At 42.8% G+C, this 72,089-nt stretch overlaps 1 protein-coding gene and 3 long non-coding RNA genes across 4 annotated transcripts; 2 read left to right on the top strand and 2 right to left on the bottom strand.

Annotated features, from left to right (window-relative positions):
* The first annotated feature begins 11,694 nt into the window (after window positions 1-11,694).
* Window positions 11,695-13,228, top strand: LOC117184668 (uncharacterized). Its single transcript, XR_004470082.1, has 3 exons — window positions 11,695-12,179; window positions 12,234-12,577; window positions 12,642-13,228. It is a non-coding gene; the product is annotated as an uncharacterized lncRNA (long non-coding RNA).
* Window positions 13,229-16,299: 3,071 nt separating this feature from the next.
* LOC4815626 (uncharacterized) lies at window positions 16,300-17,170 on the top strand. The gene is made up of 2 exons (XM_001355272.4): window positions 16,300-16,653; window positions 16,717-17,170. The coding sequence occupies exons 1-2, from the start codon at window positions 16,460-16,462 to the stop codon at window positions 17,042-17,044; spliced, it is 522 nt and encodes a 173-aa protein (XP_001355308.2). The 5' UTR covers window positions 16,300-16,459; the 3' UTR covers window positions 17,045-17,170.
* Window positions 17,171-24,883: 7,713 nt separating this feature from the next.
* Window positions 24,884-25,618, bottom strand: LOC117184649 (uncharacterized). Its single transcript, XR_004470059.1, has 2 exons — window positions 25,321-25,618; window positions 24,884-25,240 (listed from the first exon to the last, which is right to left on the bottom strand). It is a non-coding gene; the product is annotated as an uncharacterized lncRNA (long non-coding RNA).
* Window positions 25,619-40,991: 15,373 nt separating this feature from the next.
* Window positions 40,992-41,832, bottom strand: LOC117184845 (uncharacterized). Its single transcript, XR_004470311.1, has 2 exons — window positions 41,669-41,832; window positions 40,992-41,598 (listed from the first exon to the last, which is right to left on the bottom strand). It is a non-coding gene; the product is annotated as an uncharacterized lncRNA (long non-coding RNA).
* Between the last annotated feature and the right edge of the window lie 30,257 nt (window positions 41,833-72,089).

The following is a 72,089-nucleotide window of genomic DNA, read 5'->3' as shown; positions in this document are numbered from 1 at the left end:
CTGCCCTCATCAGTCTTATTCCCCAGTCTTCTCAACTCGTTCTAACTACTCTGACCATGAATCTTTTCGTAGCATCGGGAAACATGTCGCTACAAGGATACGCGAACAACTCAATTAGCAGGGACATGATCTGTTTATCTGACGACATGATCCTCCAAGTTTTCCTCGACGTCAAAACAACGTTATTTATGGCACCTGACCTCGCATGTATGTATATATTTATATACTGTTTTCACATATTAATATTGATTAATATTTAAAATTATTAATTATTTTATTTAAGTTATAATTTTAATTAACAGTTCAATTTATAAACACACAAAATAAACAATTCAAGCTAGTTGGTAATCGAATATTTTAGGGAAATGTGGATACACACATTTACATACTCTAAAGAGGATCGTTCTTAACCCATAGTTTTTAGATAATATTCGTGGGGCTTTTATTTATTATAAGGTTTAATTGATCATTTTTAGTTGTCGTTAATAATGTTAAGTAAATGTTGATATATGTACAGCGATTATCGTTGTATCGCCCTTTTTTCTGCCGATCGTCGTTGTTGAATAATTATTTCTCGTCGTTGTTTAAAGGAACGGATCATCGTTGCTCGTCATCAAATTTAATAATTTTGATGAATACTCTTCTAGTCTAGTCTCGTGACAGTATTGCCCAACCATCCATATTGATACTGATGATGAAATTGGTATCGCATCGAAACCAATCCAATGGCAAAAGGGCGTTGCCAGGAGCGATAAGGGAGCCCTCAAAGACGGATAGGTTGCGAGATGTCTTCGTGCACCTCGATTCAGCTGTTGGTCCCCCGACCTCTCCCTGCCGGAGTCATTCCAGCTGGCTTCCACAAAAGGCATGCGGCATTGTCATCCTTTATATGCCGTCAAAGTGAAAATCCATGCGAGAAATTATGTGTCAAAGTTTCACTTTTGATATGCCAAAGCATTTTGCGTGAGTCAGGGAAGGATAGGGCTGCGGTGAGTGGGTAGTGTGGGGTGTTGTGGGGTGATGTGGTGGATGTGGGGCCTAGAGTTGGGAGTTTCCCGAGCTCGAGCTCATGATGCTGGCATTGCAACGTGACACGCTCCACTGACGCACTGACAAAGACACATTTGCGGACCCCGCCCCGACCTCCTCAACACAATCAAGATGAGAAATGGCACTGGGTGGATGGATCCCGTCTGCGGACGTTGGGGCAAAGGGAGGTGACTGACTAAGTGGATGTAGTGGGGGTATTGGGGGTGGTGGGCGTGCTACCAATTACTCGAGTTACTGGCCCAGTGCATGTCCGGGGTCCGTAGTCTATAGGATGTCATTGGAACGTATCCTGCCTTTTAGCCTTTCTCCTTTGCTAGCTTTTTTATCTCTCACCCCCACACACTACACACACACACACACACCTCTCTCTTGTTCGCTCTCTCTGTATTTCTTTTCTTCCTACTCTCTCAATTAGTTGTGCGTTGTCTTTGCAAAAGACGATGTCTCTCTGGTGCTTCCTCTTCCTATTCGACTGTTTCCTTTTCTGCTGCTACTCGTATATCCTTGGACCGGCGCCAGGTCGCGGTCCCTGCCCACGACCTCATTTTTCCTGGGGTATATCGAATCTGATAATACGAGAAGTTCTGTAGTTAAATTATAATTAAAATCAAAACAAAATCCGACGTAAATAAACTTTAAATTTTATTTATTTGATGTCAGGAACCGCTTGCAAAGCCGAGTCCGACATGAGTTCTTAGTAGTCCTAGCTGCCATGCCAGGGCCATAGGCTATACAATTATTTAAATGTATGCCATCTACAGTATCTACAGATAAACTTGTGTAAACTCGATGGAGCAGCAGAGTTTTCTTTAAATTAAGTTTTTAGATGTCGTGGTATGTGTAAACCATATGTTTGTTCCTTTTTGATATTCTGTCATCAGTTGTATGCCTTCTGTGGAGAGATTGCTTAGGTATTGGGTGACATTTGGGTTTTTGAAGGTTTTTTTGTTTTCCTTCTTTATAGTTGAGTGGCCCAATCGGAGCCTGGTGAATTTTATTTGGTCGAGTCGCTTTGTTTGGTGTTGTCCGAAAGTTGAGTAATGGGATGTGTGTGTTATTGGCTTTTACATTTTCTCCTGACAAGTATTGCATTAAGTGAGCAAGCGGTTTGTGGACTGGATTGATGTATGTTGTAAAAATCTGTTAATGTCGTTTGTGTTTCTGTTTTCGGTGTAAGAAATAACGATTTCCCTTACACTTTTAAAATGTATTTTACTTATTACTTTTTACTTTATTTCAGGAAAATACTATAAAAAGTACATTGGACCTTGCACTCACCCGAACCCCGTGTCTTCAATCTGACCCCGTCTTGAATCGAGCCAACCATCCAACTGACTTGTCGAGCCCTCGCAATCGTTCTTATATACGCATCTTACGCTCTTTCGGCCCCTACAATATACCACAATAAACAATATGTACGCTACTCGTACTAAAAAGCTTAGTAGCACAAGACACAATGCCTCTAAGGGGCATTGGACATGTCGAAACTCACTCGCTCTATCTTGGCCCTACACTGTCAGGCACTGGCATTCTTGCTCGTTCGCTAGTGGCATCATCATGCAAAGCACTGTAATCTACCCTACTTTACAGTTGACAACCCAAAGAACGTGCCCTGCCCTACCCTACCCTACCCTGCCCTGGCACTGGCACTGTCACTGGCCGCCATCTGTCGGTTGCGGTTGCGGCCCCAGCCTCAGCTCTGGCTGCGGACCTGGTACTATTCCTCGCTCTTCTGCGAGGTGCACTCGAGGCAGGACTCGACTGCAGTTTCGGTCGAGGCGAACGGATCCCATCCATCTGCCTGCTTGCCAGAGTGCCTTATCACTGTTTGTGCACTTTCCTTAATTTGATTCCGCATTTGGCGCCCGGGCTCTGATTGTGTGTCTTTGCCCTAGATTTTGGAGCCTCTGGCCTGGTTAAGACTGCAATGTGCTGGTCACCTTAGATGGACGCGTTATCGTTGGTCAAAATACACCAATTGAGACCCAACTTCGAATTGCCTTCCGAAGTCTTTCCATCGGAAGTTTTGATTAATCGCTGATGAATTTCCGTAAATAAATTTATGTATAATGGATTGATTGATAAGGGACTTAATTGATTGAATGTTTCAATTAAATGAAATAGAGACTGAACTTACGATAGGCACGATGGTGAGCATTCGAAGTAATTAAAGGTACATTTTTGTTGACTTCCGTTGCATATTTTATTGCTTAATTGGTCGCACATCAACACTTCACAGACCGATAGAGTTTTACTTTCTAGTCTATGATTGGATTCAGGATGTCTGTAGGTACATATGTATGTAAATCGATATTATTCATTGCGCCTTGCTCGATGGTGATTCTCTGATGTCCGATCTTTTTATCGTGTCTCAGTTTTCGCAATCAATCGATCTTTGTCCTCTCTGAATTATGTCAATCGTTCCTATGTCCATGCCTCCAATTTATGTAATCCGCTGCCGCCTCAGACGTATGCCTGCCTCCCATTGACAGGCTGCAGAATTTATGGGTGCCATTAAACGCAGCATTTTCTCTTCGATTCCCAGCACCTAATTGGTAAGGGAACCCAAGCGACTGACATGCAATTTATAGCCCGTTCTGGTAATTGACAGACGCTCCTGCTCCTGCTCCTGCTCCTGCCCCTTCTTCTGCTTCCGGTCCGTCCTGCTGCCGCCTCCCAGCTTGGCTGGATGCTGCTTCTGTTTATTAATAAATTGTCACTTGCATCGCTGTTTCAGACTTGGCCCGGCTGTTGGGGCATTATGGCTGATTGCCACTTGGTTGGGTGAGAAACGGGAACAAGATGGGCAGATGAGGAGGATTCTCGCTGCCAATTAGCTGCCATCATGGTTCGCACTCTCGTTTCGGCATCCAGCTGTAGCTCCATCGTTCGATTCGTTGACTAATCCTTGTTAAGCTTCATCGAAATTGTATCATTATCATATCGAGAGCTGCCATTTTTGGCTTTGGCTTACACAATGGCTATGCTCATCATCTGATGCTGCTGTGGCTCTGGGTCTGGGTCTTGGTCTGGGTCTGGTTCCTGTTCCGTAGCTGCGGCTGCCTTGGGTACCTGAGGGAAATCTCCATCTCTGTCATTCGCCTAACGTCTCAATTCAATCTGTATAATGCTGTTGCTCCAACTCTAGCTACAGCTCCAGCTTCAGCTCCAGCTCCTCCCGCTTCGATTTTGGCGTTAACAAGTTTTCTTCTTATACTTCTTTATACGCTCCGTGCGCTGGGTAGGATGTCGGATGTCGGTTTTCCGCTGCTGTCCGACTCCGGACAGTCCGGACAGTACGGACAGACTACTGGCTACGGTCTTCAGACTTCTTCAGCAACTTAAGCTGCTTATTATCCCAGGGGGTTTGCTCGTTGGCATCGTGCAGAGGGGGCAGAGAATACATATACACATTCACAGCCTTGTTGAAGAACTAATTGGATTTCTTTGAACAATGGCCAACCATTGTACATTTTATCTGGTGTTGCCGAGCGACTGTGGCCCGGAAATTCAATTGTCAGTTTGATTAATCCACGGATAAGTTTCAGACAAATAAAACAGGTTTTAATAATAAGGTAATTAGTGTATGGCAATGTCCTTTAAGCAATAATTTAAATCACAGCACTCGACCAATGCAACTAAACTGACGATATCATGAAACAACTTTTGTCAAATATTTTTGAGAGCTTACAAATCGTGAAAAATGTCTGAATTTATTTAATCTCCGAGTACAAGCCGCACAGCGAAACCATAATTCAAGAGATCGAAAAGTTTCGTGAATAAGTCTATCCAATGGTTTCCCATTTTTTAAACTTTTTTTCAAGACTGGCAGCTCCAGCTCCCGAACAATGCAAATGAACACTGAAAGCGTGCTATTGTCTTCCTTTGCGCGGGGCTGCAGTTAATCTATCGAATAGTGTAATGAAATCTCCATAATAACTGCTGGCCGGAAGGAAGGAAGGCAGGGAAGCAGGGTGGCAGGAAGGCAGGGTCATCGATAGCCAGACTCCCTTGAACTGTTTTGCTTAAGCTCGAGTGTAATGGGCTGAAGTGGGCCGGTACCACTTGAACAATGCCGGAGAGCAATAATAGAACCGAATCGCTTGTCGTTGCCAGGGGATGCACTTACAAGCGAAAGAAGCGGGCAGAGTGCGGGCGGAGTGCTTGGACTCCGCCTCATCACTTACGGTTAATTGTGATGGGAACGGGCGTAAAATGCGCACATAATTCATGCCACCCGGACTCCGACTCGGACCCGGACAGCAGCAACAGCAGAAGCAGAAGCAACAGAAACCACTGCCAACGAGCACATTTATAATATCTTAGCGCAGACTTTCAAGTGGCGCCCACAGAAAATTGGAATCTTGTGCTGTGGCGTCCCACCCAAGGGTATATTGCGTCCACTACATACATATGTATATACATACATACAAGTGTACATACATAAGTACACATGTTCTTTTTTGTTGTTGAGCATAGGAGAGAGGGGTGAGGAGAGCTACTGAACTGCTTGATTGGCCCCAATAAAATATCCTTTTTCCGTCGGCTGTGGTGCCGTTATTCCTGCCCATAAGAGATATTTTCCAAAATAAGAAAAATATGTACATAGTTTAAATTAATTTAGTTTAATTTTGCAAATATAAATCTCCAGATTGGGAGATTTGCACACAATTGTATTGCCATCCGACGCATACACACACCTTTGATTAGAGTCATCACGTGACCGTAAGGCGTGTCATTGCCAAAGTCATCGACTACATTAAACTGTCATCACAATGTCCTCGATGACGCGTACTCCAAGGTAGGTACATGTGTGTTGCAAGTACTCAAAACAATAACAATCATGGCCGATTTACCGATTAGGCCACAATTAGAAGATTAAGTTTTCATGCTCAATGGTCCATCGTGATGACGAATTTCGGATTTTCCGCGACTGCTTTAGTACATTTTCTTTGGGGTACATACACAGAAGTCGAAATGTGGCCAAAGTTGGAGCTGGAGCTTTGAATCTGGCGGGGGCATCGCGAGTCGGACGTGGTCGAGCACAAAATGCAGTTAATTAATCATTCGGGCCGAAAGTAGTTTGGCGCTTGATTTATTTTCGGCCATAAGCAGCTACCGCCAACAAAAGTTAAAGTTTTTTATCTTCCGCCAGGCAGAGATGGCTGGCTGGCTGGATGGCTGGTTGGCTGGCTGGCTGAAAAGTCCCTTGGGGTGGGGGGGCAAGGCACTTGGCCAAGTTATTAAAAAGCCTTCACATTGAGAAATACAAAGGAATCGGTGAGCGGGGCAAGGGAGAGGTGGGGTAAAACCGCAGCGACAGGAAGTCACTCCAATCGGTTGGGGGGAACGGGAGGCAGGGGCATACGGCTAGTGAGTCGATTAATTAAACCGCAAGCGTTTAAGCGGCAAACCGCTTGCGGGGTGCAAGCGGGGAGCGGGGTGGCAGACTGGAAGGCAGCGTCAGTCAGTCAGGTTTACTTTAATTTGACTTTCCACCTTCCACCGTCCCTCCCACGTCTCTCCTTCACTCTCTTTCACGCCCACGTCCACATCTACACACGAGCACCACACCCGCATCCGACGCCTGTCGCCGCTGCCGCCGCTTCTGCTGCTGCTGCTGCTGCTTCTTCCTGTCCCATCGCGGCAGAGGCAATCAAATTTCGTATTAATTATGTGCTTAACCAAACACCTCACACACACTGGGGCACGTACGCTTATGCAAAGAGAACAACATCATCAACAGCACCGAATGGAACAGCAAGAAGCAGCGCAGTGGGAGAGAGTGAGTGTGTGTGTGTGTGTGTGTGTGTGTATGGATGTGTGTGTGTGTGCTGCAAATTGTAAACTGCCAGCCCATGATGTGGATACACCGACGCACAGTAGAGACTTCGGCCATTTCTGGACGAATAAAGTTATTTTATTTCATGAAAGGGAACTGTGCCGAAAGGGAAATCTTTCATAATTTGTTTTGTATGAGTAAAATATACTGTTCTACGGTGTCTAGAAGCTTTAAAACGAATAAAATCCCTTCTCTTATCACAAGTTCTACGGGTATTCAGACATTCTTGAGAGCAATCAATTATTCCTTGTGCTATTGGCGGCTCTGGAGTAAGCCGATGAACCAATATTGGATGAATCCGGACATTCGGAAAAAATTGGAATCAAGTAATTTTGTCCTCAGGATTCACCAGGATGCCTTTAAGCTTTCGAATTTCCCTAGCATTGCTGTCATTTCCAGCGCCGAATGACGAAGTTCAGGTAAAGAAATATTAACGAATACTTAAAATTAAAATTATTGGAAGCTTTCGGGGGAGTTTCTGCAACTCAAATCAATTTCGAAAAATACCCAAAGAGAGACAGTTTGAAAAACTTCTTCGTTCATTTTTGTTGATAAGCAGTTAACAATGAGTGCACCCGAAAAAAGCAGACCAACAGATAATCATACGATAAAAAGCTAATTTTATTCGACCTGAATGTTGCAGTGTTTGCATAAAAATTCAGTAAATTGCTGCGCACTGAAAAAATGTTGAACTTCGAAGGCAAGATATAAACTAAGAATCTGATTTCTCAAAGTTTCCATTTTGTACAGCCCCGGAAAGTTCTCAAATCATTTACTCAAAAAATGACTTTGGACACCGCTTTTCGGCTGAGGATCCACTGTGCGACGTCGACGCCTCCGTTGACACTAGGGAATGGAAAAAAGCTTATGAGAGGACGCACTGCTCTCCGAGCCCACCCCTTCCAACACAGACTCCTCATGGTTTGGTCCGAGGCATATAATAATAGGGTAAGGCGAGCCGGCTCCCCGGCTACCATTATTTGTTAGCCAGAAGCTATCTTTCCCTCTTTCAGGGCTTGGTGGCCCTCGAATGCGCCACTGAATACGCTTTGCTAGAGAGACCGCTAAGTAGAAGGACCTTACCTTATCATTGTTATGTCTTGACAGGGACCGGCCATGCGGGTCAGGGACAGGCGACAGGGCACTAATTCTTTGGTTTTCACATTTTGCTGGGTCTCGTTGTCGAAAATCTTCTTGCGGCTTATACTACACTCACACGCAGGCATCCGCTCGGGGCAGATGGAAAGAAGGCGGGGCCCGCTGGGGACATGCGACACATGTTACGGGTCAGTAGCTGCGTGTGCCTGTGGCACCGATGCACAGTGGGCTTTTCGCAATCTAGCGGAATTCCGAAATAATAAAGATATACTTTTGAAATTTTGTTTGTGTAATGATTTTGTTTTTTGAGTATAAAAAGAGCGGGAATATTTGACGATGAACCCACGAAAACATATGTTACCTTTAAACGCCTTTTACCCACTGCCGTGCACTGTGCGATGGGCTTAGATTTTATTGATTTGCATATGTGTATAGCATGCTTATGATGAGATTTATTTTTTCGATTCTGCTTCTGTTCTCCCATTTTTTTTTTTTGGCGTTTTTTCACCGGTGTCGGTGGCCAGAAGCGTTATAGGTATGTACTAGATATGTATGTATATAATCTTGGGTGGAAACTGCAGCCAAAAAAATTCCACTCGAAACTGATCCCATTTTCCGTAATAATTGATCCTTATATGCATACATACAAGCCTGCGAGTTTGCCATCGATGGAATAGGCGCTTACATTGACAAAAGCTAGGCATTGCATTCTGCGAGAAGGCTGGAAAATGGGCGCAGGAAACTTTATGCTTTGATTAATTTAGAGTCATTATTATATTATCATATTATCATTGAATCATTATTATAGAAAATGTAGCGTAGCCACGCGCTTATTCATTCTCGCTTTCTCTCCTACGCACACACTCTTCCTCGTTCAGTGTGCGTAATCGAAAAATGGAAACAGATAAACTCTAATATACTCAAATTACCCACACAAAAAATTAGTTCGTCCGACAACGTATAAAATATATTCAATAAATTACATAATGCAGAGGCTTACATACTGACTGGGTATCGGGTATAAAGTAGGGCCGCGGCCTTTGCCGATCGATCGATTTTTGTCATACCAATTCGCCCGTCTACAAAATGGCTTTCTATATATGTACCTATTCCCTTATGCCTAATTTTAGCATACCAATATTCTATTTTTGCACTGATACGCAGAAAAGTAAACAAATGTAATCTGCACACTGAGAACATCCCGGGGGAACGGTGGAATTTTATGACAGATGTGAAGCCCCGATTCACACTGGCACCATCCACCATCCATCAAAAACAGCTGATGACAAAGAAAATATCATGGTATTTGTGCGGACGACTTGTGTTTTTGTTGTGAAAATCGATGAAAATGTATTAATTTTTTCGGCTGCGGTTAACAGCAAAATATTGTCTTGCATCACCTTATAATGTTGTTAATAATGGATATAACTTTGGCGAGGATGGGCTGCTTGACTGGGTTTCTATCATTTGTGAGTAATTCTACTAAATCCAACCAAAGTTTTAAGTTCAAAGATATATTTTATGCTTTTTAGAAGCGGTTCGGGACATTTTTGGAGACAGATGGCCTGAAAACAAGGAGGCGTTCCGCGTTTGCTTTTTTGGTGAGTCGCCATTGCCCTGTACACTGTCGGGTCGTACTCTGAGTACCAAACAGTCGGTAGGGTTTTCGGCGTGGCACCAAACAGTGTGTGCAATATCCTGCAGGTGTTTTGAGACCACCCATCCACGAATTTTCTTAGGAATACATGTCGCCCAATTAACTCACTTCCGACGAAGTTTATGAGTGTGTTCAGGGATTCCAGGAAATGGGGTTTGGTTTCCAAGGTGCAATTGGTAAGAAATCAATTAATAACATTCGTAATATATTTATATATAAATGGGTTTTAGCACGTCCTCTTTATTCTAGATGGATGCCACATCGGAATAAATTCAGCAGAATCTGAGCAGTCGACAACCACAACTACTACTACTTCGAACATACATATGCTAGAGCCCTTTGCTATGACTCGCATTTTATGGTAAAATTTCCTCAATACTCACACCAAAAGCCGCAGCCAGCGCGTACTTCCTACTCCTTTTGAGTTTCCATCTGCTCCTGAAACCTCTACGTTGCATCGCGTTGTATGCTACAGTTCATATTAAACAACCGGAGACCAAAATTAAAGAGTTTTTCTTTTTCATTTTTATCTCATTAATTTATTGAAATTTTATACGCCTAGAATTTAACTATTAGGCAATTAATTAGCTAATCATCTAAGATAAGCTAATTTATGCTAGACGACCTGATTTAAGCGAACATTTGTACAATACTAATTCATATTTATTTATTTCACATATATAACGCTTCAACAGTATTTGACGTTATCTTAATGCAATAATTTTCTTAGTCTAACATTTTTAGTATGACTATTATTTTTATTATGACTAATATAATAGTAGACATCAATTATTAAAACTAATACTAATTTATTTTTTTCTTATTGTGTGTATTTATCTTTTTTTTTATTATTATACCCGATACTCAAAAGAGGTATTTTCGATTTGTGGTGAAAATGGATGTGTGTAAGGTCCAGAAGGAAGCGTTTCCGATCCCATAAAGTATATATATTCTTGATGAGCATTAATAGCCGAGTCGATTGAGCCATGTCTCTCTGTCCGTCCCTATGAGCATGGAGCTCTAGCTATAAGAGCTAGAGCAGCCTTATTTTGTATTATTATATCACACTATTGCAAGACTATTTTAAAATTTTGCCCAACCCCCTTCCGCCCCTAAAAATGACAAAAATCTGTGGCATACGCAATTTTGAAGATACGAGAAAACCGAAACTGACCTTATCTACCAGATTGCCGAATCGGGTTGTTGTGGGATCATTATTATAGTGCAGTGGCAACTCTACCACAGCCACGCGCTCACTCATTTACTCTGCCGTGCTCTCTCTCTCTCACACAATCTTGCTCGTGCAGTGTGCGTCCTCTGGCGGAGAGGAGCAAGATACAACGGCTGGTGTTGTTCTGGAAATGGAGAAAAAGAGACAGATGAGTATCGGGTACGAAAGTAGAGCCACAACGCTCCCGCTCTATATATATTAGAAGAAGATATCCAGCTAATGGTGTCTCACCCGACCGGAATGCTGCGCCACGCAACTCCACCTCGCAGCCAGCCCAAGCAGCACACGCGCGATTATCAACAATCTGTACAGCAATTAAACTTGAGTGCAATAAAAGTTGTTAGTGCAGCAACAGCGGGTAAACAGCGATGACAAACGCTTCTAAATAAGGAAGCCAAAAGTTATGCACTTTTTTAAGTGAATATGATTGCATTCTAATGTCAGGCCATAAATTAGCAAGGCGGACGAAGGCGTCCGAGCGGCCCCGCCGCCGTGGCATGTGGCCCAGCTCAGCACGCGACCGTAGACCCCACGCCGCAGCGCCAGCTACATCTACTGGACCCCTCTGCGTGTTACGTGACAGGAGTATGTGAAACTTTTCAACTTGAACGAAAATTTATATGCTGAAAAATACAGCGAGCGAAGCCACTGCCGACCACCAGCAGCACTACCACTGCCGCCAACAGCGGCAGCAGCAACAGCAACGGAAGAGGGTAAAAATGCGACAGGAGACTATTACGACACTAGGATACCCTCAGGTGGAAAAGGCTCATGTGGAAAAATAATTTAGGCTAGCTATGAAATTAGTTTCCATTGCTGGAAAAAACCAAGCTTGGTTCCTGGAGCTATCTCAGTAGACGATGTCCATGGGACCGAGCGGATGGCCGGTCCTTTTAAAAATTTGTGTGTTTCCATGCAAATTGAAGAAGAGTCAGATATACTCCTTGTGCTCTAGGAGAAAAGGGAACAAGGAAAGGAAAGAGGGGAAAAGGGGAAAAATGTGCGAAAAATTCGCAGAAAGCTTGTAGAGGGCGAGGCACGGGCAGCGCGTGAGGGAGTGATGAAGTACGAGTCTTGCAAGTGGTGGGGCAGCGACATTTTGTGCGGTTTCGCGTGCCACGGGAAAGTTGAACGTGCTCGGCTAATGCTGAAGCTGATGCTGAAGCTGATGCTGAAACCGCGATGCCGCCACATCGCACATCTGGCATAGCCCAGCGCCAGGAGGAGGCTCCAGCGGGCGTGGCTGATTCTGATGCTGATGCCGCCGCTGAAGATGAAAAACTGCTGCGGATTACGTGGTGGTAAAAACTTTTTGACGCTTGATTTTCATGTTGATTGTAATCCTTATATTTCAGCGTGATCATGAGAGCATCCAGAGGAGCAGCACTGGCACGGGCGTGGCAGTGGATCAAACTTTGCCGCCCCCGAAAAAAACGTGCGGGGCGGAGCGGGGCGGAGCGGAGCGCTTGATTCCCGTTCCGCCGCTGTTGGGGCGCTGAGAGGAAACTGGCTCGTTTCGAGGATGCTGCCTACGGCTCCTCTTGTGGTCCAACATGCGCAATGAGTGCCACAGAAGTATGTAGAAGGCACACTTGCCATGCTTGCCGCTGGCATCCAATGAACTTTCCGCATCGCTGCACTGCCCAGCATAGAATGGAGTGCCTGCAACAATGCGAATGTGACGTTTTCTGCCTGCTGGGTGAATGCGAATATTTTGCAACTGTTAACGAGCGGTTGGCTCATGTCCGTGCTTCTCCTTTCAGCTTTCGCCCGCGACGCTGATTTCCATTTGGCAGTTGACCATTTCCATTTCCCCAATGGCCCGACCAAGTGCTGACATCGCTGGGAGATGCTTGAATAGGCCCCACCCCCGTTCCGGATCCTGGCTAGCTGGGTGGGTGGGTGGCGTAAGTGTGCTTCGTATTTAACATTTTTGATGTGGGCAGTCCTGGTATCATGCGGAGCCTAGCAGCGGAGGCGAAACTAATTTATTTCCATTAGTCCTCGGCGATGGGATGGGCTACGTGAAATATTTCCGCTAATTGGCATTTGGCAGGCTACCACGCGCCCAAGCAAGACCTGCGACTACAACTGGCACCGAGACCGAGACCGAGACAGAGACAGAGACCTAAAGCACTCCACCAGAACATTTTGTAATTAATCATTTTCTGATTTGGCATTTGGACTTTTGGGGCCTTGCTCGCTCTCTCTCTCTCGGAATTTTTCCGGCTATTTGCCATCGCTCGGCATTTTACGCGCCGTTAAAGTTTAATCGAAAAAGTATTTTTGTGGCCAATGAAAATTCCAATAACGAAATGCCAAACAGCGGCGACGAGAGAACAACAACAAACTTCTTGACTTTTTATGCCCTCCAGGCAGCGAGTGGCAGCGAGTAGCAGCGAGAGGCAGCGAGAGGCAACGAGAGGAAAAGGAAGTTTTTGTGTGCGCCGAACCTCTCGTAGAGTCGGCGTCGATGAGGGCAGGTCACTTTTGCTTGATTAGTGCTGGACCAAGGAGGAGGCAGATGAGCAGAAGCTGCCACTGATGCAGTCGCAGTTGGCAGTTGGGACAGCCAGAGCCACCTGCAATTGACGGACGTTCCTCCCCATCACCAATTGTCTAGCCCGGCTCAACTTTTCCAATGTGTTGCGCTGTGCGGCGCGGCGGCCATTCGCAGGAAACAAGAAAACTTTTCCTTCTAATGCGCAATTAAGCTAAAATTTCAAACTCCTCCTCCGCACCTATCACCCCGCCCATTGAGGAGCAGGACCTCAGTGGACTGCAGGTAGATGGATCCTGCTGGAATCAGGGGGTATCTCAGCCAGACCATACCGAGCACGGTGAGTTAATCAGCTGTCAGCCAAAGAACATATTTCGGTCTAGTTTATCGTATTTAACTATGCAATTTCACCGCCGTACTGCAGTCTAAATCAACCTACAGGTAGTCCATGACAGTCATTGACATTCGTCTACGAGAATAATTCGAATAATTTTTACAAAAAACTAGGTATGTATAAAAAAACTTGGTGTACAAAATTTAGCCTTTCTAAGGAATAACTATTTGCCGATTTATTTTGGATGTCTGTCTGTCCATGTCTAATGGATGAAAAATATGTATATGGATATGGTATATTAGTATATTGATCTAATTTTTGACATGACCTTACAAAAACATATGCCTCAATAAGCCTCAAATTTGTTTTAAAATGTTCTTTCAATTTTCCCCTATCTAAGTTTAAAAGCTCATTCTTCGGGTCGGTGCTGTTGGCGCAACCCCACCAAAAATGTTTAAGATAGAACTACTCAAGGATTTTTATAACTGCGACAGCCCTATAACAGTACGAACAGTCACAAACCAGTTAGTTTCGTATGCGAAAACTAGTTGGTAGTTTTGCTAGATGGTTTGGTTTTTATACTCGGTACTTAGAAAGAGCTGCACTGTGTGTAATAGACATTCCTTCTGGGCGTTTCCGACCCCACAAAGTATATACATGTATGTACATATATTCTTTAGCAGCATCAATAGACGAGTCGATGTCCGTCCCTCCGTCTATCTGTATTACTTAAGAAATATTTCTCAGAGACTGTAAGAGCCGGAGAAAACTTCGCTTGCTGTAGACTCCTGTGATATTTTAAACAAGTGTGTTCGGGCCAGCCGCTGAGGAATAACCGTAACTTTAGCATTATTATTGTATGAGCATAGAGAGCCGCCTACATATGTTGTAAAACGTTGACGTTCTGCAGAGCTGCTGCGCTCTCCCGCTAAAGGGGCTCTCTGCCGCCGCCACTTCGGCAACTACTTTGATCTGCTGCCGCCACTTCGGCAGTCACTTTGATCTAACGCCGTCGTCTATAGTTTAGTTCTATGCTAACCCCTCTGCGCATTGGTTGCATATCGATCTCGCATAAAGTACATCTGGCAATAGCAAGCAATCGGCTTCCGCTAAGCCACCAAGATTAAATATATTATATATTATAAAGTTTAACCCAAATCTCTTTTTATTGTGAAATACATAGGTGCCAAAAAAGCTTGGCATCTCAAACAAAGTGTATCTGCAAGTTTTCAATATTCATTTCGAAGAGTGTAGTCTATGTCCTTAGTCTTCTCTGGCCAACATAAATAATCTTGATTGCTTGTCCACGTGGTATATACATATACATATGTATATAAATGTATAATTGTCCGTGCGAAAAACATAGTGCCTTAGAACTTATTTGTTGTCATTTCGAATGCCAATATAATAGGAAGTTGAACGCGTTTGAAATCAATTTGCACCTCTGCTGGAATTATTGGAATGCGTTGTAGCAAAAAATGTTCGCCTCTGAATTTACCATTAAAAATGGCTGCTTCGACAATGTTTTTAATCAATTTTTTAATCACCAATCGCGGGCCATTTTACACAGCCCTCGTGGATAATTCATGTGGCCCCGGGGTTTCCGTAGTTATACTTTAGTCCAGGACGCCAGGTTTTATTATAATTAGTCTTTATTTATGAATATTATTTAAGATTAGTTATGATTACAATGGTCGCTGTGCTTTAAGTATATTTAGATTAATACAAATAATTGCGATTGTAATTTGCGTGTGGCTGAGTGAGACTTTGGCACCGAATTAAAATGGCGTCGATCGTTGAGGCTGTGTTCTCTCCTCTCTAGTCTCTCCGCTTCTAGTCTCTCTCTCGGTTACTTGCTCTGAAAGAAACAGACTACCCTACAGACTCTGTTGCTCTCTGTGGCTTCCTAACATATCCCACATTCATACCTTCGTTCTCATCGCAAACTTAATCGATCGACTTGTATAATACCAATTCGCCTGGAAAAACTACTGTATCTTGAAGTTTAAATCATCGACCTTCACATTTCCTTCTGCCGAAACGACTCTTTCTGCCAGATGTGCCTGATTTTTGAGTACGATGAACGAGGAATGACGGGAAGTGTTTCTCTGAAATCACAGGAATGTAGTAACAGTGTCCCGCCGAATAATTAATCCTTGTTTAAAATGTGTTGTCAAACGCCTCCAGAGAATGTTTGGTTGCCAAAGTGCATTCATCGCGGATAATAATTTTTCATTGTTTCATCGCTGTGGCCAGGTGCAATTGTTTTTAATGTTGCACACTGCCTCTGGGGTATTTTAAATATTCGGACGCAGCTTAAGTTCTGAGCGAGCAGTTCTGCCTCCATCCAGTAAAGTTTCTGCAATTCGAGATGATCCAATGGCCAGTGCGCTGCCCTTCATTTGGTGAATCCATAAAACGAATCCACCTGGTCCCGTCGAAACGTTCATGAGTCAAACGATACCACTTTTGACGCAACTGCGACATTCTCACGCGCACATTTTCGTTATCCCGTTGGGTTCTTAATATACTAAATACTAAATATAAAAATATAAATTTTATAAAAATCGATCGAGCCGTTTGCGAGGTGTCACAGATAGTTATAGTTAATTTTATTTTACTTTAATTTCGAACTTTCAAATTTCCATTTATTAAAATTCCACTTCACTGACAAAGCATATTCGAAGCCCATTTAAGATAGCAAACGAAATTACAAAGTGGACGAATCGCTCTGTCGATCATCCAGAATGGGCGCCGTGTTAGGTACAACCAGCCCCCAAGCAAGTCTCCCCACAGAGCAGTCGGAACATGCTACAGAGGCAGCTCCACGGGAGGTGGCCGAGACCAGGCCACATTCGCTCTCACCCAAGCCCAGCAGTCAGAGGCTGACCAGATCCAAGTCGAGCAAAGTGATGGGCAGCAGTCGGAATATCCAACGATTGTGAGTACCAGCGGAGACACCTCTCACCCAGCTCCATTAAACTGAAAAATGCGCGTGCCTCAGACCAGCCGAGGCCATCCACCAGGAGTTCGATCGACTGCTCATCCAGGCGCAAAAGCATCTGACAGAAGTCGAGGAGAGACCATGCCTAGAGGCCGCCAGCAAGATGACTCGCTGCCTCCGGCAACACCGCCAGCAGGCCTGTAGGTGCTTCGATGCCATGGAGGTGTACCGCAACTGCGTGATGCGCGCCACGCAGGACCGCGTCGATGACATGGCTGATGAAGAGCCGCCAATGCTGCCCATGACGCCACCGCAATCTATACCACCGCCCGCTCGCCCCAAATCTCGCTCCCGCAGATGGTGGCAATTCTGGCACTGGTTCCGCTAAGAGCCGTCAGTTTGGCCTAGTCAAAATTAGCAGGGTGAACCTGAGTTAATTTGCTGGATAAGCTCTATATTCCATGCCCCCCATTCAGACCGAAAATAAAATTAAGAAATGGCTTTTTTAATTGAACCCTGACTTCATTTGGCTCCATTTACTCACAGCTACAGTGGAGGCTGCCCACAAGAGAGCTTTGTCCATTATTAAAGGGAATACTCCTGCTTTATAGCTGCTTTATGAAGAGTGTGTGATATGTGATATGTGCCCCCTAAAACTCCACACGTCCACAAGTCAATCTACCCATGTCTGTGCATATAAGCCATTAAATAGACACACATTCAGTAGCAACTACCAAACGGAGGAATACACATTGCCATCCTCTTTGGCCAGTTAGTGGGAATACTGATAGTAGCGGTTTTTAACTGTATTCTCCGCTTTGCTTTGCTCTTGTATACAATTTTATTTACAATTTATGTCCACAATTTTTCTAAATTTCATTTCTGCCTTTCAGATCTCATGTGGAACGAGTACGAGTACATGTGTGAGTCCTGTCCATCAGTGCTGGCTGTCACTGTACCTGCCGTGCACCGAGGGCATCGTATGCAGATGCAAATGCGATGCACATGCCGTATCCAGTTGCACATTAGCCTCCAGGTCCAGAGATGGGGCTGTCTGTCAGTGTGTACCACTCCTACACAGTCCCTCTGTGTATCTGTCTATTCATTCATCCAAATGTCTATATCAGGCGGACGGAACGATGTGGAGCAAACCATAAGAGCTGCATGGGGACAGAGGGGGGTAGGGGAGCGTGCAGGATTGCAATTTGCAATAAAAGTAAATCTGCTGTGGCGCCGAGCAACTCCTGGCTCCTCCTGGCTCCTCCTGGCTCCACCAGCTCTTACATTGTTACCCTCTCCTGCAGCACATGTGTGGGTGCGGTTTCGGGTTGAAAGCCTTTCGGGCAAGGTAAGCAAACATTAGAATTTATTAAATCCAGCACCAGCACGGCACCAGCGCCAGCGCCAGCGCCAGCGCCAGCTCCATCTCCATCTCCAGCTCGTACTTGTACGCGCACAGGTTCACGTCCAGCCCGCCCACTTCTTGGCTTGCGCCCACTGCCGGGCAAAAAAGAAAAATTATTGCATATAAAACTCACCTTTCTAAGGGTGTGGTGGCGACTTTCGGGTCGAGGCGGAGCACATTCAACTTTTGGGCCACACACGGACACAGGGGCGCTGCTCGGGACTCGTGTGTATTACTAGTATACACACTCCCACACCATATATTTGTATGTACATATGTAAATAATCCAACTTTGCTTTTAGCATTTGGCAGAGCAAACAAAATGGTAGAATGGAAGGCGCAACCCAAGTGTTTACACGCCAGCTACACTGACCAAAAGCTGGCATTCGGGGAACCCGATCCTTTAAGGATCGCTGGGGCGACTGGGGCGACTGAGGCGACTGAGCGGCCATTGCGGTCATTGCGGGAATCGGCTGGTGCGAAGCTCCCATTTCCATGGGCATTGCCAATTTCCAAGAAAATTGCTAACTTTTGTGGTATGACAATACCTAGGGCGGATCAGACGATTCGATAGCGTTCCTTAAGCCCTCAAGGCACGGCCAACCTGAAAATGTCAATGCTTTTTTCACTTCCATTCCGGTGCTTTCATCGGGGGCGGTGGTAGGTGGCTGTGGCTCTGGCTCTGGCATACATTTAGTTTATAAAAAAACAAACAAATGGAGTACGCAGAGCAACAAAACCATGCAACCAAATAACAGTGTACAGCGTCAGCGTCCGCCCCCAGTCTCAGTCGTTTCCATTCGGTTGCCCTTTTCCATAGTACGTACTAGTACGTCGACAAGCACGACCAGCCCCAGCCCCAGCCCCAGCCAGAGCCCTAGCCCCCAGCTCGTTTAACCGTGTGTTTTTTGCCTCATTTTTTGGTAACAGTTTTGCCCATTTTTCGTGCGGGGCTTGTTTTTTCCCTCTCGTTGTGCCATAAAGATTATTATGAAAGTATTTTGCTAAGCTTTTCTGCCCCTATCCCTATTCCTATACCTATACCTATCCCTTGCAGTCGAGTTGGGATGAGATGAGATGAAATGAGTGGGGCTTGCATCCCCTCAGCTCGCTGGCTGTGGCCGCCTCTATCTTGCTGTATCCATCTCTGTCATGCCATTTGGCTGGCACTCTTGAGGCTTTAAGTGTGCATGCATTACGAGTACGCCATGTGCAAGCCTCCCCTCTTACTTTATATATACATACATACATATACATATACATAATATGCATGCATGGATAATTTATCAGGACAGGACACAGCATAGTTTTAAATTTGATTTAAGCGTTAGCTTCAACGGCCAGTCCGGACCATTGTGTGTCCATTGTTCCCATGTCCGTGTCCGTGTCCATGTCCATGTCCATGTCTGTGTCGTTGTTCGGGTTGACCAACTGACAGCAGCTCAAATGCAATTAAATGACCTGGCCGCAAAACAAATCAAGCGCAAATCTGAACCGAGCTATTCATCCAAAACTTTCAAATGTAAATGCTCAGTGCAACATGCTCCATCCTTGGACAATACTCCCCAATGCACACCCGCTGCCGCTGCCGCTGACGGCTGTTTCTGTAGCTTCTATTGGCCACACTTGGCCCACTCGCCCTCGCCCTCGTCCTCGTCCTCGCCCGCTTGTCAGCTTGTCTGTCCGCACTCGGCTTGTCTGCCTGTCTTGTCAGTGTCGGGCACTCTGCTACCACCACAAACGCCATCAAGAGGACTGTTTTTGTGGAGTGTAAATATGTATATATGTACATATTTCCGAGTCGCATTATGAAATAAATCGAGTGAAGTGCTTGTTTATCGGTTGCATAACGTAGATTAACACGGTTTAAGGTATTAAAATATTCGGAAACGGGCTTCAAAAGTCTAAATGCTCGTCGAAACTCGAAAAAAGTGCAATGGCTGGGAGGGTTTGACCGATAATTATCGAAAACGGACAGTAAAAAGCCCGCTAATTTAAAAGCCTATAAAGAGCCTTTGGCCACAAATATCTCAGACGTATTCCCCAATGTATGTAAGTAGACATCAGATATGTACCTTTACAAATTGGTTAGTCCATAGTCCATAGTTTTAGCCAAATTAACTGGGATCGAGCTACCATTATGGAACATACCCATTGTGACCTTAATCTACACGATTGAAATCACAAATTTTCTGCTGTACAGTGTACCTTCCACTTCCACTTCCACTGGCACTAAGCCCATTCCCCAAACCTTATAACAAATTGTATACCCTTGTAGTTGCCGTCTTGGGTCAGGTTGAAGTTAAAGTACGAGGTGATGAAGTCGTCTGGGAGGGCATATGGAAATCGGATAGAGCCCAACGAGCCCAAGTTGTACATGCTGTATTCAGCTGTCTTCCTTGGCTGCGTTGCATAAGTGCATTTGTCTGTTATCCTGACGAGCTTTTGTTTCACACTGCTCTCCCTAGTCCCTGACTCTTTCATGTCTGCCTGTCGTACTCGTAGTCCGTGCACTTGTTTTCAACGGAATCAATTTAGCGTAAGAAGTTTCAGCTGCAAGCCCAAGTTGTTTTCAGGAACTGCGACTGGGGCTGGGGCTGGGGCTGGGGCTGGGGCTGGGGCTGGGGCTGTTGCTGGGGCTGAGAAGAGGGAGGAATGTGTGTGGTGCAATTATGCCAACGACAGCTGCCTGGCAGCCTCGTCGTCGCTCTATTAATCAAAAGTTATACAAAAAGCCAGCGAACTTCGCCACACGCTACACACCCGGCCCCGGTCGCTCTGTTTGGATCCCGGTCCTGGTCCTGGTCCTGGTCCTGGTTCTGGCCCTGGGCTGGCTCCCTATTCCCTGCTCTCTATCCTTCTTCCTGTGCCCGCTTCCTCATCCTGTGCCTCCATGTTGTTTGCAATTTAACTTTGCTGTGAGCGAAGGCTCTTCATAAGTTGGGCACAGCTTCTGCATACATACGTACATATCTGTATATCTGTATATCTGTATCTGTACGTCTGTAAGCCTGTCTGTATGTCGAGCCACAGCGGGTAAAAACAAGATATAATATTTTATGAAACCTACCACTGCCCCAGCCGCCCCACTGAGGACTTGGGCTCATTGCCCATAAATAAATAAAGCAGCCAAACACAATCAAAAACCAATGAAGCAGACCAGCAGCCACAAATGACAGAAGGAGCAAGGAGCTGGCAAGCTCCTTGATACCGCCAGCGCAGCCCCATCTCCCCATCTCCCCATCAGCCTCATCATCTCCGTCATCATCATCAGCTGAAGCAGCATAAACTTCACTTTTTGCCCCGCCCAAATCGAAGCCAACCAAGCAAAACACACACATTTGATAAAAGTAGTCCGATTTCTATACTGAATCATTTAGTTGTATTTTTGTCTTTTTTTTTTGCTTTAAGCTGGCCCAAATTTTGTACTTGGTCAGAACTTTTTTGGTTTGACTGTGTGGCCCAGTTCTTCGTTCAGTTTCAGTTTTATTAACTTCTTTATTTCACGTCTTTTCTCTCTTCTTGTCGATCGTCGAATTCCCCGCCTCAGACTTATCGTCGTATCGTATCGCAGTATAATATCGGGATCGGTTAGGGTTAACATAGGTAAGGGCTAATATGGGGTTGGTTAGGGCAAAGATTTAAAACTAATTGATAACCCACAAATTGTACCAGCCAGGTGTCGAATATTTCGTCTCGGAGATGCAAGCAAAGCAAGCAAAGGAATGATATGTTATCGTAGAGCATACCCTGGCTAGGAAAAATGTACGAGTAGTAATCAGGCAGGCTTCGCTTGCGGATGGCGTTTTTAGGTGCTCTCCATTTCACAAATTTTTGGCATCGATATGTTTGATTTTCTTATCGCTTCTGGCAAACAAAAACAGCAGACCTACATAGTTGCCTCAAAAATATACAGCGTGATAAAAATGTCTTCATTTTTTTGAGTCGCTGGTTTTGAAGCACAACGATGGCAGAAAATGCGGGATTTAAGAAGATCAAGACATCTTTAATGCAATACCTGAGTATTTAACGTGTCTGAAGAACTGTGAGTAACAGCATATTGGAAATAAATTGAAAATGCACTATAGTCCAGAATTCGTTTTTTGGCATAAAGTCGAGATTTTGATGTGAGTGGATTACGTTTTTTCTTGCAAATTCTCAAAGTAAATTCATCATACACATTAAAAATAAAAAAAAAATTGTTTAGCTTCTCTGAAGCTATTTGCGAGCTTTTGAAAGTGGGACAAAAAATTGGCGCCAAATTACTTGTTTACATTTTTACGTGGCGATCGAGTAAATTTTCTGAAATAAATTCGGCTAAAAATTGAAAATGAAGATAAAGGTATGTAGAGAAAAAAACTAACTATGTGAGTTTGTACCTACAAATGTTGTAATTGACTGGAAAGTATTAACTTTGGTTCGTTTTGGCCCCTTTTCTTTAAATTTGTTAATATTCAGGAAAGTTCGAGTTTTTGCATAGCGATCTCTGCGATATTTGGCGCAACGACAGTCGACAAAAAAATACTGTCTTACAGTGGATTTACAGTAAAATCAATAACAACCAATTGGAAAATGAAAAAAAGAGAACAAGATTAAAAAAATCAGTCATTTTGAATCATTCATTAAAAAAAACCTTCTGAAGTGCAAAAAAATGATGAAACGGCTTATGAAAACCCATGCTAAATGGATGGCATCTAGAATAACAATTATTGTTGATGAAAATTGTAAGACACCAAAGAAAATGGGACGTCCAACATTACATTATACAAATGCAGGGACAAGATTAAAAAGGAAACTGGCGTGTGATCTTGCAAATGATAATAATAATAACACGAATCTTCTTATGCATGCTGCGGCAGTTTCTGCTAAGAAAGAACCCAAGACCTACGTGGCTTTTGTCCTAACAAAAATTAGAGCACCTGAATACCCGACTGAATCGAGAAAGCATCTTCAATTGCAAAAGCCCATTCCACTTTCACCAGATGAAGCTTTAGCTTACCTCCTGGAAAATTCACTCAACAAACAGAAGTATACAAACACTAGGCTTTTAAATAAAATTTATAACTGCGACATTTATCCTAGCTATAATAAAGTAATGGAAGCTAAATTACAATGCCGGTCCGAGTGCATAGAAGTAATGGAGGCTATTGCTCGAGAGCCATTACAAAATCTTTTGGGTCATACAGCAAAGCTTTCAAGCGGTTTTCAAGCTACGGATTTGATGGCTCAACGGGTCATAGTACATACATATATACAAGCAGAAGTTTCTAACTGAAATACCTGGCCGCTTTCAGATCATTCTTTATTTGCAACTTCTGTTATGCCCATAAAAATGACAGACACCTATCATAGGCACATCTTGACAAATACTTAGAACACCGCAGTATATTAGATTTTGCATATTTAGATTTTCAAATTAACACTCTTAAACCCTTTGTTTATAAATTAGTTGAGAATAGCATTAGTTGACACCTATAGATGGAAAAGTGCTGAACGTATTAACTGGAACTACAACTACTCAATGTTGTCCAATATTCGGGGTCACCCCTAAAACCACAAAGCTCGGAGCTTTGAAATTTGGATTAAGTCCATTACATGCTTGGATCCGGTTTCTAGAATTTGTCTTGAACATATCATACAGAATAGTGATACAAAAATGGCATATGAAAGGTGATGATAAGATTACAATGAGCATTCGAAAAAAAAATACTCAGGAAAAGATTTGGAAAGATATGTATGTACAAAATTTGAAAGCTCTAGCTTTAAGTTCGAGCTCTGTGTTAAACAAATCTGAGTTGCTGGCTATAGCATGCACGGGAAGGGTGGTGATGGCTTGGTCAAATTTAAAAAAAAGTAGTATATGTATGTTTGTATACGTCTGCAATGGTTTGCACGAGTCGACGGCTAAATACCAAATTAAGTATTGATTGGCGAAGCACGACTGATAGAAACGAATATACCCGACGAATACAGGGTAGCGCGTCACTTGGTATTTGGTTTAGATCAAGCGCGCCAAACGAAAAGAACAGCGATAAGCAACGGTGAGAGCGAAAGCGAAACGAAAACTCACCGCTGCAGCTGCATATCGGTGTGCGCGCTTGGCCAATGACCCAACTGTATATTTCACACAACGAAAACGATAAAGGGGGAGGGGGGTATTAATATGAATTTACATATGTACTATATTCAAAACTCTACCTACAGCATGCAAATCTAGCTCTACTATTTCATACGTATGTATGTGCCAAGAATTGAAAGCGAGGGCAAAGTCATCGCACAGATTACTGACAATCGCGTCGTATTATAGCTTCTGGAGCTAGCTGTGCACGCTTTTAGAAGTGCCGTGCAGCTCCTCGATCTGCTTGAGCCTTCCAACGAGAATCCTCGCCAATAGTGCCAGCACTTTCCGCTACAAGACACCCTGTTTCCAGCAGCGGCCACCGCACAGTCGTTTTTCGCACCAAAAAACGCAGCACTAACCGTGGGCAGAACGCAAGGCAGACGACGCGAGAACCGCTTTTGAAACGAGAATGTTTTTGTTTTTTTGTGATTTAACTGTTTATGTTTAAATGTTGAGCTACTGAGCTTTGTCATCAGCATAATTCGATGAGTATTATTATATTTATCGCAAGCTACGCTGCTGAACAACGGCAATCTTAAATTTTTTAATACAATTTAGCTAAAAACAACATCAGTAGTAACGGATGACTCGAATAGGTTATCTTCAATGGGGACTGGAGGAGGCATTAAGGCAGCACCGGCAGCATTCGCTATCGCTCTATGGAGGAGGTACACACCGATTGAGTGAAGCACCTTATTTTCGACCTGCTCTATGTCCTATATTTTCACTGTCGCTCTCTGGATGACGCTGCTTATGGGTTTTGCCCAGAAGCTGGGTTTCCAGTGAAAGGCTGTTCGTGTCCCAAATGTTCCGGTGATAGGCATTCTGTAGGAGCTTTATGATTGCACCGAAGGCTGCGCAAGGGCCTTTGCGCAATCATAAAGTTCATCCAGAATGCGTTCCACCGGAATATTTTGGACACGGACAGCCTTTCGTTAGAAACCCAGCTTTTGGCAAAACACATAGGCAGCGTCATCTGAAGAACGACAGCGAAAATGTAAGATATGGAGCAGGTCGAAAATCAGGTTGTTTCACTCTTGGTAAGTGATGAGACGCAGCTGGAGTGGGAGGCAATGCAAGAAAGATTGGGGTTAGGCATTGAGTGGTAGCCTGTGGGGTGGATTGTGTAGGCACTCACCTTCGAATCTCCGCTCGGAAAATTTAGGCCGTCGATCTCGTCATCTGAGCGGCCATGTCGTGTGCCTCAGTGCTAGCATTGCACCTGGAGTGGTCTTGCTGAGACGCGTGCTGTCCCGAGTTCGTGGGCGTCTCCGGATTGGACAGCCCCATAGAGGCCAAGACGAATCCTTATCTGTCGCTCATGTTTTTGACGATTATTGTTCCGATTTCCCCGTCCGTTTCGAGTAGCATTCAATATTACGTGTGCTAGGTTTTACAGTTTCGAGATCAGACGTTCACTTCGTAATGGCAATCTCAAGGCACTGCTGATGGGCGAGATTCAGTAGCAGTTTTCAGGTCTACGAGCAGTCGACTCGACGCGAAACAAAACGAAAAGCTCTGTTCTGAAAGAAATACTATTCACATGTTTTGAGTGCGTTTGTGTGCTTAGACATAATATAAAAGCTTGGTTCATATCGTCAATTCGACACTCGTGCTGTTCCATTGTGAGTGTGCTTGCTTTTAGATCGTGAGTCAGGTTACAACTTCGAAGTGATGCCTTAAATCGTAAACCAATTTAAGTCTTTTTCCATCATGTGGCGTGCTACGATGTTCGGCAGTGTGTTCTCTTCGTACTCATACAGAAATCGCGATACATATTTTAGAAGATAAAAGCTGTATATGTGTCCCTTATCCAGCCCTGCATCGGTCGACAAAATGTAGTTGTAATGTTACTTTCAGGAAATATAAGTATTGTTTTTGTGAAACATCTTCAACTCCCCACACTTGTGCACCGTAACAAAGAATAGCTCTGTGGGCGTAAAGAGAACTCCAAGGTATATGAACTCCGTGGTGACCCTCACAGGCTCTCTTCCGAGGAAGAAACATTTTTCACATGCTGCTAATCTCCTTACACTCCGGACTTGGCACTTACGATTGTACCACTTGATCTTGCCCAGAGTTTCTTTGATTTTATGATTTCAGTGGCATGTTCAATAACTATTGAAAAATATACAAACACAAGGCACGCAGCATCTTGTAAAATACATCGCACACCAACACACCCAATGTTTGAGACTTCTCTCCGGTAAACCTAGACTCCTCTGAGACGTTTTATTAAATGCACTTAATTTGTTTGTTTGAAGTCAATTTATCCTTTTAAATTTCGTTCTTTTCGTTGCCACTCGATTTGTTACGGGTGTGGGGTAGGGAGAGATCGCGTCACGAGCTCGAGCATTAGGAGCAAAGACAATAAAAATAAGTTTCGCGTGCGGTTCAAGGTTCAGACGGAAGAAATTTACAGTGTAGGGAGATGAGTCAGCGGAACGAATTCGAGCGGGAGTTGCTTGCGGTGTCATTGCAACTCGGTATGCCCACCCTTCCTTGATCGCACCGGTCCAAATAGGCTGAGTAATGGGTAACGATCCCTAAAATAAACGCTCTACTTCTGCTAGGTTACGTCATCTCGGCGCCACATGATCCTTTAATAACGGCAACAATTAACGGGAATTCATTACAAACAGTTTATTCATTAAACTTTTCTACAAGCTCTAATGGCTGCTAAGTGGTTAGATATATATGAAGGCTACTAAAGTAATAAGGATAATGTGTTCATAATGTGTAATAGTAATTACGTTACACAAATAGAAATATATTCGAGTGGTTTTCAGTTTAAATGCAAAAACAAGGGACGGATGGATGCATCTTTAAAGTGCACAGCAATTGCTTGTGGGGTAGTCGCAATAATAAGTTTGGTTGTCGATAGATTCGGAATGGCAGAAAGTTACATTGCTTGCGAAAGAGCAGAACAAAACGAACACGTGAACAATTGGATTGGTCAGCGTTACAGTACGGCTGGGAAGTTTACGGTCGAGGCATGGAACCTTTAATGTCGCTTCGACTCGCGTACAATTTTGAATTCACATATAGCAGACGTTCACAGGTTATCACTCACAGTACGATCAAATCCAACGATGAAAGCGCTTCCATGTGGTCGATGAGGGTGGCTGAAAACTTGTAAATATCACTGTGTCAGAGTAGATAGGCGATATGCGAGAGTATTAGTTTTAGTTCCTCTCCTTCTAACTGCACATTTCTTTATGATAAACCAAACAAACCGAATCACACGAATTTAACTTTTAATGTTAATCCTAGGGTCAGTAAAATAGTGGGGTTACAAAGTATGTCACTGCACGCGTAGATATCAGCCCATCGACCGTTTTTCACTGGTGTAGGCCGAGCAAGGCTTGTATGTGTGTGGACCCACGCCGGTACACCCTGCGGTAAATACAGTGATGCTCACATGTATGCAGACGCCACGCCGAAAGAAGATTTGGGGGCGAAGACGGCTAACACATACTGTAGTCGATCGGTACGATGGGTACTTATATGTGTGGCAAGGTGACGAGACTATAGTGGGTACGGCTTACGGCACTACGACCGGCGTTTCATACGGTATTACGTACGGCCAAACCTATGGTTAGGTTTTTAAGGAAAAAAAAACGAACTTTGATTTTCTGTTGGCCGGCAGTTGGGGTACAATTTCACTCACCCGATGGGTTCCGCCTTCGCTTAATAAACGTAGGAATGGTCGGCTGATCTTTTGACTAGATCTTAGCCACGATGGACACGCGGTAATTTCGGTCGAGGTTAGAATTGTTCCTTTCACTGCACTGACTTCAGTATTTTCTTCAGACGTCCGTCTGGGATCGCGTACAATTGGAAAGAGATGCACAAGCCACTCTCCTTCCGCTTGAGCCCTTGGTTCTCTCATTCCCCTTTTCTCACTTGTTAACTTATGTCATTTTTTTCTTGCGCGTAACTGCCCTAAAGATGCAAGGTGCATATCTAAGGGAAGGGGAAACCGGGGGACGGTTGTGCGATATTTTTGGTTGGACAGGCGCCGGTACAGGCCACCACATACAAGAACGTGCTAACATTTTTGTTTATACTATTCCCAAATGCGATGTATGAAATTCTGCTATTTACTTGTCTAACTTTGGTTGGAATTACTACTCCATATCCCCATAAGATACAATCATACTCCACAGAAAGTTAATTTGATTTGGAGATGTAGCTATGTACTATGTAGATACTCGCTGCCTTTTCATCTTGAAATCGAACCAGTGTTAATTGCATCACAAAATTTTTATAATTTTGGGTCACGTCGTGTTTCACGAGCTATTTCTTTGAAACTTATTTTGAACACCTTATCGGACTGTATAAAATGTATGTAATTATAGTCTTCGTTTGGTAAGGCCGTTTTCCATTGAGACATTCTTGAGAGTCCGTCTGCTACATTTAATGTCCCCTTAATGTGTTCTGTACTGTATATTGAAAACCTGACAAAGTCAGTGCCAACTTTTCATTCGTGCAGAGGCCATCATTGGAAGTCTTTTCAGGTCTCCAAATATGCTTAGTAATGGTTTGTGATCAGATCGAAGGGTGAGCTTGTTTCCTAAATGATACTGTCTTAACATACTCACACAAAAAACTATAGCCAGAGTCTCTTTCTCAATTGTACTGCAATTATGCTCGCTTTTAGATATTGGTTTAATATCTTCATTGCATTTATGTGATAGAACGCCTGAAATTGTAAGGCTGCTAGCATCAGTTGTTAGTTATATAGGTTGATCTTGGTTAAAGTGAACTAAAACTTGTTCAGAAGTTACTTCTTTCTATATACCTCTCGTTATCTGAGCGAAGTTATTGATAAACTTTGAATAATAATTTACCATGGCCATGAAAGCTCTAAGCTCTGATACGTTGTCCGGAGCCGGTTCAAATAGTACACTCTCAGCACTATCATTATTTTTGCTCAGTCCTATCCTGTCAGTTGAAAATCCTAGGTAACAGATTTTGGATTTAAAAAACTCACATTATTTGTCATTTAATTTAAGTCCAGCTGATTTCAGTTTTCTAAGTACAGATTTTGGATTTGAAATATGTTCTTGAAGATCTCATCCTGTAACTGTTATGTCATCCTGGTGAACCACAACTCTTCCCATACCCTGAAACAACCCTTCCATTGTTTTTTGAAAAATGGCTACCGCAGTTTTTATACCAAATGGTAAGCGTTTAACTTTCAATATACCAATATGTGTTCTCCCAGTACACAAATTTTGAGACTGTTAATCTTAATTTAGGTCAAGTTCCAGGTAGTGGATACTTTACGTCGACTAAAGACCGGTTTAATGTAACCTTTTAACATCGGTACCAAAGGTGTTCACCATTCAGAACGACCGTATCCTTACTACTTGGTGGCGCCATCTATCGGTGATAATGTAAACTAACTTCGATCTCAATCCTCTGTCTCAACCATTTAAAATCCTCTCAAATCGATCCTTCGCTCATTTATATTCTCTCTCCTCCCATCCTCTTTCTCAACCATGTAAGCTAGTTGTAGGCTAGATAGTTCAGAAGTTATAGCACTTTTAAGTGTGAAAGGTGCTTTGGTTCATTTAAGCTGTGAGCCACTGTAGCCACAAGACAATAATTGCGGGTTTTTATACCCGATACTCAAAATGAGTATTGGGGTATATTAGATTTGTGGTAAAAGTGGATGTGTGTAACGTCCAGAAGGAATCGTTTCCGACCCCATAAAGTATATTCCCCATATACATATATTCTTGATCAGCATCAATAGCCGTATTGATTGAGCTACTTCTCTTCTAGATGCTTCCACTAATTGGCTCTCCTTTTGGTATATGTAGGTACAGACAGGGTATTTAACGACAATTATTCGGACACATATTAGTTTGTGCGAAAAAAACTTAATTTCCCCAATTGTTCAGCTTTCAATATTTGGTGGGGCCGTCCTTAGCTTCAATAACAGCTTGTAGACGTGGGGGCATAATTTTTACCAAATTATAGGATTCATTGAGATTAATTTTCTTTTGTTTTTATTTATTTTTGTTTTTATCAATTCCCAAACGTGCTTTATGGGTTGGTTCAGATCTGGTGACTGCGGCGGCGTTTCACTGCTTGCAATGATACAACAGCCATTCTTGTACCAAATGTGATGAATGTTTGGGGACGTTGTCTTGTTGAAACACTCGGCATTAAATTGTCAATCAAAATAGTCTTGTTTTGTCCATCTTGGTCTCAATAAACACCATTTGCCCAGGTCCAGCTGCTGCATTACACCTCCAAACCATTTCCACCACCATGCTTCATGCTTCACTGTTGGGATGAGGTTCATCGCTAAATATAACACTCCCCAAAAGAATCGGGCTTATTTTGTAACGCTTGGATCAGCCGAGAGTGTTTGGCGGGTTAGCCAATAGGGTAGCGGGTCACCAATTTGGCGGGTTGGCTAATATATGCATGAATTATTATTGATGTTCGTTATTAATTAATATTTAATCTAACAAATGTTTTCTTATCGTCGAAGCCTGAAATCAAGATGCCAGACCGCTTGTCTAAGTCGCCGGTGCTGCCACACCAGCGAACGACTCTTGGATCAGTGTTGATGAGGGGCTGCGATTCGGGCTGCCACAATACAAAGAGAGTGCGCGAGTTGCGTATCAACTGAAAATTGATTTTTTGTATTGCTATAATATTCTGAACCAGATTCGGCAGTTTTAAAGAAAGGGATGGGACGAAATTTTGAAGTACACTTGACAAAGTGACATATCACAGAAGTCTGGATACAAAATGTCGATTCTCTAGCTCTATGGACGGACGGACAGACAGACACGGCTCTATCGACTCGGCTATTGATGCTGATCAATGCTGATATATACGTTAAGGGGTCGGAAACGCTTCCTTCTGGACGTTACACACATCCACTTTCACCACAAATCTAATATGCCTCTATATTTATTTTGAATATCGATATAAAAACCGAATTATTAGCATCAATGTTAGCATTATCTGTGCCTAAAAGAACTGCCTTTTGAAAAGGAGTAGAATTTCTGACAAGTATAAATTTAAATGGATGCTTTCGCTTAGGGTATTTTCCACAGAAAACAAACGAGCCTCCAGAGAGTCTTACAGGCCCATTAGACTGCTCTCATCAGTAAGTAAAGTTCTAGAGAAAATTATCAAGATACCGTTGCCTTTCCGTCACGACAATTTTGCTTCCGCCGAGAACACAAAATTTGAACTTCAGTAGAGCCAAATCTACGGCTATGGTCCTACTAGACATTAAAGCTGCCTTTGATTCTGTATGGCATGAGGTATTTGTCTACAAAATTAACCTTTTAAATTTTCCAATTCCAATTATAAAAAAAATTTCAAAGCTTACTGAGTAATCGATGTTTTGTTATTATCATATGTGAAGGATATGTGAAGTATGTCCTCAAGGATCCTTTCTTTTCTCAATATTATATAATCAGCCAGGCTCCGATTTTCACATTCACAAAAGTTTTCCGAAATACTTTTAAATTTACTTTATGTGTAATAAATTGGCTCCCGTTTTCACATTCCGCAAGATTTATTCGTTTTCAAAACGAAAACATTTTCGTTGACGAAATGAAGAGTAAACCGCTTTTTATACAACGAAATAAACCTTAATTGCAAAAGGAAAAATAGATGACTTATTGATGCATTAACATAAACCCGTCACATATATCAGGGTAATTTATCTTTTGCTTTTTTATAAATAATTTTATTTTAACAACCATTTTCGTTTTGGTGCCAGCAGCAAACATATGTGAAAACTGGAGAGCCTTAAAACGAAACGTTTTGGCTGAAAACGTAATCCGCAAAAGTAAATGAAAAACTGAGCCTGCCTGATAGCTCGGATTTTCCTGAATTATGTGGATGCACTGATATCTTTGCAGCTGATTTCTCTAATGCACTTTAAAAAGTCTTCAACACTCTTCTTGCATATTTCCATACCTGGAACATTCTTGTAAATTCAAATAAAGCACAACTTGTCTTACACAAGCAATTTTTTTACCAGGAAAAGGAAAAACCATTTTTTTTCATCTAATTGCATTAATCTAAACCAGGTGGACATAAACTGGGACAATAATGTAAGATATTTGGGGTCATATTAGACAAAAAACTGAGTTTCGCAGAACATTCAACATTCATTTAAAAAATCTAATATTTTAATTGGTGTCTTGTATCCATTCTCTTAATTTAGAAAATGAAATGTATCTATTTGGGTAAATTTTTCAACTCACAATATATTATGGTGCACCGGTTTGGGCTGTTTTTGCAAATTTCTATACTAACAAGAATTATTCAAAACTAAATTTTAAAAATCAAATATATCCATGGCATACCATGGCATTTCTCCACTACCGAGTTACACTTCAACGCTAACGTTGAGCTAGCCTCAGTGAGAATTGCTAAGCTTCACACTAAATTTATAAATATATGTCTATACGTAAATTATCCACACTTACAAAATATTTGATAATTTCCCATTAGTTTTTGGTTTAATTTCTAAGTATTAGTGTTTTATGGGGTATGGTTTTTGTATACATGTATTTATTTCCCCCTTTACCATTATATTTTTTAAAAATAAACTTCTTTGTACTTCTACATACTAAGCAGAAAAGGTCGAAGGCCTGTACTCTTATTAATTCATGTAAATCACCCACACTTGTGTAAAAATTCTGCTTAATTCTCTGCTGAAATACATTGTGGCTAATCGATCTGCAACCAGCGTAGTGCGAATGGTAATTAGTGCAGCACCTGTGACGATCTGGCTTGCAGGTCTTAAAGTCTCTTTGGAACCTTTTTATCATCTGGTATCATGCTTGGAAACTGTTCGATGATATTGACATGATACTGTTGTATGCAATGATCCAAGTGAGTATCTGAGAACCTTTAAACTTGTACTACGTATGTGTCTCTCCCAGCATTTCTTCATCACGTTTTCGTTTTTCTTTAGGTTTGTCCGGATCGCATACCGATTTGAGTAATAATCAGCTAGACCACTTTGACAGCGGATATACTCCTGATGGCGTTAGAGGTTGCATTTACTCGCAGGCGGTTCACCTTTAGAATTCTTAGGGAGTACAAATTTCTCGTATTCAACATATATTGTGTAAGCTACCTGTGGGTTTGTCTTGAGCAGATCCACAAGAGGGCGCCGTCAGTAGTGAGCTGTGGATTTATATAGTCTGAGGTGCTAACCAGATCCGACAGGGTTACCCTTATATTAAATTATAAAGCAGGAATTATATTTTTTCAATTTATTTGCGGATGTATGCTCAACTTTAATCCCTTCCTTTTTTCTCTGGAAAGGAGTACATCTTTGGTGGGTGCCTTGCAAGTGGTCTACAGCACAGATTCTCCCTGCCGGAACTCTAAGAACCCCATTTTGCGTCGCGTGAGGCTGCCGCAAAAGTTTATTTTTTAATTTAATTTTCTTAAGAAATTTAGCTTGATTTGTATCCTGAACGCGCGTTTATCGTTAAGCAACAACTTTTTAATTACCAGTCGTCGTCGCCGAGCAGAATACATTCGGGGATGTAGTCACTCCAGCTCCAGATGCGTTATCATCCCTGGGTTAAGCACTCGGAAGTCAAGGGGAACGTAAACGAAAGGCAATACTTTATACAGCTTTGAGTAACACAAACTGAATTAGGTATTCATAGGATCCTTTGCACATGTTTCAACGCTTTGTTTAGCTTAAAAGTTGGTCCATGTAGATGGTCGGAGATCTTATTCCAGAAAACTGAGTTGCAAGAATGAATTGTAGATTGTTAGATTGTTTTATTTTATGCTACTTAAAATCAATAAATTGTGAATTCATTAATACCTACAGTTCGAGCAAGCCGCTGAAGAATAACCGTAACTTTAAGCATTATTATTGATTGAGCAAAGAGAGCCGCCTATGTTGTAAAACGTTGACTTTCTGCAGAGCTGCTACTTTGATCTGCTGCCGCCACTTCGGCAATCACTTTGATCTAACGCCGTCGTCTATTTTTAGTTCTATGCTAACCCCTCTGCGCATTGGTTGCATATCGATCTCGCATAAATTTTAGCTGGCCATAGCAAGCAATCGGCTTCCGCTTCCGCTAAGTTTCATTATCACAATCTGAGAAGTGGGCCGTACTCACGATGTGCGACATCGAATTAAACCAATTCTCGGTAGTGCAACTAAAGAGGTGGCTGACTGAACTTGTAATGTGCAAGACATTCATATCCTTAGAGTTGTGAGATTGTATGTACGGATGGAGGTTGTACATACATTTTTGACGGTCAGACACTAATAGTATAGCAGGATTTCGGAACGTGTACCTTTAGCTATGCTCTAACTAGCTCGCCGGAATGTCGTGGGACCTTTCCTACTCTCCTATCTGCTATACGAACACATTCGCAAAGATGTTTTAGGTACACTTTGTTTAAGGTTCAAAGGGAACTCTATGAAAGGAATAAAAAAAATAAAAATTGGAATTTTAACCAACTGGTTAACCGACTACCGACAAATAGTCAAGCTATATTCCGTCGTTCTTGGGGAACTCAGATGACTTTGACCCGTTCTCTACCCTCCCTACCTTTAGTATGTCGTTTTACCGACAGCATAACTCTAATTAAGCGTATCTCTATTTGATCATCGGACATCCTCAGGCTCTACTCAGGACAAACACAAAAGGTTTAATGTTCCATTATTATCTACTAATTTTTATTTAATAATTCAAAATTTACGGGTTTGGACTTCATGGTTCTCTGTATATGTATGAACTTAGCATAAAGTAAGTAAATAAAGACGGGGGAAATAATAGCATTTTATATCTAGTTCTATGTATATAGGACTTATGTGTAGAGAATATGGCCTTAAAAGAAATTAAATTGGAAAGAATAGACAAAAAATGACAATAATATACCAAGAAGGGAAACGCGAAAAAAAAGTTTCTAGCCGATAAACTTTAATTATGTCACGTATATGGTTGTTTTATATACCGGAATAGAAGTTTTTTAAGACGTATATCTATTTCGAAAATACTCGAGAATTCCGTTTAAGGAAGCTCGTAACTCACTCATACTTTATACGAATTGTCCGGCGTCTCCGTTGAGCTCAAGGGGCGACATGGAAACATATTCTGAGGAAGGGAGAAAAATTATGAATATACAGGTCTCGCACGACGACTATTAAAGGGCAGTGTGGATCGCCGCAGAATAATGTTTTATTTTCACCGTTTGAGAACCACTGCACACACAACAAAGAAACTACATGCGAAAGCTTTAGCCGCGCGCTTAACTCATAATCGAGAAGGGTGACGAGTGCGGCATATTAGTTTCTCCGAATTCGCAAGAAAACCATTCTTGTCGTCTTACTCCAAGATGTACTTCAGCTCAAGTATGCATCCGCATAACTTCGGGTTTCACTGTAGTATATCTTCGGACGGTTCTTTCTGGTTTATTTGCTTGTAGTTATCGTTGGTTTATGTAGATGCTGGTTCCTGGGAAATCCGAGGTCCCAGATCCACTAAGAAATCGATGGACTTTGACGAACTCGTTAATGGAGGGGTCAATTTATTTTCCGGATGTCGAAAGTAGTAAGATGTCCAGCCCTATGATACGACTCTGTTAAAACTGTTTCACTATTGTAAGATCCAAATACCTTTTATCTTCCTTAAACCAAGCCAAATAATATAGTCCACCAGAGCTTTAATTTACTTGGCACGTGTTTGACTGCATAACGTTTTCAAATTCACTTGGGTATATCATTGTACAGCTTCACTATAGCAATGATCTATCCAGAAGTTCTGTTACTTGCATTAGCTCTTACGATCGGAACTTTACCTTCCACAACCAACGGAGTAATCGCAGGATGCTAAGCAAAGCTAATACATATGTATGTACATATGTACACCATTTTCCCAGGTCCGGCTGCTGCTATACACCCCCAAAACCATTATATGTTCACCGCCATGCTTCACTGTTGGGATGAGGTTTTTCTCTTTCATGGCTTGATTCTCCTTTCTCCATACTTTGGATAGTCCATCATGTCCGAATATATTATATTTAGACTGGCTTATTTAAGTGAAATTTGGCGAACTCCAATCTCTTTTTTTTTGTTCACATCGGAAATGAATGGTTTTCGGCGAGAAACTCTGCCATGTAATCCAGCCCTATTTATGCAGTTACGAACAGTTTGCACTGAAACTTTTTTTGGTTGCTTTCTTCAATGGATTGGCAAAGTGCTGTTGACGAAATTCGTGGATTTTTTTGAACTACTCCCGAGGTGTTAAAATTGTGGGTCTTCCAGCGAACTTTTGCTTTGCAGGCAAATCTCCTGTGTTTATGTAATTTTTAATTACGCTGTGTACGGTAGAATGCGCTTTGCCAATAAGTCTTCCGATTTCACGAACACTGCGATTTTCTAAATACAATTTTTATATGGTTTTACACAAATCTACTGACATATCTTCGCCCCGACCCATTGTGTCCACGCTAAGCCAAACCACGGGCAAAACTAACATCAAATCAGAGAAAAATACAGATCACAAAGTGAGATAAGCAGTCCGCAAGAGAAGTATGCAAAAATAAACACCGATTACCGTTGCATTTTCTAAGAAAGAAGAATAACCGAAAATGTGTCCGAATAATTGTTGTGAGTAAAAAAGTGGCCTTTTTGATACTTAAAATTTTTTTTTGATATGCCAAAGAAGGTTTTTTTGTTTTTAGGTTTAAAAAAAATTTAGTAGTAGTAATATCCATGTTCATAATGAAACAACATTTTTTTGTCAAAGTTAAATACTTTTCAAGTTATTGATATAGACGAGTGTCCGAATAAATGTTGTGCTGACTGTAGCTTCCACGACTAACGGAGTAATCGTTTGATTTATAGTGAAGCTTGGAAACATAACTCCCACAGATCCACGCTGCTTCTCCAAATTAGACCCTAAGCTCTTCAATGGAAGCTTTGACTACTGCTCTCTTAAAATTATACTCGTATCTCGCTTTTAAAAAGAAGAGTTAATGTTAAACGCGAAGGCAATACTTCTTAAGCTGTTCGTTGAAGTTTTATCGTCATAACTGGCCACCACAACTCAGAGAAAGGTATGTTTCAATATGATTTGATATTACAACAAAAAAATAAGAATCTGCCGCTTAATTTCAGACTTTCAGATAATTTTGGACATTGGAAAAACTGCAAGTTTTTGCAGCGGAAAATGACTCAAACATAATACAAATCGTAATCATCTCATTTAGATATTGGAACACATCAACTAAGCAATATTGATAAAATTCTTGCCCAATATGGCAAAATTCACCTAGTCCCTTGGCAAAGTACAGATGACATGATCAGAAGTACTGACTTATGGAGATGCTGGCAAAAACAAGCCTTTTGAAGAAATCGCTTCATTTGCCATTGGAATTTTGAGTCTATCGTTGTCATTGAACGTGTATTTAGTCAAATTAATATCGTTCAGACCAAGCTTATGAACAAAATGAATGTTAAGTCCTTAAACTCATTATTAAATATAAGGTTTGTTTTGGAAATATTTAATTGTTTGATGAATACGATTAAAATTCTTTTGAATTTTACAGATATGGATTGCGCCGTGATACCAATACCAATTACCGGAGAAATATTTAAATTTAATAAGCTCCAGAAATAAATATACTGATCCGACAACACAATTATAATTATAAATCTATATTTATATCTATGTGTTGTTTTATTTTTAGCCCGTTTTTTACAATTTTTAGCTTGTTCTAGCTTATTTTGACCAATTGCACCAAATCAGGTGTCAGCACTGCTTCAAGCCAAATAGGGAGCCTGGCCATCTAGTCGGACAATGTCCGAGGAGAAAAAGCGTAATCAGCAGCAATTTTGTAAGATATTGTACGATTTTCTTATGCAATAATTCTGTAACACCATTAATTTCACAGGCACACAAACCTCATAGACTCTGGAAGTCTTCGAAAACCACCTTGAAGCCAGTTTCTGAATCATATTTTGGGCTAAATCGAAGCCAATTGAAAACAGTTGGAAAAATTTTATAGTATGTTTTGAAAGGAGGAATAAAATGTTTTTTTTTTATTTGAACGTGGTATCGAACGAGTCTATGATTCATGGGGTGGTTCTTGGCAGAAATTTTATGAGCAGATGCGAGTTAAACTTTGACCTAAAACGTTAGACTCTGTAAAGAAGGAAGCTAATGATCAACTAAGTAATATTTTAGCAATGCCGACTTAACGCAAATTAAAACAATGGGTACGTATGAGTATAGAAAAAATCGAAAAGTTTAGTGAAAACGCTAATAAAATACTTAGAGATGAGGTGAGTACAAAGCCAAAGTTGATGACATTGCTAGTGATACAGTTAGTAAAGAGATTGGAGAAATTGATAGTTATACCGTTAGTAGCGATAATAATGAAATTGTTAGCGAAGCCGTTAGCAAGGATAGAGAAATTGTAACGGAAGTTGTCAGTGAAGCAGTTCCTGAAAATTTGATGGCATCCTTTAGTTGGATACTACTCTTATATTCGGGGAATACACTTTAACTCCTACGCTTCGTGATGATCTCTTCCTCTGCCCGTAAGCATTTGCGCCATTTGACTTAATGAAGCTTAAAGGCAATAAAACGCTTAAGCACACAAACTTTGCCACGCCCTGGCTCAGCTCTCACACCCACACACACACACACACACCCATACACTGATATTCAGGACTGTGTCAACGTCAGACGTCTTTTTCTTGGCTCTGCCATTGGCAAGTCTTTGCGCTCGCGTCATAATTTCTATGAATTTTATACACTTTGATAAGCATTCTTTTGGCATGCGAGTCACGTTCGAGTCGCGACCTCTTATCAACCAACACCCACCAGTTACCACACCCCCTGGCGGATGCCACCGAAAATTTTCTTCAGCGTTTGTGCTGTAGACTTCTGTCGTCGTTCATGTAAATCAGGCCAAGCGACAATTAAACGCGCCAAGCACGACAATACTTAGAGCTAATGGGCATGGACATGGACATGGACCTGAACTGACATCAGTGTCCGGGTGTCAGCAAAGAGGAGAAATAATAGGTGGTGGGGTCCTTGGCGCTTCCGTTGTCATTTCCGCTGGCTCGCCGAAAAGTATAAACAATTAAATTTTAATTAGAAATCGCATCGTTTGACGTGCGACATGGAAATCGACACGGACAGACGGACAGCGGAGACTGAGGCAGCAAAATGTCAATTGCCAATTGACAGTTACCAGTACCATCCTGTTGGGCGGGGCTCACTCCTGCCCTTGACACGCCCCTACAGCAACCGCGTATCGGATCTCCGACTATGGATGCTTATCCATGTGCAAACAATCCAGTATACATATGCTAACGATTTAGTTTGCAGATATTATTTCTGTTTGCAGATGTACATACTTACTAGACACAGACACACTAGTCAAAATCCAACCACTTTATCATAAAGCTTCCATAGTAACGAAATATAGATGGTTGGATTTATTGCGAGGGCCTCTAATGTCGTGAGTGATTTGCTGCAGCTTTGTTGGTTAGATAATAGGTAATTCTTTATTTGATTTCAAAGTTATATTTATTCAAGAATCATATGGCCGAGTGGCTCCCATGCAGGTGTCTTATTTGCGTGCGAAACAAAGCAATGTTAGCCAAAATCTCACAGTCACAGACTCGTACTGAGACGTCACATTTGGTGTCACAATGCAGGTGTCCAAAGCCCTCACGGTCTGGATGCAGACGCAACACTTTTGGACAGCGACAGTGCCCGCCTCTGTACTGCATCATATTGCAAGTTGTACTAAAAAATATTATGCCAAACACACTGCATGAATGCATTACAGGTCATAGGTTTGTTTGAAGATATCGACTTATTTTACTCTAGCATAGGTATATTATCGATCGATCGATTAACGATCTTTTTCGCTGACTATCATTGATCACAATAATTTAGCAAATTGATCATTTTCCAAATCGTTATACAACTCTGAAGTGTTTCAATGGTTATGGCTAACGAGCCAAACTATTTCCAAAGTGGACGAAAAAACCCGATCAACCCGCACAGTGGGGCCTAAGGTCCTTTCAGTTTGCTAAATTAATAAAATCTGAACAAATAAAGATATTTTCATGAAATGAACTGTCAGTGAAAGAAAAAACTTCTTAAATATGTGGGCTGCTTGAGTACATGGTGATATAATACATTGGCCAGAATAGAATACATTGTTAAAGTTGAACTTTAAAAAGACAGAGAGACAGAGAGCATGCATCAGTCGTCGGCTCCTATACCAATATTGAAAAGGTTACATAAATCATAAGACTGCATATATAACACATTATTCAACACATCTCAAATCACAAAAAGTTAATGAACATATCGCACACGTCTTGCGTTTCTAATTTCATAATTTTTAAGGAATACAGAAATACAAAGAAAATAAGTTACAGATAAAGCAAGTATAGGATAAGTATAATCCGTGCTTAATCGTGGTTTTCCTTACAGCACTGACTGGAAATATCAGTATCAATATCAATATCAAGAAATATCAAAAAAATAACCGCCTAAATTGAAAATTCAAATGGAAAATATTTGATTAGGTTTTATTTTATTTATTTTACTAAAGAATATAAATAAAGTGTTTAGGCCATCATTGGGCTAATTGGGTCTTCGCCGCTTTCTCGGTAGGGAATCCCTGTTATTGTAGATCTTAGTGGTCCAGTGGTCAAGCTTGACCAAGGCATTTTAGAGTCTGCTCATGAATGCTGCTTATTGGCACGGTCTCCGTTTTAGAATTGGAAAAAAAAACGCAAGAAAATTGAGATATACATTTATTCGTTCTATGTTCTACGTTGCATGTTAAATTTGGATACATCTGACCTTTAACATATTCATCTCAGACAGGAACAGGCACAGGCAGAGGTACAGTCATAGACATTACATTTCCGTTTTCGGCTGCTTGGTTATTTATTGGCCACCTTCACCACTTTCCAATGCCCGAGCACATGACCGGGAGGACCACCTCCTGAGTGTGGGCGAGGTGCTCAAAAAGTGCTTGTAAATTAAACGGGCTGACAGTTAATAGAAAACCGAAAGCCTCTCATTTGCCCCATTTGCGGTCGGCGCTTGATAAACTCGGCACTTGGTCGGTTTGATGGATTGCCAGCTTAGTTTTATCCAGTTAACGGCTGCAGTCGACAATTTATGGTCCCCCACTCCCCACTCCTAGCGAAAAGGTGTCGAGGGCATTGCCAGACCCATAAAATACTTACCAGTACCTTCTGAGGTGTCGGTGTGGTGGGTATGGGTGCGAGTGCGGCTTCGTATTTAAGTGATTGGTACAAATTTTAATGCCCAAATTGTGGCTAATGAAAATGTATAAAATTTGGCTGATGATTTGTGGATTTCCTTGAGCTCTTTTCTTTCTGTAACGGCCATAAAGATTACAGTTAATCATAATATAAAAAAGAACAGCCCTGCTCGACACTATATTACCCGGTACTCAGTTTGAGTTATGCAACGTACACAATATATTTCTGTAAAACTGTACTCAATTACTCGCACCCATTATTCAGCCAATTACACTATGCAACACCATATTTACGCCTCGAACCAAACCGACTTTTTTGATAGATTTGGGGCTTTAAAATTTTGACTTTTAAAACTCAGGAAAGGTCGAAAAAATACATTATTTGGGCCTCGTTTAAGGTATCGTTCTTACCGCATTTTACCGTTTTGTACCGTTCGAAAATTGTTGTTTCCATAAAATATAAAAATAGAGCTTTTGTAACGGTATTTAAGGATCAAATGTAGTGTTGAGAGGGTTGGTCACACACAAAAACTATAATTCATTAAAAAATCGTAAAGCCCCAAATGCTTCAGAAAAAGTCGATCTATGTTTTCTTTCCGCGGCTACAGGCTCCATCACTACAGATGGAGGGACTGCAGACGGTACGGCGTCTTGTAATGAGGCACCCGGTGTCGCCCAAAAGGACCTTTCGCGGAAGGAGGCCAACATCAATATTGACACGGTAATCAATAAAATAAAAGGCTCGATCTATTCTGTCTAACACTTGCGGGTGGCTGTCTAAATGCGGTTCCGGATAACTTGAGCAGAGGGACCTTGGATCACCAATACCCTGCCCTGGAGAGCGTTGTATCCTTATCCGTCCTTGCGGCGAGACTATCGTTTAGTTTATAAAAGGGATTAGCCAGTGTCTGGCTTACTGACTGCGCTCTAACATAAGATAGTTTAGGGAATGTTTGTGCTCCAATGTGCATAAGTGTAGATCCACGAATACCGATTGTTTGGGTCTTTGAAATTCCCATGAAGAAACGGGACTACCGTGAATATTCCGTCCGTGTTTTGATTTTAGCGGAATCGCTTTTCGTACCCAAAAATATTCATAGGAAATGACGATTTATATATGTATTTGCATCAGAAATGGCTTGAATGTCCTCGGGGGAACTGCTTCGCTTAGTCTCAGTACTATTCTCAGCCAAGGCTCCCTGTGCAACTGGACTCGGACGCTAGCCTAGATCGCAGTGCATCATAGTTGCAGCATTGAAAATGATTCTTGAACCGAGTGTCTCAGATGCCCGGAGGTTGTGCAAAAGAGTTTTGAAAAACCGATGGGCCCGACAGTGTTGACAATGTTCGTTGCTGACCTAGGTTAAGCCAGAGGCATCAAATTTCCTGTTGTCTGTCAGATGACTTGCGAGGTAGGTCCCGGCCACGGATTCAGCTGTGGCTGCGCCCCGCGCTATCTTGCGGCGGATGGGGGATGCGGGATTGGGGCAGGCAGCGGAGCATGTAAGTCCGCCCTCCTGGTCCCTGCCTACGTGGATGTTTATGGGGTGGCCACTAAATTTATATAACAATAAAATATGATTTTTTCCTTCTTCCTAAGAATGTGGCTGTGGGTGGCAGGCGGGAAGGGGGTAAAAGGGCGGAGAGCGTATCTGAAAGGAAAACACAAAAAGAAATTAAGGAACTGGCCGGAACCCAAAAGGACACCAAGTCAGAGAAATCAGGGGGGCGAACAACAAACAACAACAAATGTGTATATACTATATAAAAAAACGAGAGCAAACCCCACTTGGGTATTGAAAATCGGCGAACTGGCAATACTCTATCCTCGTATAAAGGTCTGGGCCAAATTCATTGAACATTCGGTTATCTGTAGGCTTGACCTACTTTTCAGTGTACTCTACAAATAATCCTGCTGCTCCCAGTACTCCCAGCAGCCGTCAAAGCGATAATCCATGTATCTTTTCCCGATCGACGGAAGGAGGTGGGCTGGGCAATGATCATTATGATCATATGTACCGATCAGATGTTCCGATTCTTTCGAGAGATATATACATGCAACTGATTGGAAATATCAAATATAATAAGACTCCATTATATGTAGTCCACAATACTAGTGCTCGATGAGCCTCTAGGAGCCGTGCGGGCTTAACTTATGGAGTATTTAACCTCCATAATCTTTCATTTCATCTCAAGAGCCGTCTCACGGAAAAGCTGATATGCTCTCCAGGCCCAAGGGCATGAGGATCCAACAAAGCATAGAGTAAATATTACAAAAATGTATTACACAAGACCCTCCGCACTGCACCGCACCCACCGCCTGCCACGCTGAGGAGGCGCTGAAGAAAAGGGAAAATGGCAGACGTGACAAAAATGCTTAAGTGAAAAGTTACGAGCGAGCGGCGGAAATCGCTTTTCCGCTGCCCTTCCACCCCTGCATACGAGTACTGCTTCTGCTACTGCTCCTGCTCCTGCTGCTGCTTCTGTTTTCCTTTTCTTTATTTTATTTTGGTTGTTTTCATACCCCTCTCCTCTGTGCCGTACCCATCCAAAAAAGTTGTTTCGCACATTTCTGCCGCTTCTTCCTCCATCTTCTCCTCCTGCATATAAGTATTTCCTCTTCTTCCCTTTTTGTGCGTAACGTTTTTGTTTTGCTCTCTCGCAGCTGCTTAATATTTTCTTGTTTACGCTTTGTCCGGGGGAGTGCGGAGGGGGAAGGGGGCTGGTGTAGTGGGTGTAGTGGATGGGCCAGAGCGGTTGTTCATCATCCTGCCCTGCCCGCGCTCCTGGCTCTGGCTGGCGCTGCTGTCAAACTTTTCACGCACGCCTGCAGCCGGCAAGCGATTTCCCGGCACGGGTTGAAGACGCGCACCAAATCGATTTCCGCTTCATTATGCCACCGCTTATGATGCTCCCCGTAGAGAGCCGCAGACAGAGCCGAATAACGTGCTTCCACGAGTTCGTGTCTGTGTATGTGTGTGTGTGTGTCTGTGTGGGTGTGTCTCTGCGGGTGTGTATGAGAGAGCGTGCAGAAAGGCTGGGAGAGCACTTCAAATCATATCAATCATCTTTCAGAAACACTTTGCCCATACGCTCTCGCTCCCACTCTCTCCCCTACCCCCCACAAGAGCAAGTAAGACGTCGCTGAAATATTTTGCCTCACTTACTCACATATGTAAACACACGCACATGTCAGTGACGACTAGAGATGGTCGCGGGACGCGGCTCTGGAATTTGAAAGCACGCAACCTGGTCGCGCTCCTCCGCATTGTCCGTCGATAAGTTATTTATCGTGAAGAAATGCATGGAACACCACCCGGCTAAGGGAGCTCCCCATCCCCATCCCCATCCACATTCGAAATTCACACTCTAAACATTCATTTATAGACGTACCTTTGTGTACTTTTAATTGTTTATAATTTATCTCATTTTACTCACAGGGATATACATAGGTATTTATGGTACCATTATGGTACCATTGCAATAAATAAATTGCTACCATGTGAAGTACTACTATTTGTCAAAAAATACATTTGATACACATTTGATACATTTTGATGGGAAATTCCACTTTCATCACTTAGTGGTAGGGTTCTCCCGGTCACGCACAAACTTGAGTCCCGACCATGGCCATCTCTAGATAATAGACCGAAAATTCGTTGTTTGTTTGTTTTTGCATGCCATTCTCCGTTACATTACCCCTCCCCCACTCCCCACTCCCCCTCTCCCCAAACTTCCACTCACGCACCCTTCCGCTATGCTGCTCTGTGTGTTACTTCGGGGCCGCTTTCATGTCATTTTTCAAGTTTACACAAAATATTTCAAGTGTTTGATGTCTTTTGCACCCGAAGCGCATCAATTTCCCGTTGTTTCATGCTTTCCCCGTGCTCCGCGATACATCACATGGCGCTGCCTCCTCCTTGGGCTTGTCTCAAGCCGACCATTGCCCGGGGGCTAAGGTTAGATCCAGGCACAGCTGGGGTGCAAGTTCGGGCTTGGGTTTTGCAACTCAATTATAAAATGTAGGCCCAGTGCCAGAGAGAGAGAGAGAGAGAGAGAGAAGGGGAAAAAATGTGCATACCCGTATACAAATTTGGCGGCGTAAATCCATAATTGCATTTGTTGCTCAACGCCTCAGTCAGGGGGCTTGGCGGTACACAGTAGATCCCTTAACAAAAAGAAAAACCTTGCATCCATGTTTAGTGCTCGTTTCCAGAAACGATTTCTCCAGCATTCCATCAAGGCCTCCAGCTGTTGAAGGTCATCCGGGCGATTCCCGGGCGAAAGCGTTTCCGGGGCCAGCCAGCGCGATGGGCAGGACTTTTTTATATGCATTTCGTTGCATTCCCACTTCAATTTGAACGTGCAATGTATTTTTAAGCACTCAACTCGCTGGTTGGTTTGAATGGCGATGGCGACGGCGATGGAGATGGAGGGACTTGTCGCTGGCAACAATTGCCAAGTGCAGCGGCGAGGAATGATCATCATCATCATAAACCACATCATGATGATTGCCACTTGAGCGCGTTTTTGTGTCGAGCTTTTTTCTCGCATAGCCTCGCTTTCCCACATCCCCATCCACATCCACTGCCAGTGCACTGTGCACTGTGCACTGTGCACTAGCATACTTTCCTGCTGTCCTCTTTCCCTCGTTTACTGATTCTTTGTGTTTCTGTGTTCCTGTTCCAGCTTGCCAATGTGCGTGTGTATGCGTCTGTGTGCTTGTCTGTGTGTGCACGCGGAGTGTGGTCATTTATTTGTTGATACTTTATGAACTGCGTCCGTTTCGTTTTATTTTCTGTAGCTTTGTAGCTTTCGAGAGCAAAATAAGTGCTGCATAAATTGGACCCACACAAGCGATTGTCTATGTGTACTATGTGGGCGATTGGTGGGCGATTGGTGGGCGTGGCCAGTCAAAGACCTTTACGTTGAAGGTCTCTCAGTCAGCTCGAGTACGATCGTTGGATGATCATGACATAGTATTGATAATACTTACTTGGAAAAATAGTTTGGTCGCACTGAGTGCTTGTATCTTTGTATCTTTCGGGTGTTAAAAGTCACGTTTATAATTAAGCATATATCTGTATTTGTTGAGCGAGGTCTGCTATGTTCTATTACGTACATAGAGTGACCATAGAGTACCACTGAGCTACTCAGGAGGTTAACGAAACGAGTCAATTACCAGCTATGGAATGAGTGTCAGTGTTTCTTTGCTGGAGATGGGGACAGTGGGTTTTCCATTAGGTATTCTCTAACAGAAAGCAGAAATATTTATTTAAAACTATCCTCTCAATGGTTTGGGGCACAGGCAAACAAACAACAGAAAACAGAAAGCAGTGCACACACACACACACACACGTATGAGTACTCCGAATACTGCGAAACACGTACGGCACACACACTCGCCTGCTTAGAATCTCTCCCCCACCTGGCCGAAAATTCGATAATTTGAAAGTAATTCGTTTAAAGAAATTTACGTGATTTGCTTAACAACCAAACAGTGTGCGCATTGTACTTGAGGATTGATGGCCTCCCAGTCCCAGGAGCAGACCTGGGGAAGGCCTCTGGCCTCTGCGTTGAGTAAGTTGGAATTCCCTGGAATTGAGTTGTTCAATGACAGGCCATATTTTCGGGGGCGTGATCTCCTTGGCTGGTTAATAGTATGTGAGGAGCTTGCGTGCCGGAAAATTATTGCCTAATCACTGCTCAGGGCACCTATTCGGCTCATCCCCGGAGGTGGGTAGTGGTGGGTTGGTTGGCGGTCACTGGAATCACTGGAAGGGGGAGTCCAGGGGCTATGCCATTGGTGACTGAGCAGCGAAAGTAGCCGTAAGTAAAAGTTTCTTTCTGTCCTGCATTTTCCCCAGCTTTTCCACCCAATTTCGGGGCAAAAGAAAATTTGTAGGCTATAGAAAGTTTTCCGTCTCCTGACCGAGCGTTGGCGTAGAACTTTCCCACATACTTTGCACACCCTGTAGTGTTGAGCACAACGGTATGCTCAATTGGTTAACTTGAGTGGAAAAGCCATGCCACCTTTGGTGTGTGTCTGGAAAATGGTGGGAGCGATGCCATCTAATCGAGGGAGTGTCAAACTCCCGAAAATGGATAAATCAACCTTAAGACTCACAGATCAAGAGACATGGTATTCTATTCTATTATGTATATGCTCGTATAGAGAAGAATTGATAATAATCTGTAAATCTAATCTATAAATAATATCCTCCTAGCGGGACTATGAAATAATTTGTATTGTAATATTGAAAGTTGGTCATTGGCTTTTAGGACGCGGGTATCTCATAGTCGAAATATCTGTCCCTAGCGTTCCTCCTTCGTCTATATTTATACATATATATCTCTATTTATGTTTGTATGTACGTAAGCCTACACTGTCTTTTTTCTCGCTTAGTTTATCTGTTGTATAGTGGCCCTGCGGCAGGCAGACAGAGGCGTGGCATGTGCAAAAGTTTTCGTTGTGCGCTGAGCTCCCAAAATAAACAGGCAACAATGCCAACGAGTGGCAGGCGGTTAAGCTGACGGATTGTGGGCGAGGAGACACGGGTGGCAGTGAGAGGCGCCCGGGATCTGGAAGATAAAGCGCTGAAAACTTGAGGCCGGCGGGAAGCAGTCGACAAAGTCGCTCCACGGCAGCGGCAGCGGCAGCGGCAGCGGTAAAAGCACACAAATGAAAACAAATTGTGCTTTATATAATTTCCATTAGGGTTACCCATGCTTAACCGGGTAACGCTCTCCCGGACGATGAGTCAGCGCACAGTGGTGCCTCAGCGGAAATGTGCTGAAAAAGTCATTATTCGTGGAGCGGAGCCCTTTTAACCATATGAGCATATATCTGATACAGAATTTTTTACAGCTATACAAAAAGCAATCGTTAAGAAAATCGTTTATTTTTGGAGATATTGCCATTCAAAGTTGACCATTTTTTCAAATGCCAATTTTAGGTGGAATAAAGAGTAAACTATGTATTGTATGATTCCGAGTTGATTCTGTTGTCTAGCTCTTTAAATGTCTTTGAATACCTCTATGACATACATTGTAGTTCTTCGAAGTATCCGTTCAGGAGTTATTAATTTAGCAAGCTGAAATGACCGAAGGCCCCACTGTGCAGCGCAGTGATGAGGCAGCAAAATGCAGGGGGCAAGAACGAGAGAGGTGACGATGGCCGCGAAAGCGACAAAACTGCGAATATCCGTAAGAGAATAAAGCATAAAGTAACTAGAGATTTCCAGTCACTCCGTGACTGGAGGTGTCGTTACAGTGGTATGCTCTATTCACAAGGTTGATTACAAAGCAATTGAGTTGCCTGAAGAGAGACTGCAACAAAAAGTGAAATAACAGAGATATGGAGAAATGAAAGAGGGAAAGGGGATCTATTTTTTTGGGATAAATGTTACAGAAGCAGAATCGAGCCGAAATCGATATTTTTGAATACTTTTGAATACTTTAATACTTTATTTACTCTTGGGTAAATCGAAATAAATTCTTTTTAAGCCGTGGAAAATAATCTTTTAAAACTGCCCATCGATTTTTAGCGCTCAGGATAAACCATCTCCCACTCTGTAAAGTACATAATATTATTTTCGATCAGCGAAAATAGGCGAGTCGATATTGCTTCGACTTCCTGTCTGACCGGCTTGAAAAGAAGTGGGTTCTTTAAACCAACTCGAATCCAGAAGGTGCCCATCTCGAGTACCCCTGATTTGCACAATATATAGATGGCAAGACAAAATTGAAATATTAAGCCAAACAAATCAGGCAGGCATTCGACACGCGCGGCATTTATCAGTAGATGGCTGGAGAACGGTTGGGGAACAGCAAACGGAAACGGAAACGGAAACTGGCGAAAGGGCTGGCAGTGCCTGGCGGCAGTGATGACGATGACTAGGGCGAGAGCGGAGCGGGAGCGGGAGCGAAGCTGATGATGCTGGCTGGCATCGTCATTGCCACGGCCAGTGCCATGGCCAAGAGTGAATCAGGACGAGCTCACGCGGCTATTGACGTTGAGCAACGCTTATTGGCGTACTTAATCCTTTTGGCAAATTCCAATAAATTACCAGACCGGGGACAGCGCCATCACAGCCAAAAACAACAAACAACAAGCAACAACCAACAACCAACAACCAAACATTATCCTCTGGGAGCCATGCCAAAAAAGGAACAAAACAAAATACTCGTAAAACGGCAACAGCAACAGCAGCAGCAGCAGAAAAAAAATCATCAATAGGCCATGATGAGTTTCTGATTGCAAAGCACAAAAAAAGAGGCAAAGAACCCAAGGCAAGAGCATGGGATGGGAAACAGATGGATGGAGACGGCTGACAGTCGACCGTACTGATACCGATGATGACTCGATGGCTCCCTGATTGTCCGAACGATGCGGCCATGTCACACGGGTTAGATGGAGACGGGAACGAGAATGCCTCTGGAGTCAGGCCTTTTGGATTGGCACCGAGATTGGTGTGGACTATGGGGCAGTCATCAAATTGAACTGACGTTTTATGTGTCCGGGTGCCTACCTTGAAGTCGAAGTCAAACTTAAATTGAATGCCCGTCTTCAGACCCGCTGGAGTCCTTGTCCTTGCCACGAACCCTACTGCTCCCTTCTTTCTTTCTCTGTCCCGTCTGTTGATTTATTTTATGGGCATTGGGCTCTGGCTTATCTCTGGCTTTCCCTGTTCCTTCCATCTCCATTCCGACCATTCCGACCCCAAAACCTTCTTTTCCAGCATCTACTTACTTGTCTTGTCTGCCGTTTTTATTGTAAATACTTTGCATATTTTTGATTGGCTTCCCGACCCCGTTGCGAAATAAAAAAACAATAAGAATCCTTTGTGCTAGGGGTTGGACTTCCCTTAATTTGGTGGGCCTTCAGCCCCCTCTTGCCCCCATCCCTTTTCCCAGTGTAGCCCCTCCTTTCGACGGGCTGGGGGACTCGTTTGGATTCGTTCGGATTCGTGTGCCAAGGATCCAAGGATCCGGAAATACAGATCGCTTTATTATGGCCTCAATCTCTTTTCGATTAAAGAATCAGTTTGCAATCGAAGAAAATGCAGCCTAAGAATCTAGGATCTCTAATTAATAAAGAAGTTGATACTTAATATTCTTCGAGAGCTGTTCCATCCGTATTCGTATATGTGTACATACATACGTATACGTAATCCGTCTTATTGAAGTCTCAAGGTCAAGGGCAAGTCGCGCCTGTCTGTCAGGGTTCCAGAGTGCTGCTCCATTGTTGACAATTTTGGCTGCGAATTTCGCTGGCCATTGAAAAATCAGTCTCACTTTGATGATAAAAATGTTTTGTGAATTTTCTGCCCGAATGGACATTCTGGCAATTAATCATTAGCGAAAACCCCCGCTCCCCTCCCCCGCACGGGTACATAACTTTTGCCTAAAAGGTTTACCCACTTCCCAGACCCCCATCGCCACTTAAATGTGTACCCCATGCCGGCCTAGCCGACACCCTCGCGAGGCGAACCTGAGGATGATAAATTACACGAGCGGAACATTACGCAGAGTTCCTTTCCCTTTCTTCGCCCCGCTCAGCCTTCGGTACGAGTGCTTCTGGAAAACAGCTAAGAAACGAAGTTTCTTTGGAAGGTTTACGGATCATCAGCGACAACGAGGTAGGAGCCTCTGTCTCCCATGATTACTAATTGAATGGCATAGATATGATACGGATATGCTCCTACGAGCCTGAGGAGCCCGAGCCATTCTCGGCCCGGCGTTGACAGCCGTGAAAATCAGGTTTCAAGAACTGTTGCCCCTGATGGATTTGCCTATTTGCCCGTACCTGATTAGTATTCCCGAGCTGTTTGCTGCTCAGTGCCTTGTACTCTGTGCCTTTTACTCTGTGCCTTGTGCTTGGCATCTGCGTTCAGCCTTGAGACTAATTTAACGCTAAATTACGAGTTTTGGAGGCGAATTTTTGATTTACCGGCCACGTTCTCGGCAAATGTAAATAGAAAGATGTGGAAAGATGAGTTGAGACAGGAAGGAGAGGCGAGGCGTTGTCGTTGATTGATTTGCTTCTGGGAATTCCTTTCAAATTGTTTACCCTTTCCCTGCTCACTGCCAGATCTCCGTTCTTGGACTGCTGAACATTGACAAAGTTCAGGGCTTTGGCACATTAATTAAGCAATGCTGAAACCACTTGAGCCACAAGCATAGTGGCATAGAGAGTGAGCACAATAATATCCATCTGCGGTTCAGGTGGCAGGACGAGCGCAAGAAGAGCCGGAGGAAGGCAGCCTGGTTGAGACATCGTTTCGGCAACAAAAGCCAACAAAAGGCAACAATTCTTACCCACTAATAAAGAATAATATGACTGCCATAAAACTCAATTTATTACCAAAATGTCGACAGGCCGCAGCCCCAAACCCAGACCCAGCCCACACCCAGACCCAAATACAGACTCCGACATCCTCCCGGTGCGTATTCGTGTGTGTGCCACTGTGTCTCTGGCTCTGTGTGTGTGTGTGTGTGCGAGAGAATTACGAGTGCAGGAGAACGGAAGCAAAGAGCAGGATGAATACGAAAAGGAGAACGAATGACGTACGGAAATGGGGAAACAGAAAAAGTTTATGCTGCCATTTTTGTTTGGCAATTTTCTATTTCTATGAGTATTTCAATTCCAAGGCGTCGTTTTTATTTGCATTTGGTGTGGGAAAAATGTGCGCGACTCGCTGCGACCAGGACAGAGCCTTTCACTTTCTCAGTCTTACCCTGCAAGTCGGTAACAACAGAATTTAAGAAAATCCACTCAGTCTTCACGCGTCTTCAAAGCTTACTTTAGTATAGTATATATGTATATATAGTATATACGCATACGCTTTGTCTCTTTTTATTTTTAATCACGACCTCTGGCACAGGAAACCCCGTAATTTTTTTAGTGAAAAAAGGAATTATGGCTTTATGCCATGCCCGGAGTCCAGCGACCGACAGTCTCCAAGGCGACGCTGCCAATTACTAGACTAATCTGATAATCTGCTCATGTTTGAAAGAGATTTCGCGGACTTACTTCCATTTTCCACGTCTGATTAAAATAATGGAATTTCTGTGGGAATGTCAAACGAGGCCAACAAATTACAAGTGAATAATAACACATTCCTATACACTTTTTCCCACTTAATATTTATAATAAGTAATATTAATATTTATTTATTTAATTAAATATATTACATATTATGTATATTTAATTTAATCAATTTAATAATTTAATTTTCATACACTTTCACTAGCTTTAATCCGAAAACTGAAAATATTAATGATCTGGAAATAAGCGAAAGTTCACTTTTTTTTTGGTATTTTTCGGTATATTTATGGTAATGTTTACCTTTACTATTTTCTCCTATAAAAATATGATTCTTGATAAAAGTTTTTCCTCAAAGCCTCTCCTAAAAACCAACTTAGTTGTTTTTACGGAAATATGAAGGGATTTTTGAGAGAACGTAAGGTGAAAAAAGTAAAAAAAAAACGCTTGTACTGTACGACCGGTACTGAATTCCATTTAAAAAACACCAAAAGAGAACCCTCCTTTAAAATAAATGAACTGCTGTAGAAGCTTATTTTCCATTTCGCAGAATTTTAAATTTTACTAGATTAAGCCAAAGTCCATTTCTATCTCGCGTACGTTGGCAACCACATGTTTATTGCCATCATTACGACCATCAAATTGGAGCTAATCGCAAAAAAAACATGGAGTACATTTTTGCTTGCTATATTTTTTGAACATCAGAGCATACGTTGGCGATCCGTGGAAATGCGCATATATTGTACAATGGAAGAACGATTAGTGCGAGTATTCAACTTGTTAGATATTCTTCGATTTTTAGAAGAGGGATTCCTTAACAGTTTCCTCTATTTAACAAGTTAATAAGTCCAAATTTTGTTCCATTTGTCCATGACGTGGATTGTAACTCTCTGGCCTGCATTAAGCAGAGAAAGCGTCATCGTGGACCTGGGGATCATCTTCCGACTCGTCTTATGATGTCCCTATCTCGCGGTTCTAAGCAACGGTGTTCTCTGAATATAATAATAATTCAAGGGGTAAAGTCCCCTGAGCACACGCCTCGATCCAGTGAAATACGACACAAACAGAGCAAATCCTCTAAAAACTGGTACGACCTGCAGCGACGGGGTATCCATCGATGGTTCAAGGCTGTGTTACCGTGCACACATACATATACTCGTACGTATCTCTGAGATGGTTCCTCGTCTTCACCGTCTTCACCGTGTTCTTCTTTTCCTTCATTTTCATCTTTGTTCAGTCATTTTATTTGCCGTTTTCTTTATTTCCCATTTCTGGTGCTGCTGCTGTTGCTGTTGCTTTTTGTTTTATTACTATTATTTTTCTTTTTACAGCTGCTATTTGTTGCTTTTTGAGATGGGGTCGGTCGGTGTCGCTGAATTGTGTTGGCCAGTTGCTGGGCGCATTCACCGGCCGCTTAGTGGCCACAAATTTGGCTGACTTGCCAGTCGCCACAGGAATGAACTAGGCATGGAGATGCCCCAGTCTCAGGGGACAGGGATCGGGCGGGGGAAGCCAGAGCCTCTAAATAACAGTTTTGACCCGCTAATTCAGGACCGCAATATGCATTGTTTGTGGCAGACACTGGGTGGCAGCCAGGCAGTAGAGAGACAATCCGACAAGTGGACTGCTGTGTGAGATGGTTCCGGATAAACACACGGACGTAAGATGATTGCTGTAGGGACTTTTGGTGGAGGGAGAGCGGCTTGCCTGGACTTCCCAGTGGGCTCTCAAACTGGCAGAGATTGCCTCAGAGTACCGCCCTTTGGTGTACACTGTACAGGTGATGCTAGATTGGGTAGTCCCGATGGGTAATGGGCAACGGACAAATCAAAGATAGCCAAAAGCTGGCATGTTTTGCGGGGGGGACTGGGAATATTTATTTTATCTCTTGCATAAGGCAGACTGGCAGACTGCCAGACGGCTATGACTGAAATAGACAAAAGCTTCAATCACTTGCGGTTTTCCCCGGGACACACAGATGCGACTCGTACAAGCTCATGGCCATATAACCAGGCATTTGTGGTAGCAACGATGGAACCATTACGACCCCGATATCCATTAAAGAAGGAAAATGAAATGGAAAACCTTTTATGTTACATTAAATTTGACTGCGTGGCGGCGAGTGGCAGAGTGGGGCAGAAGAGGTCTCTAACTCCGACTCCGACTCTGAGTCTGACTCCGACTCCGTTCGAGTGCGTTGCGTTGCGTCCTTGTCAGGGCCGTGTCGTGGCTGGGGCTTGTCAAAGTTGTCGCAACATTGTGGCGCTGTCAGTGTCATTGTCGCTGCAAATTATGGCGGCCTGAATGCGTAAATGATGCTTAATTAACATTTACCCGGGCTCCAGCCAAGCGAGAGCCCTGGCATGTCTACAATGTGGCCAGGCCCCCTTCCCTTTCCCATTCCCATTCCCTTTCCCTTTTCCCTTGCCTGTTAGCGCCTCCAGTGGCTTTCACAGCTGAAATTGCAAGTTATGCGCGTTTACAAGCCGAAAATAGGGGGGAACAACAAGGGGAAATGGAAACAGCCCACCAGTGAAGAAGGATGAAGCACAGCAGAGCAGGGCCAACGGGAATGTACGGCGACGTACGGGGGGTCACATGCCACTCAAAGGACATTCAGGTGATGCGGAGCGCATCGTGAACAGAAAGACGGAAAGCGACAGCCACAGAGGTAGAGGCATGTACGAATAACAAAGCCTGCAAACGGACCGAAACGACCCGGAGACAAAGGCGGGCGCAAATGAAGAAGTTTCTGGCATCGGAACTAATTGCAGCATGCGGCATGTTGACAAAAACCCCTTTTCCCGACCCCAATTAAACCATTAGGCAAACAACCAAAAAGAAACTCGCAGAAAGTAAGCAGCACTGAAAACAGGAAATCTGCCATCGCACGCATCTGCCATGGAAAGGCGGCCAATGAAAATCACTTTGCTGAATTAGCCCCAGAGCACCACATCAGACCAAAGCGGACCAAAGTAGAGCGGATCTCACGAAGCCCGACCAAGACAGAGCAGGCCCAAGCAGACCAAAGCAGACCAACGCAGACCAAAGCTGGGCAGGCTGAGCAGGCTGGGCAGACTGGGCAGACTGGGACATGGAGCCAATGTCAACGTCAACTATGTGGCAAGCCCGACCGATGCTCGTGCTGTAGATGGCCGGACTGCCCGGGGTGTAGGTGTAGGCGGGAGAGGACACGCTTTTAATACAATTAGAGCGCTTAAGTTAAGTGCTCCCAGACTGCGCAGATGGCCAGATGCTGCGAGAGTTGTCTCCGGCCCACGCTCTCAGCCTCCTCGTCGGGGCCAACGGCACTTTAAGTTAATGGCGTAAGCACAAATAATGAGCAGAGAGGAACGTGGAACGAGGGCGGGAACAACAAAGGATTGAACTTTGTTTGGGACTGGCGACAATGGATGTGAACTACAGGTGGACCATGGAACGGGCACGGAAACGGGAAAGGGAAAGGGAACGAGATGTATTAGTTGCCGTTGGCTTAGGTCACGTTAGGTTAGGGTTAGGGTTAGGGTTAGCGTTGGGTGTGGTTATGTGAGGTTAAGTTGGGTGCAAATGAGGATACTGGCGGTGCGATTAATAACAAGTAAAGTGAAGGCAATTCAGGGCACCATTAGTGGATACCTTTGAGTACTTTAAACGTTTCGGTGGGTGGTGCTGGTGCGCCCGAAAAGTATACTATAGATTCCTCATATCGCGAGGGTAAACTGGTCTACAAAAATACAAGTTTAAGGGATACATTTTTTCTGAAGAATCAGATTTCTGCAGATAAACTTTCCAGATTCCATTCGAACACGTTTAATATTGCCAATTACGTTTAAACATAAGCAAACACCACAAACATGCATACTATTTAACTGTTCAACTTCTTTCAACTTCATTCAACTTGATTTATTCTTTAATCAATCTGAGTACACCTCACTGTTTCCAATGGCTTACAGGGTAGCACGCACACCTACTCAAACTCTTTTGTAGCTTTGCATGACATTTACACTGTAACGAGGGGCGGGCATTGTCATCGCCATCGCCCAGCCCATCTCCATGGCCTCCCCCAATCCACCAATCCACCAACACCACCATCATCGCCGTCGACGACGCTTTCGTTGTCGTCGGCGTCTGCTCCTGGCATAGTGTTAATTGAAAATTAATGGCGCAATGGCGAAAAAACTAAACATGAACATTTTCGCTGACTCGTAACGCCTTGGAATGGCCGGCAGTTGGCGCGCGTCCCGTCCTCCAGTTAACAACATAACAGTAGAAAGCGATGGCATAGCGAAGGGAAGGGGAAGGGTGTAGTGGAGTGCCGTGCCCGTGTCCCCCGCCTGAAGTGCTAAGCAAATCAATATTTCCATAATTAAATGCGGATGACGCGGGCTAAAGAGTCGTGGCTGAGAAAGTTGTGTGAGGGGCGGAAATAGCAGGCAAAATGGAATAAATATATTGTATATATTGGTATAGTATATATATACTCGTATATATATATATATGTATATTAAATGGAGCAAAAAGAATTTTCAGACCAGCTTTTAATTGTGATTAATTGCGAATTTCTGTACCCTCATCACCATCTGTGCCCCGTCCTTTTTCGTCCTATTGCTCCCGATCCGACTCTGCTCCTCTCCACCCGTCCATTACCCCGTCCTTTCTATATATATAAGTACATAAATACGTACATATGTGTGTGCCATATTTCAGTACAAAGTGTGCTTACAGATCCGCACTTGCAGAGCAGCAATATCTTAGAGACGAAAGGAAAAAAACAGATGGAGAGATGAAAATCCTGATCAAGAAAGTATCGTGTGCGTCGGGTTTCTATTCAAATTCCGATCTGATATTTAGGCCAACTACACGCTAAGAAAAGAATGAAAAAGAGGGGCAAAACGGCGCAGAAAATGCAACGAATGCCAGGTATAGTCCACCCCTTCGCCCAATATACCTTGTAACAAAGAGCCGATTTTGTCTTCAATGTATATTGTCCTCACACGAGATGAGGTCTGGTTCGTACGAACCCTGCCATTAGCCTTGGCCGTGGACTACTGGTCCATTTTTTAGTTTCTAAAAAGCATTTTGTCTGAAACGCAAATACCATGTCGCTCTCTCTTTTTCCCACCCACACACACACCCTCAACTTTTGATCTTCTCTGAGCCAGTCGTCGCTCCACTACGAACTCTCTCACTAACACCTACACAGAAATGGGACAGGCAGTGGACTAACGGTTTATCGTAAAGAAGCACAGCTCAGAATACACTGAAAATAATATTAGGATCGGACATACATATGTATATAGTAAAATATGCGACACTTGAGTTTAAGTTTAAACGAGGGGGAACGTTGTGAGTTGCTGAGGACACCGCAACTCTACGGTTATACCCGATACTAAGTCAGTATGGCTCTCCTCCGGCAGATGGCGCTAATATTAAACGACACGACAAAGAGTGCGTGCGAGAGAGACAGAAAATCAGTCTGAGCGTGACGTCGGGCGCTGCGTAGCTACTGCAAATTGATTTGTTCCTTTTGGCTACAAAAATGATCTGATCTGATCCAGATTCACCAATCTGATAGATATGGTCATTATCTATGATTCTGCGTTTTTAGTTTTCTCAAATCTGCAATATTGTGGATGCAACAGATTTTCGTCCTTTGTGGGGGCGGAAGGGGGTGGGGCGAAATTTTGAGATATACGTTTTATAGTGAGATCTAACAGGAGTGCGGATACTAAATTTGGTTACTCTAGCTTTAATAGTCTCTGAGATTTGTGAATATCCCCAGACTTGCATCCTTTGCGGGGGCGGAAGGGGGTGTGGCAAAATTTTGAAACAAACTCGTCTCGGTCCGATATATTAGGAGTGTGGATACCAAATTTGGTTGCACTAGCTTTTATAGTCTCTGAGATCTAGGCGCTAATGTTTTACTCTAAGCAAAGCCGCCTATGCTACGTGTGTGTTAGAGAGAGACAGGGCGAGAAAAAATGAAATTGTTTTCTTGATGCTGGCTATAATAATAATACGATCCAATTCAGATTCTGCAGTCTAAAAGATATCGTAATTCTCTACGATTCTGCGTAGAGTTTTCTCGTATCTTTAAAATTGTGGATGCCACAGATTTTCGCCCTTTGAGGGGGCGGAAGTGGGCGGGGCAAAGTTTTGAAATATTTTTGTAGCAGTGACATATCACAGAAGTCTGGATCCAAAACATCGTTGCTCTAGCTCTTATAGTCTTTGAGCACTAGGCGCTGAAGGGGACGGACAGACGGACAGACGGACGGACGGACAGACAGACAGGGCTCAATCGACTCGGCTATTGATGCTGATCAAGAATATGTATACTTTATAGGGTCGGAAACGATTCCTTCTGGACGTTACACACATCCACTTTCACCACAAATCTAATATACCCCAATACTCATTTTGAGTATCGGGTATAAAAAAGGTTTTATTCTTTCACTTAAACTTAGCGTACAATGGTTAGTTAGTTCCCCGACGATGACTGAGGTCCGATGTCTTGAATGGAATTAACTTGGATGAATTCTCCGACGATGTCGCGATTGACGTTTGTCTTGAACAGAACTGACCTGCCTTCTTAGATGTAGACTATTTATATTATGATGCTAGGTTTGGGATAGACAAGGGTATGCGGAGCATGGACTATAGATATGTCACTCCCTCATTGTTAGATTTAAGCCTGTCCTCAGGCGATTATCCTTGGATATAGTTCAGGTGCGTCTAAAACTGTGCCTTCTACGGATTCCTCGTCTTCGTCTAAGGATGTTTCTATGTGCGGGTCGGTTTTAGGCTTAAGATTAAACAATTTGTAGCTTAATCCTATTATGATTATGACAAATAGTAGTATTAAGCTTACATGTAATACATTATTTAATCGCGTATTTTCTATTACGATTTCTTTGGTTTGCAAATAAGACAGTGGTTCAATTTTTGTTACGTTATTGTTGATGTATGTACATGCTTTGTGAAAATTCTGGTATTGAGTTGGATATTAAGAATTCATTTAATTGTACACTGCAATTACATATGTATTTTTATTAATGCGTTACCTTCTACTTTTATTTCTTGGTTTAGGCAATCTTGGTTTAATATGGTTTTTGGTAATTTCCAGGTTAACAATATATTGGGTTCTATGAAACTTATTTGAAAGTTTTGGTGTGCTTTGGTGCATGGACAATTTGTTGCTATTTGTTTGACTATTCCTGATATACATTCGTCATTTATTTTTCGTTTTGATTCTTTCTCATATACGTCGTTTTCTAGAACGTAATAATTGTTTTGCGTTAGGTCAGTGAGAATGTTATCATCTTCATCTGGATCTTGCGGTGGTCTTGCGACAACACTGCTCCTAATGCAATGTTACTTGCATCCGTTGTTACCGTGAACATTTTGTTGAAATCTGGGAATGCGAGGATGGGGTCTGAGGTGATAAGTACTTTCAACTTTTCGAAGGCCTCGACGTATTTTTCCTCGGTTGGGTCTATGACTGCTCGTTTCTTTAATTTGAGTGTCATTGGTTTTGCTGTATTAGCAAAATTGGGAATGAATTTCCTATAAAATCCGCATAAACCTATGAATGATTTTATTTTTGTGGTTGTATTAGGTATTGGGAAGTTTATATTTTCTTTGGATTAGGAACTATGTAGTTGTTACTACATGGCCTAGGAATTCCGTTTCTTTCTTAAGGAATTCACACTTATCCATTTGAAGTTTGAGGTTTGCATCTCTCAACGTTCCAAAGACCCTTTTAAGAGACAACAAATGTTCTTCCAATGATGTGGAAAAGATAATGATGTCGTCTAGATACACAAGGCAATCTTTGAAAATTAAATCTTCTAACAGATTGTTCATTCATCTTTGAAATGTGACGGGGACAGTGGTTAACCCAAAAGGCATACGAGTAAACTCGTAAGATAGGTTCCATGGGAATTTAATGGAATCCCTTAGTTAAATCGATTGTTGTGAAATATTGGCACCTACCTAGTTTATCTAGGATTTCGTCCATTCTGGGCGTAGGCAATTTATCCTTGATTGTCACCTCGTTTAGTCTTCTATAATCTACTACCATACGATATTTCTGCTTTCCTGAAGCATCTATATTCTTTGGTATCATAGCAATGGGTGCACAATAGGGAGAATTCGACATACGAATGATTCCCTGTCAAATCATATCTTTTATTTGTTGGGTCACTTCCTGATCGTGTATTTGAGCATACTTACATATATGGTCGACGATATACAGGATCTTCGTGATGGGTTTTAATTTCGTGCTTTATAGTACTAGTGAAGGTCAAAATGTCACCTTCTTTATACTGCACGTCCTTAAATCCATAGAGAACTTTCTTTAGTTTCTCCTTTTCTTCGTCATTTAAATGTTCCAACCTTAGCTGGTTACATTCCCTTAATTCATTCTCTAATGCGGAAGCGAAGTACTGCTCTCCTTCAGGAGATGGGTCAAGGCACTTAGCTGTAGTTATATCTTCCTTTGAAGATGACTTATCACCTTTGTGTGCGGTCTTGCCGTCGGCAATTGCTTCTCCACTTTGGATGATTGGGTATGACCTTTCTCCTAACGTTACCGTTTCATTTCGGTAATCGATGACGGCTTTGCTGGCCATCAAATATTCTCTGCCTAAGAGTATATCATAATTTTCAGAAAAATTATGAATATAAAATTTTTGTTTTGTCGGACAATTTTTGGTTGCATTACGTGTAATGCTCTGAGTCAGACGGACGGGTCCATTGATGGTTTGGACGGTGAGGTTGTCGCTCTCGACTTTGGAATCTGTATAGTTTTCTTTTATTATATTTATTGACGATCCCGAGTTTGCGATACCTCTTAATTTTTTATTATTTACAATTATTTCTATATATGGTCTTCCTCGATTTCTTCCGAGGCACTCTGCTGAAAATTTACATCCATTTTCATATGTCCACTTTGGCTTTCCCTAGATCGTTTGACTGGCTGATTCGGTGCACTGCTACCTGCCTGAGTCCGATTGATTTGATAGTTAGTGGGATTCTGTACTCTGCCCTGGTTTAAGGAATTTCTAAATTCGTTAAATAATCCTTTATTATTTACGGCATTATTTCCTGAATTTTTTCGATTCGATCCATGATTATTTCTGGAAGTACTTGGGTTTTGATTGTTATACTCGTAATCGTTACTACTATAGCGAGGGTAATAAGTTCCAACATTCCTACGATTGTTATTTCCGTTTCTTGAGTGTTCGTGATTCTTGTTATCATTTACGAAATTTTCGTAGATTCCTAACTCTTGAGCTGATTTTTCTAGTTTAGCCATAGTAGAAATGTCTTTCTTTGCTAAAATGATTAACAGTTTATTGGGTAGAGCATATTGTATGGTATGTCTGGTGGCATTTGCCAGAGCGTTTTTAAAGATTGTCTTATTTTCTGCGCTAGTCTCCAGATTTAGTTTGCTTATTATAACATTGGACTTAATTTCTAGTTCTTCTTTGAACTTACGAATACTCCCATTGAATTTGGTGTCGTGTAATTGTTGTAGCAGCGTCTCGTATGGAGTGTGGTTGTTGAATTTGCTGATTAGGGCTGCCTTTAGATCACTCCAGGTGTTGGGTTGAAGGCTCTGTGATAAAAGTTGTGCTCGTCCGCACAGTTGACCCTCAGTGGCTCCGTACATGATGCTTTGTTGCCGGAGGTCTTCTGTTGGGTACAATCCGGAGATGTACTCAATCCTGCTTATGAACGAACTTAGACGTTCTTGGCATCCGTCGTATGGTGGAATTTGCCTGATTGACTTCAAGGCTTGGTTCAGGTGTGTTTCTGTTAGCGGCATGTTGATTTCTTTTTATGTATTTATTTTTTTCTTATATTAATTGAGTTTGAATCGTGTGTAGATTCTTTGGCGGATCTCTTTAGTATTAGCGTTACTTTTTCTCTGATCACTGTAGGTTATTACGCACTGTAACTGTCACTACGCCAATTGATCGTCTTAAAAAGGGATTCACTTTTAACTGAGATCCTACCGACTGCGCCAGTTAAATGTGCGACACTTCAGTTTAAGTTTTAAAAAAGGTTTTATTCTTTCACTTAAATTTAGCGTACAATGGTTAGTTAGTTCCCCGACGATGACTGAGGTCTTGAATGGAATTATCTTGGGTGAATTCTCCGACGGTGTCGCGATTGACGTTTTTCTTGAACAGAACTGACTTGCCTTCTTAGATGTAGACTATTTATATTATGATGCTCGGTTTGGAATTCGGATTTGGATTCGGAGGCGTTGGCTTCGACTTCGGCTTCGGAGATGGAGTACGTGACTCGATCGATATGTGGGAAAGGCGGCTTTTGATGAAAGGCTTCCGCTGCGCATGATCGGTGTTGCATTACTTGGGGGTGGCTGAGAATAGGGCCTCTGATTGGTCAGCTACGATGGCGTGGTTCTTGAGAATCGATTCGTAATTGATCTCTGAAGAGTGGCGTGATTCTAGTGCGGCTGGATTCTAGTGCGGCATCTATTGTTTTATGTTCAACTTCTAGCTTAGGGTGTTTGTTTACATTGCCTGCTATCGGCTACGCGTGGTCCACTTCGAGCGTGAGATTGTTTATGGGGGTTCGAAGCTGAGGGTGTCAGATTGTTTATAGTATTGTGGGTGCAGGGTAATAGACATCGACAAGGGTATGCGGAGCATGGACTATAGATGTGTCACTATATATTTTTAGGTCAAAATATGCTTCTCTGAGTTTAAAAACGTCTGGTTTTGGTAACGCCAGTGTGGCGCCTGGAGGGTGGAGCACAAGGAAATGTTAAACTAAAAGAGCTGGGATGGAGGCAGTATAAACCAAGAGAGAGAATGGGGAAACTATAGGGAATTAATAAATGGTATGCACATCTACAAAAATAAGGAAATTTGGCGTGATAAAACAGCAATTGTGGGGAGGGAGTAAACTATAAAGGAACGGAAAGCCTCTTGAAAGCAAGCAGAAGGTCACGAAGAGCAAATCAAAAACGAAAATCAAGCAAGAAATAATCTGGATCGTGAAGAGACGCGGCGAGAGCAGAGCCCATGGAGCAGTCCAAAGCTGACCACCAGAAAGTCAGTCAAAGTCAAGTCGTAAAGCTGAAGCCGCAGCCGTAGCCAAGAAAAATACACCAACAGCAAAAGCAAACACAAATTCTCGCAAACTTTGCCCCCTTGCCTTGGCTGCCTCGACTGCCTCGACTGCCTTGGCTGGTGTACTTCTGTGTGTGTATGTGCATGTACATATGTGCTGGCCTACTTAACACAATATTTGTCCTGGCAATTACACGCGCCTCGTCCTGCGATGTACAAAATCTGCTGCCAAGCCGAATTTGATTGTCAAATGAGTGGGGCACGGGAGACGGCTGCAAGAGGTGCCAAGGATCTGGTGGGGTACAACTTCGAGTCAGATGGACCGTCCTACTGGTGCACTTGAGAGCATACAAATAATTCCATTACTTAACATTTGAGTCGCAGATACGAGTAAGGCACGCAACAGCAGGACTGGCGTAGAAGCCTGTACGCAAGGGCTGTACATGGGGGTTAGTGCAAAGCCAAGGACAAGTTTATCTGCCCCTGAGTGGGGGGTCGGTCTGGGGTTGAGTGTGTTTGGCTATAAATGTCTCCTGTGACCACTGGCGGCAACAATGGAAAAGCTGCTGCTTAAGTGATACAAAATGCAAATACTTTGGATACATCATCAACGTAGCTTTTCACGAGGGTTGGATGTGGATGTGGATGTGGATGCGGATGGCCTGGGCTTAAGCTTTAGCTTCGGCTTGCGCTTGGGCTTGGGCTTGGGCTGTTAGACAGTCCGTCCCATCAGTATCAGCAAAGTCACTTGACGAGTTTCCGGCTTAAGGTTATTTGCACAAGCTCCCGCTCCCGTTGCCGCTCCCGTTGCCGCTTCCGCTCGCACATCTCCGCGCGTCTGTTGCCTCATGTGCTTCTCTGGTGGCTGATATCCACACGTCGATTGTTGTCACTGCTCCTCCATCCAGCACCACTCCTCGCCACCCCTCCGGCCATCCCCACTTCAGTTGAATGTAAAAATGGCGTCCATGTGACAAATATATGGCGGCATCTTGTCGCAGCTTAAGACGAACTGTAAACACAAACAGGGCCAGGACGAAATTTGCTTCCAGCCATGGGAGGGTGCTGCTGCTCCCCCACCACAGGGGTGGTTGTTGCCTTCCTGAAATGTTAAATTATGCGTGGCAGGAGCCGGGAGCACCATCAACAGACAGGAGGGGCTGTCCTCTCCTCTCCTTTCCCCTCCAGTCTATCTGTCTGTCTTTCTCTGGTTGTTATTGCCGCGGCGCGTCTCGTTCACTATTTTCCTGTTGTTTCACTTGTCGTTCGTCAGTTTGTGAACTCGTAAAAAACAAAAAATAATAAAAAAATATATAAACACGACTATAAGCTGAACCAGCAGCCAAAAGCAAGCAAAACAAACACAAAACTGGAAAATAGAAAATCAAAAACTCATCTGCATGCCGGATCGTTTAAATCAACTGGCAGCTCGAGAGCCCAAATGCTTTGCCCAGTCACGTCCATGTCCACCCATCGAGGCTTTCGAGGGGTGCGATGTGCTTCTTTTTTGTCCGACTATAAACGGAACGAGGTGACGAACGATCGTGACCATAATAAATTGCCAAAACTGCCTTTGTCCTCGCCGATTTCAATGCCGGGGCGCAGTTACGTACTGGCCCAAAGCCGTGATTTGTCAGTGCATGATATGATGGCATCAAGTGGCCCTCTATGTTGGGTCTCGCACTATTTTTTGACTCAATTTTCGATGTGACGGCTTGGAGACTCACAGTTCACAGTTTCGCACGTTTACCGTGGAATATAATTAGATTCGATTTTAGATCGCAAGCTTTACCCAGAGCACGGCCCGGCATACTCTGAAGAGTCATGTCGAAATTCTAGGTATTACTTCCAGATTCTGCCATCTTGAAAGGCGATGCGAAGAGGCTGCAGGTCGTAATCTTTATAATAGTTCTTAATTCAATTAGCTAAGGGACTCGCTTTTCTCAACTCCAATTGGTTTTCCCTCAGACGATTTTCATTTCTTTCCTCAGACTTATTTCTTATGAATGTTTGTTCATTTATCTTTTTGTTCTATTCTATTTTGGTCTGCTCCTTTGGTCGAGTATTGCACAGCAGCCATCACTCGTGTGCCTTCATATTTAGAGAGTAGACACTGTGTCGGGCAGTCTAGGCCTGCCATTAATGATGCTCCCGCACCCCTTCTTTTAAGGGAAGCTTCGTTCCCCTCTTCCTTTTGGTGTGGATGCCCGCGGCTCTTTTGACGCCTCGTTCTTGGTCCTGCCCAACGTCAATTCAATACGTTTAAAAGTTCATTTGCTGTTTAGCTTGGTCATTATGTGCCTAGACCCATAACCATCTTCTCCAGCTACGTCCCAACCTCCTGCCGCTTCTGTTCTTCCTCCTGCCTCCTGCATCCTGCCTCCTGCCTTCTGCCTCATGTCCAGTCATTCGTTCTGGACTCGTCTTGCCCTCATCTAGTCCAGAGTTGAGTTGGGTTCGGGCCTGATTCGGGTCGGGGCCTAGGCCTGGGCCTGGGCTTGGGTAGGGCCATAAATGGGCACTCAATGTGTTTGTCTAACTTGCCATTTGCGATGATAATAATGTTGTATGGCCGTTACATTGCTGTTATGGCCGGACGACGTCCATTGTTGTTCGGTAGGCCTATTGTTGTTGCTTCCGTCGGTGCTTCGTTGTTGCTGTCGAAGTATTTCCAAATCGTTTGGCTCGACGTTTTGATTTCGTTATCAGTTTTTATGTTTATAAGTATTGGACATACACTCCCAACTCCCAACTCCCTTGCTTCCGCTGCTGTGTCTGCTGTTGCTACGCATATCATCCGTATACCCTTTAAGAGGGTATTAGGGGTACTGCCTAGTGATCAGCTCAGAGAAGGAAGGAATCATTTCCGACCTGACAGAGCCCCAATCCTGCTCACACTCCTACTTCTACTCCTGCAGTATTTAATAGCTTTCACAGACAAATCCACAATATCCCTGTCCGTCAGTCTGTACCATTTTAACCGTTTTAAATATATTTTTATATACTGTACTCGTTTGTACTTACCACTGACTTTAAGTAATCCCTCAGTGCATCACTTTGTTGCCGTAGGAACGATTGATCGAAAATCGAATCCTGTGTCAGAAATGGCATACTTATATTATTTGAGATAGTTGAAAGAAGGTTATTCAAATCGGATCATATGTAGTATGTAAGTATCATAGGACGATGTGGTGCGAGGGTGTATGAAACTTCGGTCCTCAAAATCTTGCGCTTTTTTCTGGATTTGGTGGAAATGTTGCTGTCTCTGTCGCTTGTTGTTGCTGGCTTTTATTTTTGCGTTGTTTGGTCAATTGGAAAACATTTCGTTGCAGACTTTTGGTCTCCGTCTTGCTCGCCAAACTGGCGACGAACACGGACCTGGACCCCCCTCGACCTTCAAGGAATGGCGGCGACGGGGACGGTGCTGGAAACAGGGGGTGGCTGTTGCTGCTGCTGCTGCTGCTGCTGGCATTGCCCGGCATAATGGCGTCGTTATTATTTTGGCATTAAAAAGAATTAATACGCTTCAATAGTTCTCGTTGTCGTCGCAAAGAGTCTCGAGACGCCTCTCAACGTGAATAGATCGTTAGGCAGCATGCCAGGCATTCCACAAGTCACTCCCCCCCTCAATCACCCTCAGCGTCCTTTATCGAGGCTTCTGGTAGTTTTCCATTCTACTTTGGGCTTTTCACTTTGCTTTGTCACGCATTGGAGAGCAATTTTTGGCATCTCGAAGCATGCAAATGGAAAAGAAGCAGAACAGAACAAGTCCAAGTGCTATAGTCGACCTTTCGCTACTCAGGAACTACATACATGTATGTATCTGAGAAAGCTTCCAAGAAGAGTGTACAACACTTTGGTACGGATCTTCTCAAGGCCTTCCTTCTGCCGTTGGAAAGAGAATATGCCCACAATGTACTCTATGGTTGTCGGGTAAGAAAACCAGACGAAGGATTGGCAAAGAGCAAGGGACTTGCCAAAGGGATAGAAAAAGGTCGGAAGCAGGGACCTACCAGTACGAGTTTTGGAGCAGCCGTGCGTGGCCCCAACGAGATTCCCTTTTCCTATCCTTCACCAGGCGAAGGCTGCACTTATTCCTCTGGATAAATACATTGACTAATGTTTTTATATCTTTATTTACTCCTTTTTGCTCTTCAAAAACGAATCTTTCTCTGGTCAATGTCACAGATAGTTTGACTAAACAATTTCATAGTATTTTTGATTGATATTTCATGATAATTAAATAATATTAAAAGACTCTCAGAACATACTACACTCACTGAACATTCAAAAGTATTAGTGGTACTCCCATACCAAAATCTTATTAAAACGCCCTACAAACTCAGAATATATAAAATGTTCGCCATACTTTTAAGGAATTTAAAGAAACCGAAAAGGATAACTCTTTCTACACAAAACACAACAAATATGGCAATTCCAGGTACTTTCCTACCCTATTATGACGCGAAATCGCCTATTATTTCTTTCATATTCAAAAATACTGCGATCGACAACAAACTGATGCTGCTATGAGTCTCGCCTGTCCCATTAATGATCGTAAGTGGTTCTTAATTAACTGTAATTTGAACAGTTCAGTGTTCATTTGTAAATGAACAAACTGCTGAAGCCAAGGCAAAATTATGAATGAATTGCAAAACTCCAAAATGATTTTTTTTCCAAAGTTTTTGCATAGAGCGGAAAATATACAAATATGCTTCAAGTCTCCATTTCAGTAGCTGAATGATGTTTTTGAACAATGTAGGTCATTGTTTATAGTTTGGAAGCAGATTAATGGCAATGATTATTCTAATACTGACTGCGTCAACTTCTGATTATGCAGACTGCATATCAAGTGCAAATTTTGCATTTGTTTGTATTTTTTCATCTTCTTCTACATATGTACGAGTACTTCTATATTGTGCATTTACATTTCTCACTAATGCTAATCGAATTTTTTATTGTTTTTGCTGAGGTTTTGCTTCTTTTTTCATATAACTCAATTATCTTAGGTCTGGAAACTCAGAATAAGTCGAAAAAATGTATTTTTGTTCTTTTTTTTAGGTACATAAGGCCCCATATCTATCAGAAAAAGTCGTTTGGGCTCGAAGCGTAAATACGGTGTTGCATAGTTTATCAAACTTTTATACAATAGTTCCGTCTATCCGTTTCAGAGAAAAGTCGCAAGTCATATTGATTAACTCTTGGTTCTTAGAGATTTATGCAATGAAGAAGGAGATTAATGTCAAAGGATATAAATATATGTATGTATGTAAGCACAGAGATACATAGATATATGGATTCGCATGCTCGTATATGGAATGTGTAATGGTATCGGTGGGGCTATAAAACGAACGTTATGATGTTGTCCGACATTTGCACAAATTGTAATTAGAAATGATATAGTATCTGGTGCTGCTGCTGGATCTGCTGCTGGTAATTATGAGGCAGCAGAGGTGGAGTGGGCTGCTGCTACTGCGAATGAGTTGAACTGGAATTTGCATCAATGAAAATTCGATTTGGAATCGGTGAGGGCCAGGCAGGCAGCGGCAGCCAGCCACAGCCAGCCAGGCACCAATCAGAGAGCGAGAGAGAGGCAGAGAGCCAGAGCCAGAATTCCGATTCCAATTTAGTTGCACGCAAATATTTATTTAATTTCTATGCAAACTCATGCACAGATACAGATGCAGATACTGATTGGAATGGAGATATAAATACAGATACATATGTAAAGTGGCAGATAGAGATACATGCATAAATACAGGTGCTGTCACTGCAAATCTATTAGGTTCAAATGCAGGTTTGGCTACAGCCGAACCAGAGAACTACACCAGAGATACAAACGAATATTTCCATTTTGGCATTGCATCGGTTTGCATTTCTTTTGGCTTCCTCCGATTCCTCTCTGGCAACGGCTCCCTTTTCCCTTCTTCTATGCGTTTTATATTTGCTTTCGATTTTCTTCAATAAAGCCTTAAAAAATAAATGGTTACGTCTACTCCCTACTCCCGTCTGTGTTCAACAAAAGTTGTTTTGCAAACTTTCAACATTCTTTGAGCCAGAAATTCATATGCTTATGAAAGACAATCTTGCATTACACCAAACTCTTTCACCAAAGGCATAATTGACTCTGGTTTGGAGTCATTGAGTCTAGCTGAAAAGCCATTAGTTTGAAAGCCTTGACTCCCGTCCCGCAGACGGAGACCAACAAAGATCTGGGTTAAGTCAACAGAAAAACAAAGCCCTCTTCCACCTGTGCATGAAAGAGGAATGCAACGATTGAGCTTTTTTTATGAATGGAAAATATATGCAAAAATTGAACACATTTCTGAGAAAAGCAATCCACCAATCAGTTGCATTGTGTTTTCCACTAATTGTTTGTTAATTGTTTTAATTGATGGCTTCCAAGTGGAACTGTGTACTTTCTGTACTGTATACTTCAAAAATAATGCATTTCAAACGACTCCAAAATCCTTTGGCCACTTGCATTATGCATCAACGCTCAACGATTTGCTGTTTACCCATTAGACCAACTTCCAGCTCAATCCCCGCCCAATCCGAACACAAATGACGTTGACTGAAGTTCTCTCTGGGTTTTCCTTGTTTCCTTTTTTCTTTTTTGTTTATTTTTGGTTGCACTTTTTTCCCCGAAAATCATAAATTTCCCAGCAAGCGGAAGGAGGAGCAGGAGCTTTGTGCATTTTGTTGCGGTTTCTGGAAAATGTTGTCGCAAAAAACTTCGGCACACGAAGGAGTGAAAGAGAAGGACAGCAAGAAAAGGAGAGAAAGGGAAAGATGTACGTACATAGCGAGAGATAGCCAGAGAATCGCCGGCTAATGAACACGACATTGACATCGGCGGGGAAAGAAGAGGGAATTTTTAGTGGTAAAGGGAGTTCAGTGAATTTTGCAATTATGAAAGGCAGAACGGGAGAGTGAGAGAGAGAGAGAAGTTTTTGGTTTAGGTTTGGGTTTGGGTTTGGGTTTAGTTGTGTTGTGTTGGTGTACAGATCTCTCTGTGCGCTCTCTCTTGTTTTCTTTTAGCTTAATTTGGTCGGTTTACATACAGTACATACATACGAGTAGGTGTGTATGTAAGTACGTATGGCTGAGTCTGCTGTGTGTGCGGAATACCAAATTTAGAACAAGCGTAACAATTGCAATTAAATCTAGGAGTACAGAAGCAGCATTAGCCACGCCCCAAAACCACCATGGCTATATGCATAATAAATGAGGTCAGTCATCTCCGCCCTTTCCACTGTTTTTCTTTCGCATTTTGGGCATGCTATGACATTTTATGCTGCATTAAAGCAACAAAAACCAGAGCAACAAGAGACAGTCAGGTGGACGTGGACATCGGAAGAGCTGTCCGCATATTGCGTATACGCCACTTTGGCCACGATGCAATAATGCTCAACATTGACATTAAAACAAAAGCTGAACATAAACAAAATATTGAAAAAACTGCACCCGAAAGGGCATAATGGATGCTGTGAATACCCTACAAAATCCAATCGACAAAAGGCCACTAACGAAAGAAGTTAGAGAATGAATTATCGGAACTGCTGGAATTATCGTATCATAAATATTTATATACAAATTTAGGGAGGAAAATTCAAATAAATCTTTTGAAGCGAAAGAAATATGAAGATTATACTGGGCGGATGATAGATGAAGAGTACGAGAGTGGAGAAAGCTGTGCGTAAAACGTAGCAGGAAACTTCACAAAAACCTCGCTTACACAAGTCTCATACCACTCCTAGTACGCCCATTGCAACAACAAGAACAGCCAGAGACAAACAAACAGAGGAACAAGAAAATGACAGAAGGTTTCGATTATACAACACTGTCATGGGGGGAGCGGGGGGGGATCAGGATGGTGGGTCCGTGTGTGTGCGTTGGGCACTGGCTCGGTCCGTCACTGCAGCTGGGGGCGTGGTCAGTGCAGTGACACTGCGCCCATTCCGTTGACCCGCATTCATGACGTGAGCCATGAATGGGATGCTGGGGATGTGAAAAAAGGACTCACGTCGCAGGACCATGGCAAATGGAAAATGACAAAAGACATACGCAGCGTAATGCATTCCCATTCTTTTAGACTTTAGACTAAAGATCCCAGAACCTCCTCCTGTCAGCCCATCCACCCATGTCATGGTCCATGGCAAGGATTCACTGTTCTTGTTACTGCAGTTGTTGCCACTGTGTGTCTGGCTGTGTGACTAGTGGCTCCAGCTCTGCTGCTGTAACTGTCAATCATTTGTTTAATTTCTTTACGATCCATTGTCCTCCATTCCATAGAATTTCAGGCAGTTGCTACATTCTTTGGCCACACAACTTCCGCATTCGTCTCTTATAGTTAATTCATCCCATATTCTGTTCATTATACCCGATACTCAAACAGAATAGGGATATACACGTTGTGTGTAGATTTGTGTGACACCCAGATGAAAGCGT

Source organism: Drosophila pseudoobscura, chromosome X (genome assembly GCF_009870125.1).
Source record: "Drosophila pseudoobscura strain MV-25-SWS-2005 chromosome X, UCI_Dpse_MV25, whole genome shotgun sequence".
Taxonomy (NCBI): Eukaryota; Metazoa; Arthropoda; class Insecta; order Diptera; family Drosophilidae; genus Drosophila; species Drosophila pseudoobscura.
Note: the sequence above shows the minus strand (reverse complement) of the source record. Positions and strands in the feature narration are given on the sequence as shown.

Excerpts from the sequence above, each read along its gene's own strand:
- LOC4815626 (XM_001355272.4), top strand. The coding sequence starts at position 16,460 with ATGGGCGCCGTGTTAGGTACAACCAGCCCCCAAGCAAGTCTCCCCACA. Across the intron at positions 16,654-16,716 it reads AGTCGGAATATCCAACGATT|ACCAGCCGAGGCCATCCACC; the intron begins GTGAGTACCAGC and ends CGCGTGCCTCAG.